The sequence below is a fragment of the Episyrphus balteatus genome, chromosome 2 (genome assembly GCF_945859705.1).
Source record: "Episyrphus balteatus chromosome 2, idEpiBalt1.1, whole genome shotgun sequence".
Lineage (NCBI taxonomy): Eukaryota > Metazoa > Arthropoda > Insecta > Diptera > Syrphidae > Episyrphus > Episyrphus balteatus.
In genome coordinates, this window is record NC_079135.1 from 630,062 (window position 1) to 702,150 (window position 72,089).

At 30.6% G+C, this 72,089-nt stretch overlaps 1 protein-coding gene across 1 annotated transcript; it reads right to left on the reverse strand.

The window, feature by feature from the left end:
• Positions 1 to 14,490: 14,490 nt before the first annotated feature.
• LOC129912570 (uncharacterized) lies at positions 14,491 to 19,743 on the reverse strand. The gene has a single exon (XM_055990873.1). It carries the CDS (start codon positions 19,741 to 19,743, stop codon positions 14,491 to 14,493), a length of 5,253 nt encoding a protein of 1,750 aa, XP_055846848.1.
• Positions 19,744 to 72,089: the final 52,346 nt, after the last annotated feature.

The following is a 72,089-nucleotide window of genomic DNA, read 5'->3' on the forward strand; positions in this document are numbered from 1 at the left end:
GGCATAAAATTCTTTTCAATTGTAGTGTTGAAATGTAGAAAAAGAAGCAAACTAAAAAAAAAAGAAAACAGACAAATGCTTTTAGAGTTAAAAACTTATGAAAATTCCTTATACATCTATATACGAAAATCATTTTTTTTTCTGTTTTTCAAAGAACAAATAACATATTCCTGTACTTTTTACTTCCAAAACTTTAGAATTAATAAAAGACTCCTTGGTCAATAGATTCTTTTATTTTTGTATTGATTATAAATAGTCTTTGTATCAAAACTATCTGTTTACTTTCTATTAACAATCCTCAATGACACACACAACATAAAATATCCTTGTTAACCATAATATTATCTTCTAAGGTGATCCTTTAGATGTCCCTTAATTGTTATACCAAGACAACACGCACGTTGGATACTAATTAAGGTTACCGAAAAACAATAACATACACCTTCAAGGAGTTTCAACAATGTTTACTTAACACGAAATCAAATAGCAATAACATCTTATTAGTTTTTGTCTTTGGATCTTTCTGTGAGATTAATACTGAATCCCGATGACAATGTTTACGTCTATTCAAAAAAGGTTTGTTTACTTGTTACTTATAGAATGTGTTGTTAACTTAATTTGTAATTGGTTATATAGCTTGGATCCATCAATTTTTCATTAACAAAAACGAAAGTGTAAATGTATTTTTATTTCACTATCCATAAATTCAATTTTCAAAAAAGATGAATTTTTATCAAATACATTTTAAAATCATAAAAAAAAAAAACAATTTATTAATTTATAATTTTTAATTAAAAAAAAAACTTATATCTATGATATTATGAAGGAATGTATTAATTAACATCAAAACACAAAATTTTGAAATATTGATAAAAAAAAATTAATTTTTTGTAAATAAACTTAAAATTAATTTAATGCTTATACCTACTAAAATTGAGGAATAAAGCTCATACATACTATCAATTAAAAACTCATTTAAAGAAATATCATTTTTCGGTAAGATGTTGGATATGTGTGGGTTGGCTGTAATAAATTGTTGTCAATTTTTTGAAAGAACAAACTTTTGCAAATGAGATGTTCTACTGCTGATTTTTTTTTGTGCTTGCTTCTAGCAATAACTTTCTTATTCAAATTAATGCAAATTTTCAGGGTGCTTAAAGCATCCTCTCAACTTTATTTATATTTATCCAGTATATCCGCAGATACTGGTTTATCCTTGACAAGTGCGCCACTGAGGATTACACCCTAAGGAATGTGAATTTATTTAAACTGTGTATGGGTTTAAAAATAAATTATTCACTGTGCATTATGTGAAGTTTATTGCTAATTTTTTTCTCAGGCAGTCGTTGATGAGAGAAGTAGAATAAGTAGTTATGGTGGGTTGTAATGAAAAGCATACCACTCAATGTTTTAAAATGAGTATAATGTTTCATTTTGTGTTTTTTTTTTAATTAAAAGATAAATAAGTTGAAATTTCTTTTTTTTATCCGTTTATTAAGTTGATGTTGTTACTTTAAAAATCTAGGGACACTTGTTGATTTAAATCCAAATAACAACGGAAGGCAATTAATGAAAATTGTAACGTTAATAAATGGATATATGCAACAGCCTAAGGCTTATTTATCTAAATCTTTAAGTTGATTTGTACATTGTATTATAAATACTGTACAAAATCGTGATTGGTAGCGAGTTCTTACTTTGACAGAAAACGAAGCAAATCGATAGTAATAATACTAGTTAGGTACACCAATCTGTTTAAGATATTTTTTACGGGAACACAAATTCCGAAGAATTCGCCTTTTTAAAGTCCTTATCATTTTATATTTCTATGCATTATACAAGGCATTTCGAAAGACTTTGTTTTTATTTCCCGTCAAATAACTTAAGGTAATCAAATTATCTCTCGTAATAAAAAAATGTGAATAAAAACAACAAAATTATATTTCTGTCAGTTTATTGATAAAATAAGTATAAAATCGTTTCTCATTTTATCCTTAAATTGTGTTTTTAACTAAACCATAAAAACTAAGTTTTAACCTCTATTAATTTACGCAGAAAAAAAATAAAAAACATTGTAAACACCATTTGCTCAATTGGTTCAAATACACAAAGGAATTGGGTCCAGTGAAATGAAAATATTTCATTTAGTTTGATTTATTCCGGTGTAAAAATGTCTAGACTATCTTCTATAGCCTGAAGGTTTAATTGTAAACCTCGATAATTTTTTTCTCACAGAATATTATTTCCCTTCAGTACTTACAACATTTTCAATTCACCTCCATGAAAGCAAAACGATATTTTACCTTTCCACCTTGAAGGCGAAGACAGTAAAAGGTAACAAAATGCCGGCACACAAATTAAGGAGCTATATAGAATGAGAAAAAGAGTTATATTGAAGGTGAAGTGAAGGAATGAATAAAAAATGTAACAAAAAGGACGAATTTTAGTGCAGGTACACAAAAATGTACGCGAAACTCTTCTCTATCTTTGCAAAGAAGTTTAATTTGTTGAAAATAGTATTCAATGCATTTTTCTCCTGTCCTGGAATTTCGATGGTGCTTTTCATTTTGAATAATCAGTGTTGTGAAGTACCCGTTTTAAAAAAACGTAAGGAAAATTTTGTTTGCCTTTTCTTAAATGGAATGTACACGTGAAGTGCGTTTAAGAACCACTAGCCTTCGAAAACTCATCTCCTTCAACCACACATTTAAAACATCTTTAAAAGCTTATATTGGTGTAACATTGTTCATGTCTTATAATTGAAAAACTACACGCTATCAATGTGCATTCAATTATAAATCATTGATTTATTTTTCTGCTTTCAATGTATGTTTCCGTGACAAAGTTAAATACACTAACTACTAAATTACCCATTTAGCTACGTGTACAATTAGATTCCGTCATTTTGTTACTTTAAAAATTCCTTTATATAGCTTCCTGTTTCATCCTTCCATTTTCCATATCCTTTTAGTGAGGTAATTTAGTTAAGGTTTAGTCAATTTCCTGTCTGATGGAATTTGTTTTTGCTCAGTTCACAAGAGCTCTCAACATTCCCTTCAATGTGAAGCATCTAGTGCACAGTAGTTGTCCACTGATGTCCTGTGGTGGTGGTTGGTGTAATTTACATTTAGCATTTTTAATTTGGTATGAAATGAACATTTAATGTCAATTAGTTACGATTTAGAATGTTACAGACCAAAACACAGAGTTCTGTTAAGTTTTTAAGGATACCTAAATTGCATTTAAAAATGTATGAACCGAAAAATATGATCTGAAGTTGAATAAAAATGTCAATTTTATACAAAAGCATAAAAAAAAATTAATCTTTAATAAGCCTTCTATTTCTTCTAATTAATTAAACCATAACTTAAAGGCTATGTGTTTTGTAAGAATTATAAAAATGATTTCTTGAAATCATACATTTTTTACGAAAAAAATTTACTTTTGTTTCTTTACTTTCTTTTGGTGTCAATATTTTTGCATGACAACCTAAAATAAATTTTAAATCATTGGAAAGGTTAGTATTTAACTTTTAAAAATATGCATCAACCATATCTGCACGTCACCTACAAAAAAAGTTACAGTTTTTTAAAGACAACCATGTCAAAATTAAAACTGGGATTACGGCACTTCCTTCACTTATGGTGGCTGGTATGGGCAAATGATCTACTACAGGTGTTGTTCACGCTCGTCTCGATAAAATCTATGCAATAGTTAAAAAAAAAAATATGTACCACTAAAACCAATTCCAAATAAACAAGTAAGTAAAATAGATCATCATTTGCCTAGGTCTGAGAATTTTCAAGAAAAACAAAGGACGTCAATTTTGATTAAGTACATTTGCATCTTGTTAACATATCTTTTTCTCGTTGTACGTTCCTTGAGGATTTCCAGGTAAACTTTTCCAAATCTTTTTTTTTAGAGAAAAATAAATGTGTTTGTTGAGTTTGGATGTAAAATGCAATAAACAAAACAGGATTGTATTAAGCAGAAAGTAGTTCAAAATTCTCAGAGAGGTAAATATGGAATAAACAACCTGTACTTTTCCAGAACCCATTCTGAGAAAAATCACTTCATGTCCAGAAAAACTGAAAATAGAAATTCATAAAATTGCATATGAAAAGTCGTCGTAAATTCAAACTTTGCATAGTTATACGGTGATCTTTATTCATGATACTAGGATGTGTGAAATTGTATCCCCTTTTCTGGTAATCCTATTTCATTGTGATATCTATTTTAGTTTCAGTAGGTGCAGTACCTACATAGTTATCTAGTCGAAAATTCTTGGAACTTGAGTGCTATATTCTTTCCAAAGTCTGTATGTTTTTATGTTGAAACAGAAGGCTTTGATTTTTGGTTGTGTTCTAACATGTGACCATAATACAATATTTTAGAGAAACAGCTTCTAGTTGGATTGTTCAATATTTCATTTGTTTCCTGGAAATGAAATAAAATTTCCTCTTGTTAAAATGTATCATCCACTTTCATACAATAAGGTATGTTTGTAAAATTTGAAGCAAAGTGCATTCACTCAGCATTCATGGTCAAATTTGTTATCGGTTCATAGCATTTGAAGAATTTTTAACCTCTGATGTGTGTTATTGCGTGTAAACTCTTAATAACATTGAATCAGCTTATCAAAATTGGTATGAATGTTTGGAATGCATTAGGAACAGAAACAAACAAACAAAATAATAAATTATAGTAGGTAGTTATTTTCTTGCAAAAAAAAAAGAAGATTCAAACTAAAAATTGACTTTTAAAAACATAATTATTGAATTTTCTTTTTTAATTCAAAAAGATGTAGTCTATTTAATAGACCCGAGCTCCAGAGCAAAAATAGAACAAATTCGTTCAAGACTTTTTATTGGCGATTATGATTCCTTGGCATACAAGAATACTCCACCCAAAAGTGCTACTAAATCCATTGGTGCATTTCTGAGAAAACGGCAACACTGGTCGGTTTTCAGTTTTTTTGATTTAACTCGAAAACCAAGCCTGACTTTGAAATGGTTCAAAGACACTTTTCATAGCAAATTAAATTTTCTGTCAAGTTAAGATGGTTAAAAAATTTTAAAAATTATTTTTGTCTAAAATTCTAACCTAAAATCAAAGAAAAAAAAGTTAAAAAATTGACAATTTTATTTTTTTTTACTAAATCAAGGGGCATTTTGTGTATGTAGCCGGGACGTCCAAACTTTGTACTAATGAAATAAAGTAGAGGTAAAATTCTTTGATAATATGCAATTTTTAATTTTTTTTGTCAAGAAACAACTTAAATGTACCTATTCAAAAATTAGCACTTTTTCTAAATTTTTGACTTTTTTAGTTAAAAGCAAGTTTTTAAAACTCGATAAAATCGTATTAATTGGTAACTTTTAGACTTTTAAAGTAAACATACTTCGAGGGATTGATTTAATATAAACTAAATATGACAAACAAAAAAATTTATTTGCATCCTTATGGCCTTTTGTGCAATTTTGTGTATGTGCATTTTTATAAATTCGGGTCGAATGGATGGACGGAGAGCCATTAGCTTTGGTCTATTGCATAGAAGAACATTTAATACCAACTCTTTTACTGTTTTCAATGGCCTGAAAAACAATTCTTGTAAAATCCGCGACCAACGAAAAGTTTCTCTTGAAAAACGAAAAAAATACTCTAATGAGTTTGAAACAAAATAGCTCAGGGAAATTAGTAAATCAAATTGCACTTTTCGCGGGACAAATTTTTTTCATGGAACGTATTTAGGTGAATGTCCTTATCGTAAAAGTGAATTTTTTGGGATGATAAGATATCGGGAACAGCCGCCATCTTGGAAAAGAGGTCGGTGCCGTTTTTATTTTATAACTCCATTTTTACTCATTTAAACCAAAAATGTCCGAGGGTAGACTTATTATCAATTAAATTATCTAAAAAATGATATACAAATGAATTCCGTGAGTTAGTTAAATTCAATTTTATAGTCGGTCAAAGTCCGGGTTCTTCTCGCAAGGTTAAGACAATATGACATTTTTTCAAATATCTGAAGAACTTTTGATTTGTTTGGGATTTTCTTAAAGAATGAATTATAGCACTTTATATTATCTATGAAATGAGCCCTTTATCGTTACTGTAACCAACATAATGTATAATCCATCTAACGTCGAAGTTCACATTCTACTATCCAAAAGTGAGAAAATAACAAGTTTTCTTCTATTAGACCGAGCAAATTTTTGAAGTGGAGGTATAACCAAAATATAAGTAAACAGTTTTTTAACTATATTCGTCTAAATATTGAATTCAAAGTTTGAAATCTTTAATGTTAACCTTTATATGGTTTTCGAGGTTTTAAATGAAGTGAATTTTCCAATTAATGTGAATAAGCTCAAGTGACACTATTTAAAATTCTAAATATAAGAACTGATGCCCTGTCATTTTTCCTAAACATGAACACCTCAATCTCAGCATTACGATAAGTATAACTCAAGATATGAGGTGTGTAAGCCGTTATGTTTTCGAGACTATTGTGTTTAATTTTTGATTGTTTATTTGAACTATTGAAATCCCAAATATGTTCAGTTAAAAAATCGTATATCATGACTTCGACGTTTGGTTGCCTCTACAATGTGATGGTTACAAAAACAATAAAGGGTTCATTTCATAGATAATTAAAAGTGCTATAATTCATTCTTTAAGAAAATCCCAAACAAATCAAAAGTTCTTCAGATATTTGAAAAAATGTCATATTGTCTTAACCTTGCGAGAAGAACCCGGACTTTGACCGACTATAAAATTGAATTTAACTAACTCACGGAATTCATTTGTATATCATTTTTTAGATAATTTAATTGATAATAAGTCTACCCTCGGACATTTTTGGTTTAAATGAGTAAAAATGGAGTTATAAAATAAAAACGGCACCGACCTCTTTTCCAAGATGGCGGCTGTTCCCGATATCTTATCATCCCAAAAAATTCACTTTTACGATAAGGACATTCACCTAAATACGTTCCATGAAAAAAATTTGTCCCGCGAAAAGTGCAATTTGATTTACTAATTTCCCTGAGCTATTTTGTTTCAAACTCATTAGAGTATTTTTTTCGTTTTTCAAGAGAAACTTTTCGTTGGTCGCGGATTTTACAAGAATTGTTTTTCAGGCCATTGAAAACAGTAAAAGAGTTGGTATTAAATGTTCTTCTATGCAATAGACCAAAGCTAATGGCTCTCCGTCCATCCATTCGACCCGAATTTATAAAAATGCACATACACAAAATTGCACAAAAGGCCATAAGGATGCAAATAAATTTTTTTGTTTGTCATATTTAGTTTATATTAAATCAATCCCTCGAAGTATGTTTACTTTAAAAGTCTAAAAGTTACCAATTAATACGATTTTATCGAGTTTTAAAAACTTGCTTTTAACTAAAAAAGTCAAAAATTTAGAAAAAGTGCTAATTTTTGAATAGGTACATTTAAGTTGTTTCTTGACAAAAAAAATTAAAAATTGCATATTATCAAAGAATTTTACCTCTACTTTATTTCATTAGTACAAAGTTTGGACGTCCCGGCTACATACACAAAATGCCCCTTGATTTAGTAAAAAAAAATAAAATTGTCAATTTTTTAACTTTTTTTTCTTTGATTTTAGGTTAGAATTTTAGACAAAAATAATTTTTAAAATTTTTTAACCATCTTAACTTGACAGAAAATTTAATTTGCTATGAAAAGTGTCTTTGAACCATTTCAAAGTCAGGCTTGGTTTTCGAGTTAAATCAAAAAAACTGAAAACCGACCAGTGTTGCCGTTTTCTCAGAAATGCACCAATGGATTTAGTAGCACTTTTGGGTGGAGTATTCTTGTATGCCAAGGAATCATAATCGCCAATAAAAACTCTTGAACGAATTTGTTCCATCCAAAAGGGTCTATTCAATAGACTAATGGTAACTTTACCAGTTCTTAAACGAAGTTGATTTCATTTAAATTTTTATTTATATGCCCTGGATTATTTCCAGCAACAGCGAACTTCCAACCGATCACGAATTGCAGCGTTTCAATTTCAAATCATTTTCTGATTACCTATTTTGCACGCCTATTTCCCAGAAAAAAATCGATAACAATATAGTTAAGTAAAAACTTTTAAAAGCTACCTTGGGATTTTCAATAAAACTGTTTTCATATAAACGGCCAACTTAAGTGCCCTTTATTCATGACTAACTCTTGTGAATAAAAAGTGTTAAGATATTTTCTTTTTTCGTCTTGAAAAAGTTAAAAAAAACAATAAAAACTAATTCCCGCTATCAATGACATATGTAAGTTTAAATGATTTAGTGTTATTCACATAATACAAAATAAACAATTTTAAATGTGCAAAAGGGCTTGAAAAATGTACATTATGTGTTTAATTAGATAAAGTATCCATTTGAGTATAAAATTTAAATTCAAACATCAAATTCAAATGACAATTTTTATTACATATTGTAAATTGTATGGTGTTTTAGGGCTATGGAAATATTATGCATAGGATCTTTTTGTTATGAATAAATTAGATTTAATAAAATTGAACTAAACACATTTACTTCCAAGATGAACACTTTTCTATAGATGCATTATTTTATCCTAAAATGAGAATAAAACTTTAATTTTAACATTTTCGAAAATGGCTGAAACTTACTTTAAAAAAAAGTTATTGATAAAAAAGATAAGTAAGCATGGCTTGGATGTTCAGTGTTTGAAATTAAATATTCAATAACGTAACAAATATAACCCAAAAACACAAAATTTATAGGATAAATCATTAATATTTGTTGACTTTCATTGAGTTTGAGATTTTTTTTTGTAAAAAAAGAATCAGCAGAATCATTTTTGTTTACAAAATATAGTTCATTTCAGCATTTCAAACTCCCACTTGCATCTAATTAAAATAATATAAAATAAAAAAGAACAATTTGCCTTGGGATTGACAATTGTTCCACAGCTCCTGGCACTTAACTTTTTTTTCTTTGTTCTATTTTGCCCTATAAAGAAGGGAAATAAAAATTTGCATCTTTTTCACTGTTTCTTCCAACTTTCTATTTTGTAATTTAAAACAGTAAAATGCTTTTTTTTTGCTTTACTTATTAGTTGGAATTTCCGGGCAGAACAAAAATATACATATTTAAAAAAAACTTTAAAAAAGTAAAGAAAATTAATTTAAAATTTATTAATTTGGACTTGCAGATACATATTTCAGCATATCAGTGTTCAATCCTAAATTTTACAAAAAATAAGTAAAAAGTTCTAGCAATTGAAGAATTTTCCAACCAAATCTATTTATTAGTGAAATTAGTGAAAGTTAAAGTATTTTCAATTTTCCAAATACCTACATCTATACTATTCAAGTACTCCCTTTATGGAAAATACTTAAAATCCATATTTTATACAACTTCCGCATTAACTGTTTTATAAAGTGTAAGTGCACAGGTGATTTATGGCTGGACACCATGTAAGTATTCTAAAGGATTATTTATAGCAATAAGAAACAATAAAAATAAAAGCTTTCGATATTTTACTGCTTATTGCGGTAGTAATGTACACGTATTTTAGTGCTTCTCTTTTCCATATTTTATTTTATTTTATTTTATTTTATTTTTATGTGAAAGTAACACACTTATATTATCAAAGATGAACCGATATGGAAATAAACAAAAAAAAATTTATTTCTTGACTTTTACATATGAAAATATATGTTCAATGCACAATCACATTGATATTTTATATGAAATAATATTTTAGAGAAATGCGACAAATATTAAAAAATAGACTTCTCAAAGTTTTGTTTGAAAATCTACTATACTTATAACAATTAACAACATACGGTATTCAAAAATTATATTATTTGTCCATGAAAGTAACTTAAAACTCTCAAAGGGATTCATTTTTCGTTTAGGTATATGAACAAAGCATACGAGATATATAAACAAAAATAACTTCCTGGAACCCGGATGAATGGAAAAGAATGTTCATAACATTGCAAAATCCATTTGTCTTTTCTCACATAAAAGTTTCCAATATCCTTGAGATTTTCTGTTGTTTTTTTTTTTTGTTTTACGTTTGTGTGAAATTAATGTTGAAAGTATCACGAGAAAGTTTATGGAAAATATAATACACATGAGTGTGTTAGGAAACGATTTTACTGAAAAGTTTGGATTCTATTTTCTAAAAGGAAAATGAAGAAAATGTTTGAGGACTTTGCTGACAAGTTAATATAAAAAAAAAACTTTTACTTATCCACTTGGTATTTTTTTCTTTTAGTATTTATAGTTAAGTTAAAAACAACAATAAAAACCATTTCAAAATCAGGCTCTTCCCAGAAATGTAAAGGACAAAAGCTTTTTTCCTTGTATCTCAAATCCATCCTCTGGCTTTATTTTTTGTTAGTTCTCATAAAACTTCGATTTTGATTTTAATTTCCGAACGGAAAATGTGTTGTTACATTTCGCTATGGTCAGTTCGAAAACATCGATAAGCAAATATACAGGAAAGTAAATATAGCCCTTGGGAGGTTTATCGATGCATGTTTTTTATTTCCTCTTACTAAAGAAAAGAAAGGAAGGAAAATTGGGAAAATGTTTTAAAAATCCGAACAAATTGTTGGTTCCTTCATCGTCTTTACACAAAGCATCGAATTTTCTCTAACAAATTTTAAGGGTTTGCTGTTTTCCTTGCATCTACCCTGGTGGCTATTTTCTAAGAAAAAACAATTTGTTTAAGTAACATGTATTGGATACTAAATTTGTAATACAATTTGTCTCATATTTTTCAATGTTAACAAGAGCTTGTGTTCATTCTTACTCCTTATTTTTGTTCGTCTCTTCATTGAAAAAAAATAACATAAGAAAAAAAACCCGATATCCTTGTCGGGCAAACGACCTACAAACTGATTTATTTATGTGTCTTAGCTGATTTATGGACAACGGACGGACGTGACGTAAATTTCGCCATCCAAAAAATACAAAAACTTTAACAATAATTTATGGTATGTATATGTCGGACACGTTTCAAGGTCATTCGATAATAAATTGAATAAATTGTTTAAAATGTCCTATTGTTGCTAAGCACTCTTTAGTATGGAACTCACTGGGTTGGTGTTGTTTTATCTAATTCCAAACAAAACTGGTTTGTTTATTTTTCTAATTCAGAACAATTCTGATCAATTCAGAAGATAACAGCTTCTGAACGTGTGTCTTTCGTATTCCAATGGTTAACCCTCTGTCGGCACACTGGTGCGAAGTGGTCATACCATATTCGAATTGCTCGGAAAATTCTACATCAATTTCATATATGATTCTCTATAAAATAGTGAGACCGAAAAAAGTTCTAGCGACATGAAAAAGTATAAACCAAATTCGCAAAAGTGTGCCTACGGAGGGTTAATGGTTGAGCAATTTTTAATCCAGTCAAATTTTATTTAAAATGAAAAGTACTTGGGGTTATATATGTAAATAGCTAAGAGCATCCTTCGAAGTTGTGTTTATTGGAGTTCTTAACACGAGTCTGAATTTTCCACGTCAAATATGAGAACTTATCGAAAAAAAAAAGTACAACAAAAATGCATTTTTTTTTGTTTACTTATTATTTTAATTTCTTTTAACAGAAAAATTATGTATTTGTTTTTTTTTTTGTTTTTGATCAAGGCCCATTTTTAAATTAATTGATTAAAACTCAGAGGTATTTTATTTAAATTAATTATATTTTGTTTTGTTTTCTGTTTATTTAAAATCAGTTTTATAGTAATAACATTTTTTTTTACTTTAAAAAACATGAAAGAAGATTAAATTTAATAATTTAAAAAAAAATCGTTCGTAATATTTTATAATACTAAAATAAAATAAAAGGTATCTAAAAATGTATATCAATTTTAAGTTATATTTTTAATACTTAGTCAAAATTTCATTATAAATTAATAAAGAAATATAAAAAAACTGGAACATCGTAATATTTCATTAGGATAAATAGAAATTTTGGTTCATCTTTAACAATGAGCACCTACTTCATCCAGAAAATTAGAACACCCTTTTCCAATTTGGCTTTTTTACCACTTCGAAGAATGCTTTTAGCCATCTCAAATCGTAGTGGATGCATTAAGTAGACAAACGATCTTCATTTAGTAATCTGTTTGAAATTCTTGAGGTCTGAAAAAAAAAATTAATAACAAAGACTCAATTAAATTATACTAGCCAAGTTAAAAAGAAAAATGTTTTGTTAAAATTAGGTTATTTTTTTTTTTGAGGAAAGTGCCATTACTAAAATTTGAATCAAATGAAAGAACTATAACTTAGGAAAAACTTTTATTATGGACGTTTCGCAGTATTGCGTTAAGAATGCAAGATAATGCAGTATTAGTATTGTTAATGCATTGTTGAATGTATGATGGACAAATTGATTTATATTTTTATTTGGAACATAATATGTCATGCTCTGTCATTTTCCCTGAGTCTGAAGACATTAATCTTGAAAATGCGACCAATAGAACGCAAAATATAAGATTTTTGAGACAACAACAACAACAAAAAACTGAACAACGAAACCCTCAAAATAGGCTTCAAATTGTTTTTTTAATTTATTTGTTTGGGTTCTTAAGGTTGGATATTCAATATAAAGGTCTTAAGACACAGGGAAAATGACAGAGTATCATATTTTGCACTTGAAATACACAATTAAGTTGTAACATTGAGACAATCTATATAAAGTGTTAAATTCAAAAATGCATTTTATCCGTTTTTGATGTACGTCACAAGGATAAAACTTCTGAACAATAGATGTAAACCTTAATCACATCAAAAAATAACAAATTCATTCCTGGCCGCGTAACGTAGGTATATGTTCCATACAAACTTGCCCATTCTCCTTTGTCATTTTTTCAATTTAAATTCTAGTATTCAAAAAATATAAAAACTTAAATACTGAATTATTAATTTATTCCAGAAATATTCTATTTCAAAATGAATAATCAAATCCATACAAAAAGTATGCTTTCATCAAAATCGTGACTGATACATTTTTTTTTTTTTTGAGTAAAAATCCTTAAGAGTGATGGAACTTACCAAAGGAATATTTTTCTTCCAAAGCTTCTTATGCAACTATGCATTGTATCCAAAATTTTTAGTGTTATCCATCATGAAGTAAAATTAGTTCATCAAAATGAAGTGTAAGGAATTGTTTAAACCTAACAAAAGTGTTATCTTTTAACAGGCGTGTTTTTTTAATAGTGCCCCACGAAACACACTTTGGGTTAAATAAACATTACTTCCAAAACATTTTGGAAACTATTGCCAAAACCAAAGAATGCACAATCCATAAATTCATATTACAGAAACCCAATAAATTGATTTTTTTTTTTTCAAAACACTTCGTGTCTATAAGTTTTTGTTAGGAATTGTTTCTTATTTCTATCACAAAACAACTCCGTTTTGACCATTTTGCACCGTCACAACTCACGTTCAAATGTGTACTAAAAGTGTCAATGCAATTCAGTTCAAATTTTAGCTCCAGCAAACAAGTGATTTTGTATACATAAAGCTAGGAACTTTTAAAGCATCTAAAAGATACTTAAGTTCTCCGTGATGTTGATACTTTCGTTTTGGTTTTTGTTTCCTTTAACTCTATTTTTTGTTTGTGTCTGTTAACTAGGATTTCCTTTTTTCATCATTCATAACAAGGGATTTCAATGGGTGTGAGAGTACAAAGTTAACGAATGTAGAATATTCCAGAGATTGAAATTTCGTCAGCATCTGCGCAGTCTTTTTTGATACTGACCTATCTATTGAGATATTTGCTTTTATACATACTTTTTTTGATGATGATTTGTTCGATATTTTTCTCTTCAATTTTCAAACTTTTCATAAGAGAGAGTAAGTTCGAAAAACTAGAAAATAAAATATTAATTTTCGAAATTAAATAAAATCTTACTTACCCTCTATTTTATCTTTGAAAAAAAAAAAAAAATCGAGAGAGAAATAGAAACAGAGATAATTGCTGGTCTACCATCAATAAAATCTGTCATGTTATTGTTCATCACTTATTGTTATCTGCTAAATCCTGATAAGAAAACTGGCAGATAAATAAACACGGTCTTCTTGGGGTATGTTCAATAATAAATCATGGATTGTATTTTAAATGTTTGATTTGTTTAGGTAGTTTGTATTTTATGTAGAAATAGACAGTAAAAAAATGTTTGTGTAAGTTTCAATATAATTATTTAATTGAATGATACTTATAATGTTAGGTGTGATCTCCGTGATGGTCCAAAATGAAAAGGGAAGATCTTAACAAAATTACAATAGAATTTACCAAAGCGAAAAAAGAGCACAAAGCAAAATTAAAGATCAAAACAAGTTACAGTTCGTTTTCGGAGTAAATTACTCTCTTGTTTCCAATTAAATTGAGTGTAATTAAAAATAAGGTTTAGGTTTAGAATTCATAGGGTATTATTTTATATGTTGGGCACTTTGTGCACATAGTCTCAAACATTCAGCCCCCCCTGGAAGACTCCGGTCTTTCAGTTTTTGGCAAAGGAGCTATTTTTACTATTGGGCGTGTATAATTTCCAAATTGTGTTCGCACGGTTACAACTCTGCATCTATCGTCTTCACCAGGATGTGTGTTGATTATGCGGCCAAGAATCCATTTAGACGGAGGCAAATTAGGTTCCTTGAGCAAAATTATGTCATCTATTTGTAAGTTGGGTTGGAACTTCTTCCACTTGGGTCGATTTTGTAGAGACGTCAGATATTCGTGGTGCCACCGCTTCCAAAACCCTTGCATCAATGTCTGTAAAAGATACCAGTTAGTTTGCTTTGAAATATTTAAATTAATAAGATCTGGTTGAGGGATTGCAGAGTACGATTCTCCTATCATAAAGTGGGAGGGAGATAAGGCTGTGGGTTCGTAGTCTGAAGTTTGCCACATAGGGCGCGAATTAAGGAGGCACTCGATTTTAGCAAGCAGAGTATACATTTCTTCATATGTTAGTCTATTTTCTCCGATTACACGTTTAAGGTGATTTTTAACAGACTTTACACCAGCCTCCCACAATCCTCCAAAATGAGGTGCGGAAGGTGGTATAAATTTCCAGGTTATATGGTCTTTAGAGAGATGGTCGATGATTATATTATGGTGTTGTTCACTGAGGAGAAGATTGTAAAGCTCTCCAAGGATTCTTTTTGCGCCATGGAAGTTTGTTGCGTTATCACTCCATATCTCTGAAGGCTTTCCGCGACGTGACACGAACCGATCTAAAGCCAAGAGAAACGCGTTTGAAGAAAGATCTCCGACAAGTTCAATATGTATACCTCTAGTAACGAAACATACAAAAATAGCTATGTATGCCTTTATAAACTTTGGATTTGGCCCATGAGCTAAACGCAAAGTTATAGGGCCTGCATAGTCACAACCAACTTTGCTAAAGGGACGCGAAAATCGTACCCGCTCAACTGGAAGATCACTCATGAATTGAGTAGATGATGTCTTGCGCTGCCTAAAGCATTTAACACAATCATGTATTGTTTTTCGCAACAAGTTTCTGCACCCAATGATGTGATAGTTTTGTTTAAGTATTGTAAACATTAGAGATACACCGGCATGGAGATAATGAGTGTGAGTGTATTCAACGATTAATTTTGTTACTCGATGCGATTTGCATAAGATTATAGGATGCTTTTCATTGAAAGATAAGTCCGAGTAAGAAAGGCGACCACCAACGCGAAGCACATTATTTTGATCGAGGAACGGAGACAGGGATATAAGCTTACTACGCGACGGCAGCTCTTTAAAATTGTTAAGAATTTCAATTTCAGACGAAAAAGTTGAGTTCTGAGCACATTTAATTAAACGAGTTTTTGATTCCGCGATTTCTTCTGTAGTTAGATAATTACAATCATTAGCTTTTGGTAAATGGAGATAGTTTCTTATAAAACGAAATATGTAGGCTAGTACGCGCACAGATTTTATCCAATTAGATGACTTTGCGATGATTTCCTGTAGTATTTTATCTCGAATTTTATATTTTATATTGGACACAAATACCTGAACATTATTTGATTTACGTTCCTCTAATTGATCTGCACATATATCTTGTATACCATACTGTGATAGTGGCCATTCACTAGATTCTTTGCTGAGCCAAGCTGGACCATTCCACCACATGCTAAAAGACGTTAAGGTTTGTGGTGAGATTCCACGGGATGCAACGTCAGCTGGATTACATTCAGACCTTACATGATTCCATGCTTTTCGAGGAATTGACGATAAAATTTCTGATGTTCGATTGCCTATGAAAACAGACCATTTTTTGGGGGTTGCAGATAACCAATGCAAAACGATTGCGGAATCTGTCCACGCAAATACTCTTAAATCATCAGCCTGTAAAGATAGTTTTATTTTATTAATTAGGTGTGTTAGTAGCAAAGCTCCACATAGCTCGAGCCTAGGAAGAGAAAGAATTTTAATGGGTGCGACCCTGGTCTTGGAGGCCACCAAAGACACAGAAATACCTCCACTTAGGCTTATACTACGGCAATACACTACAGCTCCATAGGCATCCAAAGAAGCATCGCAAAAGGCATGTAGTTCACAATTTATTTTGTTGGTCCATATGATTCTAGGGACAGAAATAGACTCGATGAGATGAAGCTGATCTCGAATGGTAGTCCAACGAAGTGCCATTTCCTCCGGAACCTGGTCGTCCCAGCCCAACTTTTCTCGCCAAAGGTCTTGAAAGAATATCTTGATTGCGATTATAACCGGTGCAACAAATCCAAGTGGGTCAAAAATTCTTGAAGCATCTGAAAGTATTCCGCGTTTTGTACAGTTTAATTTGTTAGGAAATTTGACCTTGTACGTGAAAGAATCCTTTGATGGACACCACTGCAACCCAAGCACCTTAACCATATTAGAATCTTCGAATTCAATTGGCGACATCTGTCGTTGATCTTCTGGTAGTGATAGTAGAAGAGGCCAGCAGTTTGTGGTCCATTTGCGAAGGTTGAAACCGGCGCTATGGAGCACATCTACCAGTTCTTTTTGAAGAGAAATCAATTCGTCAACACAGTCAGCACCGGTTATTATATCATCAACGTAAAAATCGTTTAAAATAATCGAACTAACGCGTGGGTTACTTTCAGCGACGTCTAATGCGAGTTGTTTGAGAGTTCGTACTGCCAAAAAAGGAGCAGCTGAAGTACCATACGTTACCGTCAAAAGCTTAAAATGTTTAATAGGGTCTTCAGGATTGTCACGCCAAATAATCCGCTGAAAATTTGTGTGCTTAGGGGAAATCCAGATTTGGCGGTACATCTTTTCGATGTCCCCTGTAATTGTATATGAATGACGACGAGATCTTAGGCAGATAGAAAATATGTCCCGCTGAATTGTGGGGCCAACGAGAAGTGATTCATTCAAGGACGAGGTGCCGCTGTGATTCAGTTTAGCAGAACCATCAAACACCACGCGCACCTTGGTTGTGGTGCTATCTTCTTTTATAACTGGGTGATGTGGCAAATAATAATGTGGCGTTGATTTTTGTAGTTCATTTGGTGGAATTTCTTCCATATGACCAAGCGATATATATTCTTCTATAAATTTTGAATACGATGTTTTCAGATTTGGATCAGATAAGAATCTGCGTTCGATAGAAAATAGTCGATTTAATGCCAACCGAAGTGAACCTTCTTCATTAAGAATAACATTATTTTTAAATGGTAACTCAACCATGTATTTTCCATCTTCATGACGTCTGTGTGTTGAAGCAAAATGCTCTTCAGCTTGTTGCTCTTCAACCGATAGAAATGGTTCATAATTAACCTCTTCTAGTCGAAAAAAGCGTTCCAAATCGACATGTTGCGAGTAGTCTAATCGAGTGCAAAATGACCTTACTGCCTTATCTCGTGAATCTTGCTGCTGATAGCTTCCAGCTATCACCCAGCCGAATATAGTCGGAATTGATTTAGGACCCCCTGTAACTATTGCTTCAGATGGTCCGTTAATAATACTAAACACTTTATCTGATCCAATCAAAATGTCTATTGGGCCAGGAATATTGAAGGCTGGATCTGCTAGGTTCATGGAAAATATTTTAGTGAAATCGATATTTGTTATTTCAGTTGATGGAAGCAACGATGTCAACTTTGTAATGACGTAACAATCGATGTCAATATTATTTGAATCATGTGTGGAATGTATAGTCAGGTTTACCAGACCGTTAGTAACACCTGCCGAAGTAGATGCGACTCCCAAAATAGGAATACGTATTCGTTTCCGAGAGAGCCCTAGTCGTTGAACACATTGTTCAGTCACGAAGGAAACTTGGGATCCTGTATCAAGTAGTACACGAATATTTTGATAAACTCCTTGCTTATCACGAGTTCTAACCACAGCAGTAGGAAGAATAGTACTTGTATGATGATTGGCTTCAAGAGAATGGTTAATTACAATGGGATCATTAGTATCCTGTCGTGGTGACGAAGAAGGAGGAGATTGCTTTTCATCCTGATTAGAACTTGTATTTGAATGTGACGTGTTTGCGTTTTGTATAGGATGTACTAGAGTGTGATGACGAGTAGAGCACATCTTACATCGAAAGTTAGAATGACATTTGTTAGAAGGATGACCTGATCGAAGACAGTTAAAGCATAAAGACTTTTCCTTAACGAATTTACGGCGTGCATCCACCGATAAGCCCATAAATGCCTTACAAGAAGGAAGAAGATGGTCTTCTTGACATTTGGGACACCCTATTTTGGTTTCCACCAAGTGTGTTCGAACACTACTTTGAGCCTTGTTGGTTGTTTTAGAAGAACGAGTTACAGGTAACGTATAGCATGATTCAAGGCAGCTACAGCGGTTTTCCAAAAATTCAAGAAATTTGCTAATAGTACATTCATCGTTTGAACCGATTTCTTCTGCCCATGCCTGTTTTGTTTCGTGGTCTACTTTTTGTAGCAAAATAAAAATAAGCCAAGGATCTCTCGACTCAGAACCAAGTGCCTTTAAACCTCGTATGGTCTCGTCAGCCCCATCTGTCAGTTTTCGAAGAGACTGCACGTTGTTAGAACTACACGATTGCAACGAAATAAACGATTGTATGAACGATTGAATAATTAAATGTTTCTTGTCGAACCGCGCCTCAAGTTTATCCCACGCTTCTAAATAATTATTCTCGGAACATGAAATATGTTTAATTAGGTTTGCTGCATCTCCACCCAAAAAAGATTTTAGATACTGAAACTTTTGAGTTGCAGTAATCGAAGTGTTACGATCAATTGTTCCAGTAAAAAGATCCCTGAAACCAGGCCAGTCTTTGTAATCACCATAAAATGTAGGAATTTTACACTCTGGCAATTTGACAGTTTTGGGGTTAACTTGATTTGCATCTAATTTTTTTAGAATTGAAGCTTGCTGAGACGCTAATGTATCACCTAACGATTGATCTGTTATTGAACTAGACTTTGAGAGATTGCGAATTGAATTTTGTATTAAAGCATAAGCCTGACAGTACTTATCTTCGTACTCGGCAAACTCTTCCTCTGGATCTACAAACGCTTCGTCATCGCAAAATTCATACAAGCTATCCTGGTGAGTTGTGAAATTAGACCAGGCGTCCGTAAGCCGAGTCATATGAATTTCCAACAAATCGATTGATGTGGAATCATCGATTGTCAATGCGAATGATAATGCCCTAGTTATTCCCGCCTTGGCATGGCCACATCTCACTTTAACTATGTTCATTTTTATAGTCTATGTAATGCAATTTTTTGTAAAAAAATTCAAAAAGAAATAAATTTGCTTTTTATAATTAATAACCGATCATCAAATCAAAATGTTCATAAAAAGTTTGTAAAGAGTTCATGCAAGAAAAAAAAAAACACATGCATTGGATTAATCATGCCATAGATTACCAATCGAATATCAGTGGTATTTTACCGTTTGATTTTGCAAAAATTTTGTATCAAAAAATGTTTGGGTGTATGTTCTCATGCACATGCAGTGATAATAAAACCACAAAAATTTATATGATATTCATGAAATTCATACTTATTCAGCTAACAGTAAATTGTAGGTACAATTGATTTAATTTTTAGCATTAAAATGTTCACAATCACTTCCTAAATTCAATTTTAATCCGATTATCTCGAAGGACCAGAAAATGTTCAATAATAAATCATGGATTGTATTTTAAATGTTTGATTTGTTTAGGTAGTTTGTATTTTATGTAGAAATAGACAGTAAAAAAATGTTTGTGTAAGTTTCAATATAATTATTTAATTGAATGATACTTATAATGTTAGGTGTGATCTCCGTGATGGTCCAAAATGAAAAGGGAAGATCTTAACAAAATTACAATAGAATTTACCAAAGCGAAAAAAGAGCACAAAGCAAAATTAAAGATCAAAACAAGTTACAGTTCGTTTTCGGAGTAAATTACTCTCTTGTTTCCAATTAAATTGAGTGTAATTAAAAATAAGGTTTAGGTTTAGAATTCATAGGGTATTATTTTATATGTTGGGCACTTTGTGCACATAGTCTCAAACAGGGTATATACCGTTAACGGTATTTTTTAAATTTTGTATTTTCTTCTATAAAGAGGTACTCGATTTTAATTTTGTTTTTATACAGAAATTTAATGTTATTTTAATATACAAATCAAACACTTGAATCAAAAACTACATTTTCGAAAAAAAAAATCTTTGCATTAAATTTTTTTGACAATTTTTTTGATAGCCAATTTTTCAAAAACCAATGGCGCATTAATTTTTTCAAATGTGATTATTTTATTTATTTAACTCAATATTATTAGTTCAGTGTTTTATAATGCAAGAAAATCTCATAAGTTATCTCAAATATTCCTCCTTGGTTGGTACCTACATTTATGTATATGAAGCTTCCACTAAGAGGTGTCAAATTTCTACTAATTATATTTGTCGGGTGTGAACATCTCAATAAACTTCCAAAATTAAATTATGAAATTTCAAATGTTACTTGAGAGGAAAGATTTCCATTGAGACTATACTGAGTGGTTCTTATGATGTCATTATATAATTTTTCTCTTATGACTTCTTGATGGTGTCTATGGGAACAAGAAATGCCATTTTGAGAATTTTTCATAATTTTTGTGTAATACCTACTTGCTTTTAAAGTGACGACATCATGATGCTTTGGGTGCTTCGCTTTTTTTGCATAAGGAGTTAAGAATTGTATGGTATTTTGTGTCAAAAACAAGCAAAAAGAAGAATTAAGTATGTAACTACTTAGTTTTCAAAGGTATATCAGTTCTATAGTAATAACGAAGAGTTCATTCATACATGCTAGCTATTTAAGTTAAGAGTCAGTTATGGTTCGTTAAATATTTAAATTTTAAAATTGAATTTAAGAAGACTTGAAAATATATATTGCCTGGTAAAGTCTTTTAATGATATCTTTATGAAAAGTTTTGCATAAAAACTTTACAACAATATGTCTAACCTTGAATATTCCTTGTGTCGTAGCGAACCTTAAAGAGGATAATAAGATCCTTCTCGCGTATTACATTTTATGAAGAATAATTGTTTTTAATTTTACCAAAATTTTCTGCTTAAGTTAAAATAATCCTGAAAAACATCCTTATTTTTTCAATATTAACATAATTTTTTTTTTTAATTTTAATAAAACAAAATATGTACCCTATATGTATATACAAAAATATCCACCAAAGCAAAATTTCTCTCATGATGTGTTCAATGAACAGATTATAGTTAATGAAAAAAAAAAAAACATTTTCCTGGAAGCAATCAATAATTTTATTCGAAAGAAGTTGTCGCCGTGATATCGTTTCCTTCGTAACAAAAAAAAATGGATGCCTGTGTGTATACGAATGGAAAATAAATCATTAGTGAATATTTTCTTAAGGATATAAAGGAAACAAATTAATGACGAAATACCGATCGAATAATTTTGTGTCCTTTCCTTGAATTATATTCGACCTTGTAAAAATATGTAAATTGTCTTCATGATTTGACATCTTTGCTCTGAATAAGTTAGAATTTATTAGGATACAAAAAAAAAGTGACGAATAGAAGGCATAAAATAAAAGGCTAGTTATTAATTAAATCCAAAATGACAATTTGTAAATTAATTGGAATTAATGGAAAAATGTTATTATTTGCATTTGTTATTTAAAATTATTTTTGTTACAAATAATATTTAAATTTTTTTTGCTCATATTTCAGAAAACTTGTGAGTTTATGCCAAACAACTTAAACGACGATTGACGTATCATATCATGTATCATAGCATATTTCCAATTAAACAATTTTACCCGACCCAGCTATATTTAATATTTAAATAATATTTGAAAACTTTTAAGTTCACTCTAGAACTTAATTAACTAAATAAATTATACCCAAAAATGAAGATTTGTATTCATATTTATCATTTTTCAGAAATTATAAACACCTATGAATTGACTTAAAAGGTAGAGAATTTTATTTGTCCACTTGTAGTTAAACTTTTCTTGAAATTACTTATAACAAGTTACCTTTTAGATATGGTAAATTATTTTTCTCACAAAATATAAGCACAATCAAAAGGTTATTATGTTAAAAGTCGTTATTATAAATAGTCAACTTTTCCATATATAATATTGAATAATGATTTTGTTTTTTTTCGTTTCCAAAAAAAACGAAAGACTGAAGGAATTTGACAACCAAAAGAAAAGAAATATAAAAATTCTCCTTAATATTAACCTAGCCTGTAATAACCACGTTCCATCTTTAATATTGAAATGGAAAGTAGAAAGTAGGTAAAGTAGGTATACCTACCTAATTTACTTGTACCTGTTGATAAAGGTTAAGCTTGTAATTCACTTATAGAAAAGTTTAAGTCTTTTATCTATAATTAAAGATGAAGGGCTTTTTACTTCTAATTATCTTAGCGGTTGAGGATGTCAAATTGAAGATAACGAAAAAGAGGGAAGCAAAAATTACTGAACCATATAATTTAGTTAGGATAAGCAGGCAAAGTTGTCAACTATATTTATATCTTCTTTGTAATTGTGTGCTTTATTCAATGTTTTTGTTTTTTTTTTTTTCTTAAGATGTTGTTGATGAAAAATTTGTACTTACCTTATATAATAAAGAAGTCCTTTTCTGGAACATTCTTTGTGATAAATTCATTCCTTAACTTTGTTTTCTTTTATTTTGCTTTTGTGGATAAAGTCAAGCAATTTTTTTTAGTATTAATTTCTCATGTTCTTACTGTAGATCTTTAATTTTTAGTTCAACTACTCTTAAAAAGAATAATTTTGTAATAATACTTTGGTATTGTTTTTTATTTATTTAATTTTATTTTAATAACAGTAACATTCTAAAAAAACCTCATTTTACTCACACTAGTTTATGTTAATTCAATCAATTTGTGACACTTATAGTTATTTATCATAAATAAATTTGTAAATTTATGGCATTTAAATATTTCGTATGAATTAAATATATATGTATGTACGTATTTTGTATTTTATTATATTTAATTTACAAAATGTCATTATGGTTTTTGTTTTATTAGCATGTAAATATGTGTTTTTCTAATTGTTTTACTAATAATCATTTGATTAAGCAAAAATGTATTTTATTCCAATTATGTTTACAAAATTACATCATCCATAAAATTATTATTGTTTGTTTGACAAGAAAATATTATTTAAATAAATATCATTAAAGTTCCCTAGAGCTGAAAATGAATGTCAATAACTAATGTAATTATAATCAAATCAAATCAATTATTTTGTTATTAAATTTTATTCATTATATTCATATTGCGTAATGTGTTTTTGTTAATAGGACATAATCTATCCATGTGTAATCAAATATAAGAATTCATTGAATTGAAAAAAAAAAAATAATACATTTTTTTATTTTTGTACTGTCAATACAATCAGATTTCATTAAATGATTAACTCTTTGGCTTTCACTTTGTTATAGCATTTAAATAAAATTAACTTCATTATTTTAATCTTTATTAGCTGTTTATGAAAACAAAGTAAATTACATCATAGGTTTTTTTTTCAACAGCCCAATTTTATATGTTTGTTTGTCCTTAAATAGAACTCATTATATCTATTCATTAATTTTTGTGGACACTCGATGACAATCCAGATTGTTAGATTAAACAAAACCATTTTTAAGAAAGTAGCTATTTGGGTAAATATTTCGATTTAAGTTGTTTTTACTTTCAAAAAAAATTATAAAAATAAAATTATTTAAAAAGCTAACAAAAACTTAGCAATACTTGGCAATCACTTATTGAATATCATTGAAGGCAAGCACTTTCGCAAACATTAGATTTCTTTTCATTTTTATTTCTTGTCCGTTTCCGTTTCTCCGGTTCTATAAAGCTTTACAGATGCAATTGTTGCTTCTGTAAAGCATTATAGAAGCAAAATTGTTAGTAGTAGAGCTCTTGAAACCCGGGTACCCGAAGACCCGCCCGGGTACCCGGGTACTCGAATATCCGGGTATTACCCGGGTAGCTTATTTAATTTAATTTGCATAGAAGAAAACATATCCTTACTGCCATATTATTATATTATTAAACAATATATAACAATTGTTTGCTAAAAATAAATAGACCATCTTATTCATTAATGGCGTTTCATAGGTAGACTGTAAGATCTTTTGTTTTATCCAAGTCCTATTGTGCCTGTTTACAATGAAACTAATACAAACCTTTTTTAACTTATATTACTTATATTCATCATCCGAAATATTCAGTTGGTATAGTAATGCAATTATATATAAACTAATCTTATATTAAAGAGGTTTGATGTCATAAATAATATAACTTGCCATTGTATTATTTCCATACTACAAGGAAAATGCCTTTGACCACGCTAACCTTACTATCAAATTTTCTTTTTTATTTAATATTTTTCCACCACCAAACTAACCGAAGAAAAAAAAAGTGCTTGAGATAAAAGCTTAGATATACCTACGAAAGTCTTAAAAAATAGAACACCAGTAGATTGCACCCTTATAAATCGGATAAGTCTCTATCACATTGCCACCGTTTTCTTTTCATTTTTTTTTCTATTTTTCTTAGAGATTGCATTAATTCACTTTTATTTCCTTGAAGGTTTTCCAGTAAATCTTTGCCTCAAGATCTTTTAAGCCTTACCATAAAAAAAGTTTTTTTTTTCAGCAATTAAAGTCTAAGTTACGAGAAGTAATATCGCAGGATTTCTTTGGAACGCCCAATCGAAATAAAATAGCCTTTGGGTTCAATGAATCTCTTGGTAACGAAATAATAATTATTTTTAGATGAATTTTATGCCAACATAATTATGAAATTCCCATGTTGACAGGTTAAGAACAATGAAAATAAAAATGCGACACATACGACCGAGTGTACGAGTTAGTTGAAAAAAGAAAACAAATCCTTGCTTTTGTTAATCTTTTAAGGTAATATTTCGACGGTTAAACTTTATAACCTCGTAAGTCGCAAAATCTATCTATCTATCTTTTGGTATATTCAATGTTGTTTTGAACATTTTTCAGGAATGACGAAATTCAAAAGCTCGTATTGATATATCCCATACAAAAACAAGAAACACAACATATTGTTTTTTGATTTCTGAAAAACCTGCAAAAACGACTTACGAGGTTATGAAGTTTAACCGTCGATTTATCGTTATGAGCTCCTATTTTTTGCACGAAATCAACAATATTTGTATCTATATGAAATTTTTACATAATATATGTATATTATATTCAAATATTGATTGAAAATCCTTGCAACAGGTTGTGCTTATGCAACCACATGGGTTATTTAGCAGTGACCACAAATTGGTTATACATACAGGGTCATATTGGATATGTAAAGATATGACTTTTTCATTGTTCCAAAATCTATAGATATGAATATATGTTTTAAAAAAGTGATGGCATAAAAATGTATTAAATGGTTCTTGAAAAAAAAACTACAAATAGTTACACACACACACACCACATTTTGGTTTAGCAAAGAAAACGAAACGAACGTTTACCCTTACGCTTCTGTAACATCCCTCTAAAATAACACAAATCCCAAAAATGGAGGTTTTAATGTTAAATATACAAACCATTTCCCATGCTTTTTTTTAATAAAAAAAAAAAATAAAAAAAATAACAAATTTTTTTGGATTTATTTACTAATGACGGAAAGATGAAAAAAAATAAATAAAAAACACTTTTAGACATTTCAGTGAAATGAGCGGATAAAGTTTGTTGTAATTTTTTTTTAAGTAAATTATTTTGTAGGTACACTTAGTGAAAAGCCACCATAAAACAACGTAAAATCAATGAAAACCACATTGATTTAACTATTATTCGGAATGATTTTGCGTTGAAGATGAACATTTTAAAATCAAGGTGGAAAAAAGGTTAATTTTTGATGGTTTTGTATTTTAAAGTCACATAAATCAAAGTAGTTAACTTTGAAACAAAGACGTTTCAACTTCAATTTATTTTTTCCCTCAGTGTACTTTATTTGAAGAAAACTCCGGAATTTGCTAGAAAAATGATTTTATTTGTTGGTAAATGTTATTTACGAAAAGATTTAGTCTTTACTTTACTTTACTAAAACTTTTTTCCTAAAACTTTTGTAAATAAATTGTACTCAGTAAGCAATCAATAAGAGATTGCAAAGTGTTTGTGCATCACAAATTTTATTTCTGCCAACTACAAAAAAAAACAATCCTTTCTACAAAAATAAAAATAGGTAATATAAAACTATTCTCTTCACCTGTATTTTAGTCAATGGCGATGAGTGATGGCAAACAAGCTTTGAGAAACGACAGACTTTTCATGTTATCATTGAAAATTTTGTTATTCCCTTTTTCGAGCTCACACAGGAAAGCAAACTTCAACAGGCTTTGATGGCTCGCAGAGTTCAATGGCAATAGTGTCCTTTTTGCCCTTTTAGTTTTCCACTCATCCTTGTTTTGTTTATATTACATATGTTTAAGAAAAAAAGGACCTTTACTTTGTCGAAGATTTTTTATAGACAATACAAAGGTATATGCATAAAAGGTGCAGAATAATGTAACAGTAAAATAATAAAGATAGAAACGAAAGTATAGGGTCACTTGAAAATTGTAGATACCTATCCTGTACAAGTGCATGCACAGAATGTTTATTCTGTATACATTGCATGTTTAAAGCCTATAGTTAAAAAAAAGGGTTCTGAATTCTGATCTAACACCTGGTTTACACACAAAATGTCAAGATACAAATGATGGCGTTTATTCACGAACGACTATTTAAAAATATTAGATTACTGTCTCTTTACAGATAAGGAGAGATTATCCTTAAGTCGGTTGAAACTTACAGAGTTTACTATAAACGTATCTTATTTTAAACTTCTCGAAAGGAATAAGCCATACGATAATAAAGTTTTTCGTGGATTACAAAATAAAAATATTTTGAAATAAAATATTTTAATATAAATGTGATATTGCACGTATAAAGAAAACAAGTAAACTCCTTAGAATCAATAGAAACTACAGTTCTATAAAAACCGATTCATAAAATTACATTAAACTTTTGTTGGGACATGGTTTTCTGTGGTAGACGACAATTGCTTGCACAATAGAGAAGTTATAGAGGAAAAAAAAAGAAAAACAAATATTTTACTATACTGTGCAATAATAAGTTTCCAAGTACTTCATAGAGCTTTCAAAAATATTCTCGAGCATTGAAAGGAGCCCCACTCGTGCAAACACATAATATAGTACCCGTGTCATGTGTGCGGAACATTTATCATTGAATCAAGTGTGTGGGTGGGGATACAAGTGCTAGGGGTTTGAATTTGTTTATACCACCTCAGGGTGATGCCATTATAAATTTCCCATGAGAGTTCTTATCTTCCTTTCATATTAAATGGCTTTTTGTATACAATATAACTTGGGATTTCATATTTCGTTTAGAGGATAGACGATAGAAGAGATTAAAATACAAGGCTTAGGTATAATAGTAAACTTTTTTTTAAAATACCTACAATTTGTTTTATTTTTCATTTGCTATTAGAACTAAGCTGAAATTTAATGGAAGAGATTTAATTTTTTTTTCTTTGTATATAAGTTATATAGATTCTTATCACAACTTAAAATTTATAAAAAAAAATCTCAAAAATATTGGAAACTCTAATTGGCGAATAACGAGAAAGATTGCTGAAAAGTTGTAATATTTTCCAACCACCTTGTTTTGCCATTTCTTCTCCAAGTTAGCTACTACTCTTCATTGAACTTGATTTATAAATCCAATTTAAACTGAAAAATATTTTATTGCAACTTAAAATAACTTGCATTGAAAAAAAAAAATATTTGTTGCAACTAAAAATATTTTACATTAAAAAAAAAAAATTGAATTGAAAATAAATTTTTTTTTGCAAATAAAAATATATTGCATTGAAAAAAAAATTTATTGCAAAGAAAAAATTTTCGGCAATGAAAAAAAAAATTCAATGCAAAAAAATTTTTATTTGTCAAATTTCTTACAATTTTGACTATTTGACCATGCTATTTCAACTACCTATAAAATTGAACCTAATGTATGGTCAAATATTCAAAATTATAGAAAATTCGACGAATATTAAATAAAAATACTTAATGCACACACTTTGCATTGAATTTTTTTTTTTTCAATGCAGAAAATTTTTGATTTGCAATAAAATTTGCTTTCCAACGCAAAATATTTTTAGTTGCAATAAATATTTTTTTTTAATGCAAATTTTTTTATTTGCAATAAATAGTATTTTCTTTTTATTTTCAAATAGGTACATTTTTTTTAAATGATATTTTTGCAATCCTGAAAATAAGGACGAAGCCAAAATATCTACTTTGATATTTTTGTAGGCCCAAATTAACAGAAAAATGTAAATTTATATTTTTGCTAATTCTAATTTTATACAAAAATTAGAATTAGAAAAAATAAAATTTACTTTTTTTTGTTAATTTTCGATTTTGCAATAGCAGCTACATATTTGTTTGCATTTATTATGCTTAGAGATAGATTTCAAAGTGAGATCCATTTATTTAATGCGATTAACCATGTTAATTTCAGTTGAGTTTGTATCATTACTGAAATTCTATTATGTGCGGAATCACATTGAAATTAGTTTGTTGGCTTGCCAAAACCTTATGCTCATCGACAACCCTTAAAATTAAACCAAATAAATTTAAAACAGGTTTAATCGAATATTTAAAAAAGTAGGATAAATTTAAATAAGTTTTTTGTTTGCGTATATTTAAGTATAGGTACTATTTTATGAATTTATGAAACTAGCTATTTTTTTAAAGCACTTATTTTTCTTTTTTTTTTTTCTTAAAAAAAGACAAAACATAAAATTAAAAGATTTTTAATCATTTAATGTGAAACAGAAAACATTTGAACTCTTGTAACTTCAATTATCTGAAAAATAAAATGAACATGAAGGATGTCCCTTTAATTTTATATAGCTGACACCATTAGCAAAAGGGTCAACTTGCTTCAATTTAACACCAAACACAAATTTTCAACAAGGGAAAACCAGCCCTATTAATATTCACAACTCAGCATAATTTGCATAGATATTAAAAGTTGGCCATAAAATGGACAGTTTTACCCGACTAGAATAGCAAGTGTGTTGCAATTGTTAATATTTATGAATATAATTTTTTGCCTCAAGCTTAAGAAGTCACTTTAAAATTGAATGGAAAAGAACCTTTAAAAATCCTGTGTGTGAACCTTAGATTGTTTGATTCATATTTTCCATAAATTTTATTGCTTTATTTTGAAATTAAATCAAATCCAGAATTTTACTGTTTTCTTGAATTCCAATATCAAAACAAAAAGACATAAATTATCTTCATCTGACTTGCTAAATTGGCTATAATGACCTTTACTTTGGACAGTAAGCATTAAAAAAATACACTTTTGTTCACTGTGGTGTATACGTACTTTTTTTCTCTAAATAATATTCAACTTTATTATAAATTCTATCTCCAATGAACAATATATTAAAAATTGTAAATTAATTTTCCGAAGTCATACATGAAAGCTTTTCTGAAATTTTGCAGTTAACTTAAGATTACGATGGAAATTTTGATAAATTCATATAAGATTACGAATATGACGTCACTTTAACTTTCAATTAAATTGATAAAAGTATTATAATTCTATTTTTATCTAGAAAAATAGTTTGCAATATGCTTCAGTGGTTATTCATTTAGTTAATAAAGTCCCTTTGGCAACATTAAAATGCTCGTTGATGAACAGTTAATATTCATTTAATTTAAAAGATAAATAGATCAAAGATTAATTGAAATTAATCTAATTTAAAAGATTATACAAAATCATACCTATATAAAAGCCATACGGAGAATTAGTATAATTTTCTCTCATCCATAAATGCCACAATCATGTAGCTTCAAGGTTTATTATATTATGTATCTTCAGTATACAACGTCAATGAATTTCATTTCTAATTAAATTAGTCCAATTTAGTCACTGACCCATTTCAATAAACACCAACAGTATGTCCATTGATGTATAGTTATATATGCATAAAGCAATAAACATAGACTTTTGTATGTATACAAAAGGTCCTCGGTTATTACAAACCCAAAAGTTAGTTCCATACAGAGTTTGAATTCAATTTTGGAAATTTCACATTGATTTATTTAATTAGCTTAGAACTGACAAACTCGAGCTAACAAACTACTCCTTTGAAAAGGAGGCATTTCTGGAACTACTTTATTTGCTTGATGTTAATTTATTATCTAGTATTTACAGTTAAACTCTCTTAATTTTGTTTAAAATCCCGGGTTTTGGTACGTAAAATCTAGAACTGAATTTTTCCCAAAGATTTTGTATTCATAATCGTCGACTGACAAAAAAATATTAATTTATTTGCAAAATTGATGTTTTGAGATTTTAAATGCAATTTTGTTTATTACTTTTTTTCTAAAATTAAATTTTAAGCACAAATTTTTTATTCTTAAAAAGATTTCAAGTTTAAGGAAAATTCATTTTCACAATCACTTTCAAGGGAATAAGTTCTCTTATACCTGACCATCATCATCTTAAAGAAGATATAAAAAAAGTTATAGAAAATTATATTATTTTAGCCGTTAGCAGAGTAAATTCCATAAATTAATTATCTGATTCATAGGAAATTTTAAGCAATATTATACACACCTTTTCAACATGGAAGGAAAGTTGGCAAGAGTAAAGTTTCATGAAAGTTTTACGAAGTGCTTGAAGGATAACGATAACTTGTTTCAATGCATCTTTAATGCTGACATCGTGTTTACGGAAGAGATTTTGTTATTGTTTCATCAAAAACTGCCTTCTACAAATTGCGTTGAAATTTATCGATGTGAAATATTAAAAGAAAAAAAAAAAGTAGTAAAATTAATATCAATAAGGAAATATAGAATCACCTGAATGGTTACTAATTTTACATCATTTTCAAAATTTTTAAAGAAATGATTTCCTTCCTTTGCATATCCTTGTCAACACCAAATTTCCAAACCAATTAAAATAACTTACAATAAAATAATTTCCATCTTCATTAATTTTCAATATTCCTGCTTGATATTTGATTCTTTATTCTATAAACTCAGACATTTTCGTTCTCCTTTAATATACAACCACACAGTAAATATGTGTGTGTGGGATATTGGTAATAAAATCAAATAAGAAACCATACATTGCAGGAACCATGGCAGCTAGTGATGGGAACTATCGAATAAAAACTATCAAACTATCGATAGTTGTAAAATATTCATTCATTCGATAGTTTAAAATCATTCATTCGAATAGTTTTTTCGTTCGATAGTTTTTTATTCGATAGTTTTTTCATTCGAATAGTTTTTTCGTTCGATAGTTTTTTATTCGATAGTTTTTTCATTCGAATAGTTTTTTCAAACGATAGTTTTTTCATTTGAATAGTTTTTTCGAACAATAGTTTTTTTCATTTGAATTTTTTTATATTCAGTTACTGTTTTCTTTCAGTCTATTAGATTGTTTTTGTTTTTATTCAGTCATAATTTTATTTCTCTACTATTTTCTTTTTTCTCTTGATTTCACAATTTAATTGTAAATGATTTTATCTGCATTTGAAGGAAGGACTGAAAAGGAAGATGAATGATGATATACATATTGTGTGATCTTCCAAATGATATCTTGAAAGTTTTTCAGGACTGAATTTATGTGTTTTATGTTGGAGTGCCCATATTTTCAAAACAAAGGCGGTAAAGAAGAAAAAGAAAGGCACGGTGCATGAAAAGAATAGAAGTTATCTGTCGGTATCATAAAAAAGTGACAAGAAAGAAAAAAATAACTCTTTGACCTGGAAAGCGGAACATGTTCATTGTTCAGCCAGTGTATAGTTTATGATCCTAATTAGTGGGAAAACCCATCCTTTCAATTACTTGACGAGACATGGCGCCGGAAGAAGCAAAACATTCGCGCACGCACAAACAGCAGATATCTGTGTCAACAAGTGGATTTTGTAAAGGGTTGTTAATGGGTTAGACAAAAATATGATGCAACTGTGTGGTTGGTTTGGATTATTGTATATACTTTTGATATTTGCAATTTTGCATGTGGACGAGCAAAAATAGAAAGTGTAAGAAAAGGAAACAAATCCTTTCCAGTGGTCATTTCTCGACTATTTTTTTTTTTTTTTTTTTACTGAATATTTGATAGTATTTATTCGATAGTTTATTCGATAGTTTTTATTCGATAGTTTATTCGATAGTTTTTATTCGATAGTTTTATTCGATAGTTTTTATTCGAATGAATGAATGAATGAATGAATGAACTATTCGATAGTTCAAATCATTCAGTTACTAACTATCGATAGTTCAAATCATTCGATAGTTCCCATCACTAATGGCAGCCACACAAGATTCCAAGAAATCTAGAATATGAAATAGATTTTATTTTGGACCAAGTAATATAACGTTTCTCTGTGAATTTGCTCCTTCAATATAGGTAATCGCATTTGTGTCTTAAATGTATGTATTGAGAAACCCACTTATGTGTGGGCAACTATATCCTTCGGCTTAGTTCCAATCGATTTGCAAAATAAAAGGAAAGTAGAATGCATTATGTAAATGTATAAATTTATTTCCAAATGGTATTTTGCTTTGAGTTGGCATTTCATACAGGATAGAGAGAGTGTGTTTGTGTGATCATTCTGATCCCCAATGACCAGCATTATAGTATTTGAATTCTGAGAAAAAATAAACAAAAGGAATGTTGGAAGAATTTTTATTAAATTTCTTTTGTATATTTTTTTTTAACAGAATTTGTGTTGTGTTCCAGTATTTTCCTTTTTTTTCTTTCGCTATCTCTTTTTTTTAAATTGCTAAAGTAGTTTGTGTTTTTTTTAATTTTTTTTTAAATGGAAAATGGGAGAACTTTTTGTATTCTTTTTCTTTGAAGAGCTCTTGATTTTTTATAAGGCTGTCACCTAGATAATATGAATAGAATGTATGCAGGAATGTCATCGTCAAGGTATCTTTGTAGGTATTTTGTTTATAATTATTCCAGTTGCAAGTTTTGTGAGAAATATAGATACAAATTTAATTTTGAAGGCTTTTCATCATCATCATCAATACTTTACATCAATATTTTACTACAATTTTTATTTCATTTTTCTAAAAGCAGAAAATCGTTTATTTATGGTGCATCCTTTTCATATTCTTCCTAATGTTTACAAACAAATAGTAATGAAGTAACCTTCAGTTTGTTAAAAGGATGATTTTTAGGATTATTTTCATCCAATACTGCGCAAGAAAATAAACGGAATTTGTATGAACACTTTTCGATGAATAAAGAAAACACTCAAAAATGTAATTATCCTTTATACATTACCTAATTAAAACAGCTTTTAAAATTCTTCGGGATAGCAAATAGATGAATTTGATTCGATTTTGAACAATTCTTACCAACAACAGTTAACTGCTTCAATGATCGCTCTTTTTCCTGAATCAAATTAAATGCACTTTGGAATTGTGTAACGCACAGGAAGGATGTGTTGAGGCATACGGAAGGATAAAGAATTTATAAAATTGAATACAAAATAGACTCTTGTTTTTTTTTTTTTTTTTTGAGTTGCATGCCATCGATGGAATTCAATTATTTTCATTGAAATGGACGTTTAACTGTTTTAAGGATGCAAGTGAACGGCTCGAATGTCCAATTATGTTTGTACTACCTTGTTATCTCAAATTGGACGATACGCATAAGAGATACATCAATAATTGTAGTCAAACGTTAAAAATAAAAATACGATTAATTGCAACTCAGTCAAATAAAATTGTTTTTAATTTTCTATAAAAAAATGAGTTTACAGTTAGCACAATAAGTTAATAAGAGGCTTGTTTTTTCAGTCTCTTACCCTTTTCTGAACCATGCGGGCCGTATGACTAGTTGATTAAAAACAGAAAAAGATTAATACTAAATGAAAATACAGCTTTTACTTAAAAGATGGATTTATCCTTAAACTTGATTTTGACAGTTCTTACAACACACTCTAAAGGAATTCTTTTTAACTGCTCTAAATATATTTTTTGAAACTCAATTTTCTCAAAAATTCAATTCAATTTCAATAAAAAATAAAATATAATCTTGAGCACTTTTTAACCCAAACGAAAAGCTTCATAATTGGTTTTGTATTGGTACCTATCTAAAATTTAGTGAATTTGAGGCGCATGCTACATTGTTAATTCTATAGACTTCATATGTAAATATACATAATCTTTTCTTAATTTATACCTTTCAGACATCATTATCAAAAGCTTTCAATTTTATCATTGATTTCATTTGATTTTTCTTGCGAAGCCTTATGCCAGACAAATTCATTTATCTTACTTTCTATAAACAATATTGCTTAGGTGGTTTATAATTCCCAGACTTTTTTGTGTGGTTTTTAAATTGAGAGACAAATACAAATTTGTATGAATACTGTGTATTATTATTTTTTTTTATTGATTCTTTACTTCAAAAAATCAAATTCTACATTTTACTTGCACTGACTTAACCCTCCAAGTCCTCAAAACACTTTTTTTTATTATTTGCAATAAAATAATATCCAAAATTAAAAAAAAATTTAGATAAATGAAGGAAGTAGTATAAAGAAAAAAAAACGAAATTAAAAATAACGTTTTCAAATATCTGAAAAGTATTGTAAAAGTCAAATATTCTATTTTACTTTAATCGCAATTCTGAGTTAAAATAATACATATAAAAATAAAATAAAAATCTCCCTTGACACTAACGAACAACGCCAAAGTAGTAGTTTATATCATAAATCGGCGAAACAGAAGTTAACGATGCTATAAAAAAATATATTACTCTATATAGAAAAATCCAAAGAATAAGCAAAAATAAATGTAATAAAGGACCCGTTGAAAGAAATGCAAGAATAAATTCAAATGTTCGCTTCAGGCAACGAACGAAAAAGAAAAGAACCAATGTTCCTTTCATTGAACAAAAGCAATTTCACTATGAAATCGAAATGAGATTCAATAAATTTCAATGATTTTGTGAATTTGTATCTCTTTGATTAAGTAAGAAAGCTGTATTGCTTGGAAAAATATAGTCTTTTTATATTTTTTTTTCTCGCGAGGTCATAGGATAGATGAAGATTTTTGTGTAAATTGATTTTATACAAAAAGTGAAATTGTTCCACTTACTACTAAATTGCTTTTTGGATTGTACAATATTCTATCATAAATTTGAAAGCAGATAGATATTATAAGATGGAGTGCGAAAAATAATAAAAGTATGTATAAAGTCAGTCAAAATCTTAAGAAAATCTACCTTATTTTTGTTTATAGGAGAAACATGTACCTACTTAAAACTAATTATTTGCAATTTTATGTACGTTTTTAGTGGCGGAAAATTATTAGATTTTAAAATTAAAAAACAAAATTGAAAAAAAATCAATTTTGCAGAAAAAAAATGAGACTTATTTTGAAAACTGAACATTTACGCTTGAATTGATAATTTCTTCAAAGCTTCTTGGCAATTTTTTTTACGTTCGCAATTTTTGTATTCAAAAAATTAAATACAAAAAAAAAATAGGATAAAAATACGATAATAAAAAATTTCGTTAATGTTTAAATAAATAATTTTGCAAAAGTTAAAAGTTGAGCACTTAATGAGAGGTTGTTGCAGTCCTTCAAAATGCACCAAGAAAAAATTTTGTCAAAAAATAACCTCATATCTATATTTTTTTCTGATTTTCTTTTTTTTTGCTTTCCGAAATAAAAGTTGCATTATGATCAACCTTTTTTATAAAATTTTTCAGACACATGTCAGACAAGAGTTTTTCAACATACATTTTTAGTTTGTCTGCAATTTTTCCTCGTTCCTTAAACAACAAATACCTACCTATTCTCTTCCATAAAAACTCTAAGCATTTCATGCTTGCATTTATTTGTTTTGCCACTTTTTGTTTACAATCATATATGGCTGATTGTTTGCTTTCGTATTCCAGGACATTCTATTTCACCGCATTTATTTTCATTTTTCCGGGATTTTTTTTTTGTTCCGGTTTGTGTGCTCAATGGAGCTTGCTCTACATAAATGTAGAGAATGCAGAAGAAAAAGTTATTGCATACGCTTTAAGGCAATTCAAAAGTAAACCAAGTGTAAAAGTGAAAAAAAAACTTTCCTCGTGACAGACATTTCGCACAAAATGTAGTAAAATACAATTTACATTGTGCAGTCCTTTTGTCCATTGTCAACTTTTATATCTTTTTTGCATTTAAGTGAACTTTTTCCTCGGTCTTAAAGCCATATGGAGTATATACCTACCATTTAAATTTAATATGAAAAAAAATATAAAACAATTATTTGTTAGGTATTTATGGTTTTTAAAAACATATTCATATAAAGAATATCTTAATTTAAGAACAAGGATTTTTAATCATCTTTATAAATTATGATTTTATGGATTTAAAATTTTATAATTTTCTGATTATCTCAATCAAAGTTTACATTCATTGAATCCAGCTTTTTTGATTCCCCTCTCCTTTAAAACAAATACATCTCTTTGAACTGTCTCGTCGTTCTGGACGCATGTTAATTATTAAATGAGTTCAGCAGAAAAATAAATCCTATAAAGATTTTTTTTTATTGAACAACGGTGTGCGTTTGGCGATGAATCATATTCCCGGTATCCTTTTTATCCATGCAATGTTAATTCTGTAGGCACAGAATACATATAGCTGAAATTGGTTGCTTCTTCGCACGCTGCGCCAAATGTAAATTGCTTTCAGTTGAATTACTATCAAAGAAAATCGAGCAACAATTTTATGCATCCCAACACACTAGCGGATGAGAGTGTTTCCAATCGAATGCACTGTTTTCAGGCCGACAAACAAGGACACTGACACAAAAACCGACTACATAATGAGTTGAAAACATTTTCCCTATAAAATAGACCTCATTTTACAAAATAGCTTGCAGTATATAAATTATGTACGTATACAGACGTGAAACATACACACATTGCTCAATTCTTGTTCACGCCATGATATAAAACCCATGAGAATTTAATTTGAATAGTCTGATGTGGAAGCTTTTTATGAAAACACATTTTACTTGATTGCTTGAATTGCTTTAATTTTGTTGAAAAAGTGCTTCAATATTTGTTCGTATTTTGTTAGCTTCAATTACAAAGATTGGCAAAGAGTAATTCCCTACTTACACATCAACTGTTTTTGAAAAGGAAATATTCAAAATAAAATTACATTTTTAAGAGCCACATTAGTTGGGCACTTAAACCTCATTATGATTTTAAGACTTGTCAAGGAAGTCGCACGTCCAAACTAAGCAGATTAAATTTCTTTTAAGGCAGGTAGTATTATTCAGCTGAGGGTGGAAGTTCATTCTTAAGGGGGGAAATATGTAAGTAATTTTTTTTAATACTATGCTAGGGGGGAAAATGCTTTTCAAATTTTTATTACCTTTCTTTTCAAAATGATTTAATTTATCCTTATTTACCAATAGACAAACAAAATTTCATAATCACTCAATTAATGAAAGTGGAGAGCAAAAAAAAAAAAAAATATATTCGACAGTGTTAACAGAAAGTTACCAAGTCGTTTGAGTTATGATTTAGAGAAATAATCTTTTGCAAGTACTTATTCAACTTACTTATTTACCAATATTACGTAATTTATGAAACTTCACCTCTAGAGAATCACTTTTAACTACACTGAGGGAAAAAAACAACTTAAAAACAACGAAAACCACATTGATTCAACTATTTTTCGGAATGGTTTTGCGTTGAAGACGAAAATTTTAAAATCAAAGTAGAACATCGTTAGTTTAAAGCGGATTGCCGTTATAAAACATTTTAAAATCAAAGTTGTTTCAACTTTGAAAAAAATCATCAATTTATTAAAAAAAAAAAGAAAAAATTGGCAGCCGCTGGGGATCGAAGCTACAACTCTTGGGTCACTCTCACTAGGCGAATGCTTTACCGAATGTGCTATCTCACTGTTGGAAATTAGGGTGATAAAATGCTACAAAAGCTGAAGTCCGACAAAAATAAAAAAATTTCTTAAATTGTTTCAATTTTAATTTAAAGATGTTTCATGTTAGTTTTTTTCAACGTAAAATCAACGTTGAACATATTACATTTTACGTTGCAGTTTTTCCCGCAGTGTAGTTACCATAATAATTTTTAAAACTATTTCCTTAAAGTTCCTAAAATCAAAAAAAAAAAAAAAAAATGTATTTCGGAAAACTTTAAATCGCATGCCTATATCAAAATAGCAAGAAAATTTTTAAAATTTTTTTGTTTCATCCTTATTTGCAACCAATCATGTGAATTGTGACAAAAATTACACGTTCAGTATGGCCTGTAATAGATAAGACAGAATATATGTATATTCAGATGTCTGGAATGATGATTTGCCTCCTTTGTGTGTTTGCAAAGGTTACAAAAAGATACACAACAAAAATTGCAGACAAAAACGATATACCTACTCCTACATACATCATAAACCCAAACAAAGGAAAGAACGCAAAATAAAAATACATAAAAAGAAATAAGACCCTTCAGGCATGATATGGATACCATTTTGTAATCTTTTTATTCTCAAATTATGCAAATTTCCTTGCCCCTACAAACGGAAGTTCGAAAATCTTTTTTTTACCTTTTTTTGTTTATTTTTTTCAAGATTCTCTCAAGCTAGTTCTCTCAGCCCTTGCTAAATGAGATACTAATAGATCCTAGGAGAAAGACCAGTTTTCCTATAAATTGTTATGGTTTTCTGACGTTATTTAATTTTTAGCAGTTCAGAACCGAACTTACTTTAAATTGAAACACATAAAAGAAATATCTATAATACATTTCCCAAAAATTTAATAGTAATTAAATACTTTTAAACACAAATCTAAACTTTTCACATGCATTGTCCTTGCTATACAAATTGCCTTTAAATCTACTATTGTAAAGCATTTAAATCTAATATACCTACAAAATTTTTCTTCATAGAAGCTACATGCAAACTGAAAAAAACTCTCTTACCATAAAAATCATAATATATACTTAGCGGTTTCCAGACACAAAGAAAAGTTGTAATGTACAATGGTACTCCATTGGACGTACCTACCTACTCAAAAGAAAATTAGCACTCTCACCTACCTGCCAACCAAAGTAAACAGCTTTACAGAGTTGGTTGTTGGCCCTTACCACTTGCCACAATACCAGATGCAATAATTTAATATAAGTGCAAACAAATTATGTGAATGAAGGTTTCCCAGCAAAATAATGTAAACAAAATGCACCAACCTCGTTCTAACAATACTTTGCATTTGTGTATTTTGGTCCTGTTGAAAGGTTGTTGATTCATGTTTGTTTTTGGTGTTTCCTTTTTTCATAAGGAAGATCAAGATAACAAAATCTTTCATTTTCCTGTCAACATTAAAAATAAATAATAAAGAAGCCTCGTTGTTAACATTGCGATATGCCTGCATAAAATGCGAATATTAACTTATAAGATTCACATCCGTTTTAAATAGACTCATTGTTTCAGGGGTTCTGAAAGTAATTTTTCACTTCAACTTAATTCTTTTCATTAAATTGTCTAATACTGAGAAATGTGTTAAATGATTCTGCATTATTTCAAAAGTTTTTCATTTCATATAAAAAAGGTGTTCTGACGCAAAAACAAACTTTTAAAACAATAGATTAGATAGATTTTTATTGGTTATTCTTGAATATTTACCAAGTTTATAAAAACAAAAATAAAAAAACCATGGATTTTTTGCCGTCTGCCTCCTTGACAAAACATAAATCAAATACCTACTTATTTTTTTAAATATTAATTTCCATCACAATAAGTTAACTATAAAATTACATAAAATTATATAGATCTAGTACAATAATAACGATATCTAGAAACTCTCATTAAACCACTAAGTTCCATAATTTACAGTATTCAAAAAGTCGACTGATCATAAGCTGTAACGATTCAGAAGATGACGAGAGAACCACAATGTCATCTGCAAACAAAAGTGCTTTAATTATTTGTCCAGCGTGCTCTATACCAGCGGGTAAACAGTCAACCAGGTCTTCGATAAATAGGGAAAAAAGGCTTGAATATAAAACATTTTATAAACTCCAAACAAATTTTTAGATGCGGTTCAAATTAAAAAAACAAGGAAATGATGGACCAACTTTTAAAATTCACTTTCGCTCTTCCGCCGTCATCGGTTAGAGACTCAAACTATCAACTCCCTATTTGTAGTTTCTGGAGGATGAAACAATACACAGGAGCGGATCGAAATTAAAGTTTGAGAAATGCAGACAACTTTATCACATTCTTGGGTAGATTCCCCAACATAGATCAGCACATACCATCAAAGGACAACTCATCATTTACAACTCATCTTTATGAAAAAAGTCACCGCAAGGTACTTTGTTCTGATTATTATATATTTTTTTTTTTAATATGGTGTACCTTCATGATGACTAGCCTTGTGCAGTAATAAGTTGACCAACACTTAAAAAATTTTCAAAATATTCCCAATAATATGTTTTTTTTATAAAGATGAAGTGGATGTGAACTGAGGCGAAGTGAAAAAGAAAATGAAATGAGGCGCAGAGAAAATTGAAACGAAACCTAGGTAATTTTATAACGATTGACGTTTAACAAAGATTATTATAATATCTGCTTTATTCTTCGGATAAAAACGAAATTTAATACATTTTTTTTATTTTTGAAAAAGTAATAATACCAAATCCATCCCTGTAGATATCGGAAAGTGTATTGCACTGAAAATTTCACCGACACAAAATATTCATATAGAAAAGGAGAAACAGAAATTTTATTACATAATAATTCTCAGTTTTAATGCCAATTCGGAAATGTTTCAGAAGGTTTAAATATTTCACACAGACATTATAATAGACTCTTTATTTCTTTATAATATAAAATCCTGACCGTTAGTTGTCCTGAAACTAGTAAAACTACAACCAATCAAGAAGAGACTGCACACTCCACTGCAGCACTAAGATAAATCATTTTGTTATGAAAACTTTTTGTTCTAATAAAACGCATGGGATCAAAACTCAAAGTAGCTAAACGATATAAATTACCAACAAAAGATTTTTTTAGTTGGTGCATTCAGAAACAAAATAGAAAATAATTCAATTTGTTACATTCATCAGAAGTGGGATATTTTCGATAATAATTTCTAATAAATTGTTGTATAGTTTTTGAACAACTGAAAATATTTTCAAGTTCTGGTCGAATAAATAAACATAAATAAAAATATGTTGTCATCTTGTTCTGTAGTTTTTTGTGCATTTGAAAGTTATGAATACCAATGCATTGGGGAAATGGTGAAGCAATTTTTTTCTTTCTTTTTTTATCATTTCCAAAAGAAAAGTTCATGAATATTTGAGTTAGAAGGACCTTTTTTTACCTTACAATTATGAAAGGAGTTTGGGAAGTTTTGCAATTTCAAACTTTTGCAAAATTATTATTATTATTATTATTATTATTATTATTATTATTATTATTATTATTATTATTATTATTATTATTATTATTATTATTATTATTATTATTATTATTATTATTATTATTATTATTATTATTATTATTATTATTATTATTATTATTATTATTATTATTATTATTATTATTATTATTATTATTATTATTATTATTATTATTATTATTATTATTATTATTATTATTATTATTATTATTATTATTATTATTATTATTATTATTATTATTATTATTATTATTATTATTATTATTATTATTATTATTATTATTATTATTATTATTATTATTATTATTATTATTATTATTATTATTATTATTATTATTATTATTATTATTATTATTATTATTATTATTATTATTATTATTATTATTATTATTATTATTATTATTATTATTATTATTATTATTATTATTATTATTATTATTATTATTATTATTATTATTATTATTATTATTATTATTATTATTATTATTATTATTTTTTTTTTTTTTATATATTTCAATATATATCTAACAAGAAAGAAATGCACACAAATGATGATGTCATTTGGACAGATAAAATGCGGGCTAGAAATAATTCATGTCTTTCCTTGTGTCGCTTTATCCACACAATCATTTGTTAAAGTGATGGAATAATGCCAAAACGAAAATGAGATTCTTAGGTAATTCCGATTGATACCTGAACATTAGTAAAATCAACAAAATTACAATAATTAGTGATTCTGTGATTTTGGCTCGTCTCCTTTTGTTCATTTATCAAGTGTCAGTTTAATATTCAGTCAGATTGTTTATTTATTTTTAGATTAAAATTACTTCTTTAAATGAGTGCACATAACTTTTAAAAATTGTATACATTTTTAAGTCTAATACAAAATTTACTGAAATTTAATTATTTTTGTAAGTATTAAATATCACTTATTAATGAATTTAAAGTTCAAGCTAATAATAATAATATTTCTTTCTTTTTCTTTTTTATTATTAAGTATTTTCTTTCTTATTTCTTTAAAATGAAAGAAAACATTTCTGAAAGTGACTACTCCTGGGAGCGGGTCATAATTTTGCTTGTCAAAATTCTGTACGACAAAATTCTGTGGGGTCAAAATACTGTAATACCATAATTCTGTACGTCATTATATTGTAAATACAAAATTCTGTACGTCAAAATACTGTATGAACAAAATACTGACATGCAAAATTCTGTTTTGTAAAATTCTGTACGGCAAAATACTGTATATCAAAATTCTTTTTTTTTTGTAAAAAAGTGCGCGCGCACTTTTTTACATTATCAAAACTATATTTTTTTACAGCATTTTTACAGAATTTTGATATACAGAATTTTGATGTACAGAATTTTGAAAAACAGTATTTTGACCAACCAGAATTTTGCTGTACAGAATTTTGACTTTCATAATTTTGTTCGTACAGCATTTTGCACATACAGAATTTTGACATACAGTATTTTGGCATACAGTATTTTGAATACAGAATTTCGCAACATACAGAATTTCGACCCCAACCCACTACTCCTCAATTCATCATAAATATAATAATGGTGATATTATTACCTCTTTAATTTTTTTCACAAATTACGTGTAGTGGTTTGCCAATGAAATTTTGTCAGTAATTCATACATTTTACTTCGAAAAAACACAAAGCGCCTTAAAATTAGTGCAAATTCAGATTTTTTATTTTTTAACAGAAAAAAAGTTACCAAATGCATTTTTCTGAACCATAATTGTTTTATAAAGGTACTTTTTCAGGTAGCGATAACTTTAAATCAAGGCACAAAAAAATTATTTTTTTTTTTAATGGCTTCTTGTACTAAAAAAAAGAAGAAGAGTATTCAATTTCAATTCTTAACCAGATAAAGGAATTAGTTTTTAATTCAAATTTTCTTATATTTCAATACATTTTTGATTACATTTTAATGTTTTGTATTTTAAACTAATATATTTTATTTTTTTATTTGAAATTAATAAAAAAAATATCATTAAAAACTCTGTAGTAAAATCGCAATACTAAAAACTAATAATTTTTGTTTTGAAAAATGCCTTATTCAAAGGTTGTATTAAAAACTACGACAGAATTTTTAACCGTGTTGGTACTTCTTCAAAATAATATGTAACCTATTAGACCACGTTAACATGAGAATTTAAGCCACACATTTCAATCTAAAAATAGATAATATATTAAATCATTATCAACACCAAATCCTCAAGTGTACATTTTTTATACAAGATATCTTTGTCGTCGTTGGAGAATTTTCACATTGTTGGCCATTGCTTGTGTTGATGACACATTTTTGTGTTGAAAATTCTTCACGAAGAAATTCAATTAAACATTTGCCAACCATTTTTCCAACGATGCCTATCAACAAAATATTACTGTGAGCAATTTCAATTTATTTTCCTATTTATAGATGATATGTGTTGTGACATAGAATCCTCCTTTTTTTGTGAATAATTTTACATGAATAGATGTTATTGTATGCGACCAGTGAAAATATCTTGAGTAAAGGAAACATACGGAAACATTTATATTAAATACAGGAAGATTTTAAATTTACTATAGTAGTAAACTAACTTTCTCCTGAAATTGCTCAACAGGCATTTATCCTGAACTGTTATATTACGGTAGTAAAAATGTGTATTTGAAACCTAAATTAACACAATAATACTGTCCGTTTTTTCATTTGACCTCCCATTTTCCTGACAGCTTTCTTCTTGTTTTGCTTTTCCTTGTCTATAAAAAACAACTTTTTGAAAATTAGCCTTTTTTCGATAAGCAGAAAAACATTTCGTATACGCATTGTTTCAATCTTAAACTAATCAAGATTTCCTTTAGAAAAGACTCATATTTGACTTCATTGTGATGTGAAACATTTTATCTTACATAAACAATGTGCATTGATACAATACTCTTTGAGTCGATGAAAAGATCTTCAAATAATTAGTATATGTAGGTATAACAATGAAGAAGTCTGAAGGATTTTCTTTGGAAGAAAGCGCAGAAAGTATCTTTGACATTTTGAAAGAGGATAATGAAAGTGCAATACTAAAGAGACAGTCAAACAATACGAACGAATAAGGTTGGATTTTAAGCTAAACGTTTTTTGATGTTTGACTGGCAATATTTCTTCAGTTCTGTAACAAAAGGAGTGCTTTTAAAGGAAAATATAAGAATGTTGTTCGTATATCAACAAAGCTTGTTTTTGAAAATGTCATGAGAAATGAACAAAGGTTTTGTTTTTTTTTTCGCAGATTTTAACCTAGGTAACAGGATAACACTGTTTCACTATGTTTTTATACACATACAAATGCAATTCAAAAGGGCATAATTCATTTTTATTGATTAGCAGCAAACTCACTTTTATGCCAAGACACTCCATAACACTCCTTAATCAGTAAATCTGGTCGCCCACCTATCCTAAAAATTTCAGTCACATCAACTCCAGTTATTATCTATTAAGCAAAAAACTACGATAGATCAAGAATGTTTGTTATGACCTGAAGGTGGATCTAAGTTCCTTACAGTTTTTAATCTGTTGTCTGTCGATGTCATTTTCAAGTGACTAAAGATACACCCATTTTTCAAGATTAAATAAAATTATATGAAGAAGGTCCTTTCTCTCATTTTGATTGCTTGTCACGTCCTGCTGAGTATGTGTCATGTCATTTCCTGGGCAAGAGAATTAAATAGAGTGGTTGACCATTGATCACAGTTTCTTAGTTAATCTTGGAATCCTTTATCAGATAGAAAAACGTAATTTTCTTGAAAATATTTTTTGAATAGTTATATTTTTTTAAAATTGTAATATATTTATTAAAAAACATTTTTACTACCTATAGCAAGTAAAAAAGCATTCGTCAAAAAAATTAACAATTTTACTACGAAGCTTCAAAAGCAACCATCTTCCACATAAAACAAAAAAATATTAAATCGTTTCCAGGTTGAAAATCATAAAGCACAAATTAAAGGAACCCGGAATCTCAAAGTCACAAATAGGAGCTCTCTTTTCCTTGAAAATCTTCTTCCTTGTTTTAGTCACTTGAAACGTAGGGGTATGATATCAATAGGTGTAGGTATATGTATAAATAGTCGGTGTATGAAACTGCTCTATATCTAGTGTTTATTATTGGCCTTTTGTTTCCCTTTGCTCCTAAAGTGAAAATCACTCCTGACGAAGCTTACCAAGTGGAACAATAGCTATATTTTACTTCCTTTTTATGGCTGCTTTGGATATCTTTTGTGATGTGTATGGGTTTTGAATTTGAACTCCTTTTACGTATAAGTTCATTGTATAATATGTAAACATGTATGTAGGAAGAATAGATGTATTTTAACCTACCTGCTTCTTTAAGATATAGTGAGGTAAGAGGTTATGGAAACTAACATCCATTTTAAGGACTTGAAAGTTGCAATTTATAGGTAAATTTAAATAAAATCAATTTATATAAAATTTTTATTTTTTTAATTAATTTTTATAACGCTTCAATGCAATATACCTAGATCAAGACACATTAACACATTTCATCCTCTTCATGACCTTGTAATTGATATCACTTAGGTATTTATTTCTTTCTTCTCAATCAAATTAATGAATGAACGAAATTTGAATTAATAAATAATGCAAATCCTTTGAAGTAAATTGTCACGTCGTAGATTGCACTATATACCTACGAACAAAAAAAAAAACTGAATCCCTAATTCTTAAAACCCTCAACAGGTTCACAGCCTTAAGAGGATGTTAAATTTAATTAAAATTCTAACATGATCCAAGCAAAGGAAAGAAGAAATCGAAAAATTGGAGAAAACTTGTAAAAAAAAAATTCCAATAATTTGCATTTTAGTAAAATGATATGGAATATCATCAAGTTCATTTTCATTTTTTTCTTATTCTGGCTTTTTGTGATTTGCATAAAAAGTTTTAATTGAATTGCTTGTATCCCAGACATATAAGTCCTGTTGGAAAGGAAATCAGACAAACTTTTACTTAGTTCCATGATATAAATAGCATTATACTGTAATTTTTTATATTTCCTCCGAATATAAAGTAATATTAAATATTGCAATTTCTATCTAATAAAATTTATGCAAAAAAAAAAAACTACTTTTCAAAACAAAACTTAACTGTAATGTATAATATTATATTATGTTTAATTAACATTTTTTTCTTTTTATTAAGAAAAACATAAATCATTTTTAATTTAAATATTTTTATTTATTAAAATATTTAATTTTTAACAATTTTATTTAGTTTTTCGTAATTTTGAACTATTTATTGTCATTATCTCCTGTCTCAATTATTTAAATCTTGTACTAAGCTAAATCTATCTTAAATATTATATACCTAATTAAAAACTATTTCAAAATATTTGCACAAAATTTTGAATTGAACATCATTGACTGTTAAAACTAATAGTGAGAAATTTCACAAACGGTTAAGCCCAAATAATTTCTCATTGTTGATAACCATTGTAAGGTAAAAAGTAATAGGTACAACGGGCATTGTAATTGACCGAAGCAGCATTTTCAGCTTTACAGGTAAATTTCGCTGAATTCTCTTTAAAATGTTCATTTTCGAAAATTTGCAACCCTAAAGTATTGCACGGAAGCGAATGAGGCATAGTTAAGACCAAAAGACCATAAACTTTACAGATTATTAGATACACTTTTTTCGCATGAAACTACTCCTACTCGTACTCTTCAGCTCCAGCAGCACAAACCAATAGAAATAGAATAAATATTGTTGGTGCTATACGGCAATGACTGTTACACTTTTTGAGACATGAGTGGACTTTTGATTCTAAAGCCGTGCAAACATCTATGAAAAAGCGAAAAAAAACACACTTTTATACCTCGTAGTCTTTGTTTTTGGTTCCATTCTCGTTTCGACATTGCAACTGTAAAAGAAGGACCTAAAGCGTGAGATAAGAGACTTTTCTATCGTGGGTAGGTGAATGTGTGTTGTTAAAGTGTTTCAGGTTTTTTTTTTGAAATAAGGAGTCTCCATAAAGAGTCTCATACAGTTTGTACATCTCTTGTAGTTTCAAGAAAAGGTATTATTTTACATTTCCAAAAAAAAAACAATCTTTGATCGCTGAGCCTAAGTAAGAGCTTTAAAAACGGTATATTTAATTTTACTTATGTAAATGGAAAGATATTAAAAATTTAATAACTTTTAAAAATATTATCCTGCCAACAACCGCTTTCTACAAGATATCTTCTATGGAGCTGTGTTGAATATTTAACTTGACTGATATTCTAATGAAACAGAACTTCCTATTTTAACCAAAAGCAACACAGAATGAAAACATAGAGTGACAGTAGATAACATGACAACAAAATGGATGTTTCTTATATCAGTTAATTGAAATATACAAACATAAATTGGCACTTTAATACAAAATTAAACTGTGAGTTAGGCTATGTAAATCGATTGTGTTACTGATGTTACTGTTATACAATACTGGTATCGTTATCTGTTATGCCCACAGGTAATACGCATGTAAAATATTTTAATTCTCCAAGGGAGTAGGTAGGCTTAGTATATTTACACATCGCGAAAAAAAATATTATTTTTTTTTATTTGTATAAAGCAGGTATCTACACGCACTCCAGGGGCTAAAATACGTGTGTTAATCTATATAAGCTATTAGGCATGAGGAATAAAACGAACGGCGAGAAATGGATACGTGGGCATTGTTGTAAAAAACCCCAAAGAAAACTAACCGGTCTCCAATTGCACAATGTTTTTGATGCCAGGGATTATGTGTTTTTTTGTGAATTTAACTGTACATAAAATATTTGTTCTGTCTTACAAAATTAGGAGTTTTTTTTTTATCAGAATGAGAATAACGGAATAGAAATGATAACTTTTGAGATGGGTAAATGTCTTGCAATAATTTTATTAAAATTTCGTAAAGAATAAATTTGTAGAAGATTATTTTGCTCTATATCTTCTGTATTACGAATAAAGGTTTTTGGCATTTTACTCAAAACTACCTTCAGGTCAGATAGCTGGTTTTGGAAATCACCTCCTCAAATATATTAAAATATATAAAAAAGGAGACCAAGATATTTTAATTGTAATTGTATTTCTGAAACTGTCAGCTATTCAACTGTCCTATAGCTTTAAAACTTTTTTTTTTTTTTAATTATTTCGGGGTTACAATGTCTTGATAAAGTACTTTCATACCTCTTCTTGCATTAAAACTAAATTTTAAAATATAGTTTAGGAATAATCAACTTCAGACAATGTCACATTGTTATTAATCAGTGGACATAGAAGGAGCTTCCTACGAATCTCATTAGAAGTAATAACGTAAATAGTTCTAATTTTAAATAAAACATAAAAAGCTAACGAAGTTTATGTATGAAAGTCAATTGTAACAGCATTAATGTGGAAAAATAAATAAAATTCAGTCTTTCACGTATTTAAGAGGAGCGAAGATATATTTATATGTTTTGTAGGTATATAAAAATTGATTTTCTTGACCTGTCATGTTGACAGTATAGCCTTTTTATTTTATTTTTTTCGGATACATTTCTTCGTCCTTGCATTTAGTTTTACGCATCGAAATTTTCTCTTAGGGATAGAATTTATTGCTGATGTTGGGAAGGAAATCAATGTTCATATCTTTGTCCTTACTTAAAATTTAAATTGACAACTAAGCTCAATGCAAATGTATGGGTTGTGTGCATAGCCGTAGCTAGGATTTCATTTCGGGGGGGGTTAGCTCAGACCAAACAAATTTTTTTTTTTAGAAATCACAATACTTTGTATCAACTATATGTAACTGCAGTCGATTCTAAAGCGAAAAATTTGCCAATATCCTTTTTAAGTATTTTTTAGGAGAGGAATTCGTATTTAAAAGTTTAAAAAAGCCCTGCTTACGGTAAACGAATTTAAAAATGGCCGAATATTCAGCGGCATCTCTAGTTTTGTAGGTACAAAGAGTGATAAGTTGGTTGATATAAATTGCGAGCGTTAGCGAGCAAGAAAAATTTTTTTAAGAAACAAATTTTAACCATTCTAAGGCTTTATAAAAAAAATTATTTCGTACAATTTAATATATAAAACATTGAAAAATGGACTTTTTCTTGCACTGAAATTTTGTAGCAGAAAATTGACAGGTACATTCTATCTATTGAGTTCTAAATGAAATTAGCAATACTTAAAAACCAAAATTTTAAATAATCCAAGTTGTTTGACATGAGCTAATTACACTCATCAACAAGGTTTTTGTTACAGAAACCAGGGTATATTTTTCTATAGGCTTTTTGTGTGCTGAGCTCGAATCCGAAGTCAGAAAAATTCTATCACATCACGTTTTGGAGATATTCCCGTTAGAAAATCGAAAATGCCGATTTTTACCAGTTTTCGAGGTCATTTCCTAGCGTTGGTAGGTACTACAGTCTCAGAATAAATCGATACATTTATTTTCGCTTACATATTGGATTTAAGGTTAACATAGAACAAAAGTGGGTAATAAGCAACTGAAGATATCTCGGACATAGAAAAGATGTCTGAAAGATTTAAATAGATTTGAGGGTAATATTTCAAAAACGAGATGTGATCGAATAAGTCCGTCTTTGGATTCGAGTTCGGCCACCGAAACCCTTTGAAAAAGCATAGTTTAGTCTCGGCACCAAAAACCCTGCATAAGTGCTTGTGGTATTTAAAGGGTTCTCAAAAAAGCATTTCAAGGTGTTAACATAGTGCTAAAGGAAATGGTCAAAGAGATAAAAACTCTTTGTAATGGACCAAACAATTTTTGTTTTCCTTTATACAAACTTCATCGACAGCTTCTGCAACGATGCAAAATTGGTAGTGATTTTAAGGGAGATTTTCATAGGTATAAGTTATCACAGTATAAGTTGTCGTCGCTAACAACACGCGCGACACAACTTAGCTGACACAACATGTTGTCGACCCCAGTCAACCAACACGAGCCAGTGACCAGACTGCAGCGAGGGTTCCCACAGGTGGGAATTCCAGGAATATGAAGTCAGCAGTACTACAGTCAGCAACACTAACAACATAATAATAAAATTAGGTTTCTTTCGGGCCAACAAAATATGTATAATTGAGTTTACTTCGATCAATAAAAGAGCTCACTTCACTGAGCAAAAAGTACAAAAACTGTTTTTTTTAGTTCATATAATAAACAAATCCATAACTGGCGCCCGAGCAGATTATCGCGGAATAAATAACCGTTTACTGAAAACCCGTGCAAACTTAAATAAAATAAGTGAAACCCGGTTAAAGTTAAAAAAAAATAAAAGTGAATTAAAACACTAAATGCAAAAAGTGAACTAAGACACTAAAAGCAAATAAAAAAAAAAAATAAAAGTGAACTAAAACACTAAATGCAAAAAGTGAACTAAGACACTAAAAGCAAATAAAAATAAAAAAAAGTGAATTAAAACACTAAATGCAAAAAGTGAACTAAGACACTAAAAGCAAATAAAAAAAAAAAAAGTGGATAAAAAGTGGATTAAAACACACAAAAAGTGAACTAAGACAGTGCGTAACTCCCCTGAGGAAAAGAGGCCCCCCAGTAGCAACCAGCAAAAAGGAGGTGAAATTATTTACCAGCCGCCCAGGACATAAGGAAGATGATAATTACAATCATAATAGCGTAAGGAAGTTTATTATTTTTTTAAAAAATTTTTTTTTCTCAAAAGAAAATTATTTTTAATTTAATTAATTCAAAATATATTAAAATAATACGACAAAATATATAAATAAATTTATATAAGAATTTACAAAAAAAAGTTACAAAAATTAAATAAGAAATAATTACGCAGTAATTCAAAATATATTAAAATAATACGACAAATATATAAATAAATTTATATAAGAATTTATTACAAAAAAAAAGTGACACAAATTAAATAAGAAATAATTACGCAACAAGCGAAAAAAGAAACAAATTTTTATATTACAAAAAATCCAAGAATAAATATTTTTTATATTTCAAAAATATTATCTTCACAAAAGTGTAGAAAATTTTAAATCAAGAATAAATAGTTTTAAGAAAAATATATAAACATAAAAAGTGCAACATGGCAAACCAAAACAATAATTTAGTTCCCCCACCTATTAACCCCCCTAATTTGAATATACCCCCTCCAAATCCACAACCACAAGGGAATCGACCACCACCACCTATTCAACCTGCCTTTATCGCTTCTCCGGAATTAATAAATATTATCGCTGAAGTAGTTAATTCAATAGTTAGGCCAGACTTTGATGCTGTCCCTACACGGGACCAAGCCATTCGCCCCGAATTATTGAACAATTTGGAAGAACTTGATAAGATACCCGATGTCGTAAGATCCTTGCGGGATTTTTCGGGTAAGTCAGGAGAATTCAGCTCCTGGCGTAAAAGTGTAGAACGTATCTTAAAAATTTATGAACCTCTCCAAGGTACACCAAAGTTCTACGGTATCTTGAGTATAATTCGTAATAAAATTATTGGTGATGCAGACGCCGTATTGGAGTCGTATAATACTCCACTAGACTGGAGAGCAATTTCCAAATGTCTAACCTTACACTATGCGGATAAAAGAGATTTGGGTACTTTAGAGTACCAAATGACATCTCTTGTTCAAGGATATTCCTCAGTGCAAGAGTTCTACCAATCGGTATATAAACACTTGTCACTCCTCCTAAATAAGATTTCCTGCATGGACGTTGGTCAAGAGGCCATCTCTCTGTTGACTAGCAACTACAGGGACAAGGCATTGGATACTTTCATTAGAGGCCTAAACGGAGATCTTCCAAGACTCCTAGGCATGAAAGAGCCGTCGGACCTCCCAGAAGCCTTAAACTTATGCCAAAAACTGGAAAATCAAAAATTTCGCTCCCAATATGCGAGCAACCATCAAAATCAGCAACATTTAGGAAACTATCAAAAATTCCAAAATAGACGACAACAACCAACATTGTCCACCGGATATGCACAGAATAGGAGAACACCACAACAAAATGCTTTCTATCCAGAAATTGCCTACTTGCCACAACCTAACAACAGTATCCCTAATCTTGCTTACCAAAATAAGCAAAGAAATTATCCCAACTACCCCAACTACACGCACCCTAATTATAACTACCCCAATCCTAACTACCCTGACTTTAAAAAAAGTTTCGAACTCACAACCGATGCATCAGAGTACGCAATCGGTGCAGTTCTCTCGCAAGATGACAGACCAATAATGTTCATTTCAAGGTCATTAGACAAGACAGAAGAACATTATGCTGTCAACGAAAAAGAAATGCTTGCCATCATTTGGGCATTGGACAGCTTCAGAAATTATTTATACGGAACAGCTCATGTTAAAATTTATACAGACCACCAGCCGCTTACATACGCTATGAGTAACAAGAATAACAATTCGAAAATGAAACGCTGGAAAGAAATCCTTGAAGAATACGACCACAAAATTATATACAAACCAGGGAAAAGCAACGTAGTCGCAGATGCACTATCGCGTGCTCCACAAAACTCCGAAGTATTCTCACTTACCGCATCTCAACATAGTGACCAAAGCTCGTCGCATAATTTAATCCCTAGTGTTGAAAGCCCAGTTAACGTTTTTAAAAATCAAATCTTTCTTCTCATTGGCAAAGAAACAAAATACGAATTTAAAATCCCTTTCCCAACCTACCATAGACATATATTCACACAACCAGATTATACCATAGACCAGTTAATTTCAATATTTAAAAGAGTCTTAAACCCAAGTGTTATCAATGGTCTTTATACCAACGAATCAATTATGGGAAGAGTTCAAGAAATGTATCCGCTTCACTATCAAACTTTTAGAATTCGTTTCACTCAAACACAGGTTACCGACCTCACAAATGTAATTGATCAGAATGAAGAAATCTTAAAAGAACACAATAGAGCCCATAGGAACGCTAAAGAAAACAAAATTCAACTCCTTTTCAAATATTATTTCCCAAAGATGAACGCTCGAATTTCCGAAATTATTAAACAGTGTAGAATATGCAAAGAACAAAAATATGAACGACATCCTAATAAACCAAAAATTCAAGAAACCCCAATTCCACAATTTCCAGGCGATATAGTTCATATTGACATTTACTCAACAGATTCAAAACAGATACTCACTGCAATAGACAAATTTTCAAAATATGCGCAAGTAAAAATTATTAAATCAAAAGCTATATTCGATATAATTGAACCTTTAAGGCAGCTCATATTTTCCTTCGGCGTACCGAAAAAAATAATTTTCGACAACGAAAAATCATTCAATTCAGCAACAATATCCTTCATGCTTCAAGATCAGTTAGGAATCCAAATTTATACCACCCCTCCTTACAGCAGTTCGGTAAACGGTCAAATAGAAAGATTCCATTCGACACTCTCTGAGATAATGCGTTGTTTAAAAGCTGAACGACCTCGAATGCCATTTGATCAACTTCTTGATTGCTCTGTATACGAATATAATTACTCTATTCATTCTGTTACAAATAAAAGACCAATCGAAGTATTCTTCGGTAGGACTGTTACAACAGATCCGAAGCAATTCGAATCAGCAAGACAGGAAAATATTGAAAACCTCCGATTGAAGCAGAGTAAAGATTTGCAAACCCATAATAAATCAAGACAAGAATTAAAAACATATTCACCTGGTGAAACCATTTATATCAAAATTAATAAAAGGCTAGGAACAAAATTAACCCCCAGATTTAGAAAAGAGATTGTTAAAGAAGACAAATCAACCACAGTTCTAACAAATTCAGGCAAAATAGTCCACAAAAATAACATTAGGAATTAACTTTTTCAGATTTTTCCTTTGCGGTGTGCTAAGCGAAATACAAATTTTGGATTATTCCAATTCAAAAATTGTAGCCACGAACATGGGCCCAGCAAAATTACAAATCGGCGCGTTAAGAATTATCCACGTCATCGACCTAGGCCAATACGAGGAGATCTTAACGAATATCCAAGCCGACATAGACCATCAAGTCAATAAATCCGATCCCAGTCTTCCCTACCTGTCCCACCAAATATCCGAAGTCCTCAAATCCCTAAATAATTTAAAACCCAATAGAAATCCGAGATCAATGAACTTCTTAGGAAGTGCATGGAAATGGTTGGCCGGTACTCCGGACCACGAGGATTTCCGAATTATAAAAGCACACACACAAAAATTATTACAAAATAATGAGAAACAAATCATTATTAATAATGTATTAACAAAAAAAATAAATAAAATAAGCAATATAACAAACAATTTAGTAGAAATTACTAAACTTAATGCAATCCAAAAAAACGAATTTCTGTTAGACATTAAGTTCAAAGTACAAATCATAAAAGAAGAAATAATCAATATAGAATACGCTCTACTTTGGGCAAAAAATAACATAATAAATTCATTTATTTTATCTAATTCCGAAATCGAAATTGTCAAAGAAAAATTTAATAAGCAAAATGTACCATTCATTAACTTAGAAGAGGCACTAGAATTTTCGAATGTAAAAATAGCCTCCAATAATACAAATTTACTTTATATAATAACTATTCCCACAACGGGAACAGAGATTTGTACAAAAATTCTAATCAAACCTATTAAACAAAATAAAAATGTAATTAAAATAAATTATGAGAACATATTAAATTGTAACAATAAAATATATGGTGTAAAAAGTAAATGCAATACTTGCAACAATCTAACTATCTGTAAAAGAAACGAAATTATAAATTTAGAAAACGACAATTGTACAAGAAACCTAATCCAAAGTAAACAACTAAACTGCGATGAAATCAACAACCAGCATATCCCGACTGTAGAGGAAATACACCCAGGAACAATACTACTCAACCAATTCAACGGCTCTATTCTGGTGGAAAATAAGAAAGTAAATCTAACTGGCTCCTTCATTGTGCAATACAGCAACATATCAATAGTTATAGATGGGCAGGAATACCTATCAAAGGAGACTCCAGCAGGAAAGCCATTACCTGCAATCTTGCATGAGAACTTTTCAACAAAAACCTACAAGGAGATTCTCACAATGGAAATGCTCAAAGAACTGCACATCAACAACACGGTGCATCTAAAGAAAATCCAAAGCGATGCAAACATCCATAAAATCGCCAACTATAGCCTTTCGACCATCCTAATACTTTCCATACTAGCAATAATCGTCAAAATAATCATTCCAACCAAGAAAGTCATACAAATCAAAGAAGAACCAAAGAAAGATCATATGGACCAAAACAAAATACCAGTGCTCTATTTGTCGACTGAGGACAGTCGAATTTAAGAAGGGAGGAGTTATCACAGTATAAGTTGTCGTCGCTAACAACACGCGCGACACAACTTAGCTGACACAACATGTTGTCGACCCCAGTCAACCAACACGAGCCAGTGACCAGACTGCAGCGAGGGTTCCCACAGGTGGGAATTCCAGGAATATGAAGTCAGCAGTACTACAGTCAGCAACACTAACAACATAATAATAAAATTAGGTTTCTTTCGGGCCAACAAAATATGTATAATTGAGTTTACTTCGATCAATAAAAGAGCTCACTTCACTGAGCAAAAAGTACAAAAACTGTTTTTTTTAGTTCATATAATAAACAAATCCATAACTTATATGTAGGTAATCAAATCACTAAAATACAAAAACAAATCATTTAGTGCTGCACATACATATGTAACGGTAATGCTGTTCCTAGTCCATAAAAAGCGATGTTAAGCTAACTTCCTAGGTTTCCTCTGAACCACAGGATCCTCAAAGTCCCTCAAGGAATATGGACTAGGTTGTCCAGCCAGCGGAGTGCGGGTAGGCACGCTAGCGGAATCGGCCAATAGGCTTGCTCGTCGGTGGGGTGGGATCTTGCACCCGCCACTGGACTGCCGTTTACTTTAAACGTGCCTAAAATATAAGTAACTGAAAATGCCTTGCTTATTATTACCAAATCAAACAACTCTCTTTATCTTTTGGGAGCTAATAGATGGTCCTAGCTCCTGAGTGTGACCCTCCCATTGGTTTTCACACTAGGCGAAAACCCCATGGTTATTGCGAAACTCATTATTCTATGCAACAACCCCTAATTTGAAGTCCGATTAAATTTAACCCTGACTACTCATTTCTCCACCGTCTATACTATCCTTAAGCATTCCAATTTCCTAAGCTTACTTACCAAAAATCTATTCAAATGACATTATGTATGTCAATAACACGCATGATATCATAGTATATCTAACATGGTTTATTCAAAATATAAATGTAAAATAAAATGTATAATAAAGGATCATTCATGATCTTATATTCTCGTTTAAAAATTAATTCAAAATTTTCTGATTAAGAATTAAATTAATCGTATTTCATACAAAATATAGTTATTAAAAAAAAAAAAGAATTAGAGTATAAAGTTAAATTCAAAAGCTCATTGCTATAAGGTTCATTGACCTGATATAATATTTTTCTCGCATGATAGTTTCAAGTTAAATTCAATATAAAAATATCATTAAAGTCAAATAAAAAAAAAATAGCTCTTCGATATCACTCTTTTCTTCGATTTGTGAGTTAGCTTAAGATTAAGTAGTTAAAAAAAAATGTAATGCACTCATTAAGCTTTAGGTTAATTGTATGGTCAACTGACCTTTCTCAATTTTCTCTTGTATGATCATTAGCATTCATATGTTATCAACCAAAAAGTCTTACATAAATAATTGTTTAGGACTCACCCGAATCTCTCCTCCAGCGAAGCGGTGCGCACAACTTGGAGTGGTAAGATGTAGTTTTGGAGTTTCTTTCTAAACTCTTATATTACGATTTTTGCTAAATTTAAAAAGAGAAATTATGTTTATAGCATATGCATGTATGTGTGATCAAAATTTATGTTGGCATTTATACTTAACTTTTGAGTGAGTAACGACGAGAGAGCTTTCTTTATAAAAAAAAAATGAGTTTAAGTACTAAAACTAGATCTCGAGTCGATTTAGATTAGTCGATCTCCAGTCTTCGATGACCTTGGTTGATGGATGTTGATGATGATGGTTAGGTGAGGTTAGGAGCCAATTGCTCGTTATCGAACGTTGGTTTTAGGTAGGTATATACCCAGCAGGTAAGTATATAATTAGGTATGTAGGTTTTCTTTGTACATATATGTAGCTTGTAGCGGGTATGTTAAAATGCGATCGTACAACTTAGCAATTAAAAATTGTATGTACAGCGGCTTCGACGACTTGCATTGAGGTACGATAACCCAAAAAATATATGGATGAGTTGAAGCTCCGATCCCCTTTCAAGCTCCTATACTTGAGTTTTTCAGTGTTGCTGGCTGGCCCAATGTGCGTCGATGACGTCACACTTGACTCGGTGACAAGTTCGCAGGCACCAGCCAGCAGGTGGTTTTTATGAACTTGAGTATCGAATACAAAACAACTACGTTCCTATAGCACAAAAATAAAAAAAAAAAACATGTTCATACCTATCGACAAAACTAAACTTAACCAGATAATTACCTTTCAAAAGTTTTATGGAACTTATGTGCGATTTCGAATGCACGTGCTCTTCTTTATATATATATTCTCTTATATATACGTATTAAATCTATAGCGATCTTGTTAGGATTCCTACAGATTCTTCCTGACTTTGTGACTGGATTTAGGTTGGTTTTTGATTGCCGGTTTTGGCGTTTTTGTGTAGCCCCAAGCAAAGGCGGTGTGTGGTGGCCACGGGCCAAGACACAGACGGACTTGTATAGGCTAACAAAAAGTATTCCTGGCTTAAAAAAAAAAAAAAACAAAACAAAAATGTCACGTTGTGAAAGCACAAACTTCGTTTGACCAATTACCTTTTAAAAACCCTTTATAATTTCTATGCGTAACTTCGTGGTTACGAAATTAAATTGTTCACTCCTGATTCTCCCAGAATCAGAGTTTTGAGGCGCTTTCCTAGCAAAGCTTTTGACACAGACGGACTTACGGACGCGTATTTTATTCTTAATTATTTCCAATAATTTAAATGATTGGACCAATGATAACAAAAAAAAAATAGAGTAACTTTAAATACTACTTTTTATCTCAATAATGTTCGTTTTGCACAATTTTCACTTCCTATGTAGTCAATTGATCTATTTTTAGCGTTAGAGATCAATTTTCTCAGGTCTTCACTCGTTGGCTGTCTAGGTGGAAAAGGATGTGAGTAAGCCATGCCAAATGCAGCATGGTTGCATGGTACATAATGGAATCGAAACGATAACCATAATTTGATATCGAATCAAAACTTAACGAAAAATTGATTGACAAAGTTCAGTGCACATGAATATTAAGGGCGAGTAGTAAGTCCTAAAAAAAAAAAATTTGTGAGGTAGTGGCCCATACACAACTTTTACATTTATGGTATTCTTATACCGGAAATGGGAAAGAAAATGCCACTTATGTGTTTTTGAAATAGAAATTAAAATTGTATTGGTTTGTTGACGTTAGCTAGGCTACAAACGAATATCCTTGGCATGTACTACACCCAAGATATTGCCATTAAGGTCGGTTAGCTCATATAAGCTGTTACCTACGATGCTTTTGACTATTGCCGGCACAAACTTTGGGCATAGTTTCGCGTTCCTATTTTTCGTCTTATCACTGAGGATAAAGTTTCGTTTGAAAACTTTTTGCCCTACTTTGTAAAGCTTTCCCTTACTCCTGAGGTTGTAAGTTTTTTCATAGATTGTATGTGCATGCGCTAATGAGTCTTTGATTCTTTTATGAATGATATTCATTTTAGCAGATTTTGGTGTTATGGTAAATTCGGGATTGTTTAAATTTTTTAGCTTTCTAAGTAATTCATAGTCTGATCCATGCTCAATTTTGCTCTGGCCAAAGAGAGCTTCATGAGGCGACATACTTATTGCCGAATGAATAGTTGAACGTAACGAGCTAACGATGGACACTAAGTGTTGATCCCAATTAGTTTGGTCTTTGCCGATATAAGATCGGATCGCAGCGAGAATCGACCGATTAACACGCTCGCTTGCATTTGATTGTGGTGCATATGCAGCTGTTCTTATATGCTTTGTTCCGTAGTTTGATAAAAATTTGGTAAATTCTTTACCGATAAATTGCTTACCGTTGTCGGAAAGTAAAGATTCCGGCACTCCAAAGATTGAAAAAACTTCATCTTCTAAAAATCTTATCGCTGTTTCACCTGTTGCTTTTCTTAAGGCTTTGACCAGCACGAATTTAGAAAGCTGGTCCAAACAAACAATGATATGGGTGTTGCCTTTCTTTGATCTAGGGTATGGACCTAAAAAGTCAACGTAAACATGTTGGAATGGCCTATCAACTACAAAAGCTTGTCCCATTGGTGGTCTAAGGATGGTATTTGGGGCTTTGGTAGTCTTACAAACACTACACTCTCCTACGAATGCTTTTACTTGAGCCGCCATATTAGGCCAGTAAAAACGATCACGTAAACGATATAGCGTTTTATTAATCCCCCCATGAGATGCTTTTGGTGGCTCATGTGCTAATTTGATCAAATTATTTGTTAGAATGGATGGTATCCATATCTTCCAAACACAATCATCCTCGATAGGATCACCTGTACAAGGTTTTGTTCTTTTATAGACATAACCATCTGAAACTCGTATATCAGGTAGCTGGTTTTGATTGTTTTCAACGGTTTGAATTAAACTTTTATATTCATCAGACTTAAAGCCTGGATCTGTCAAATCGATGTGTAAAACATCAGATGAAAGAGTATTATTTTTCAACAGCGCAATCTCATCGACGCTATAGATACGCGAAAGCGCATCTGGAACCACATTTTGTGTACCTTTTCTGTGCTCGATTGTAAATGTGAATCTTTGAAGTCGGAGACTCCAACGAGCTAATCGTCCATTTAGATCTTTTTGGCTCATCAGCCAACGTAAACTATCATGATCGGTTACGATTTTGAATTCTTGACCTTCCACGTAGGATCTAAATTTTTCGACACCTAGAACCGCTGCTAGACATTCTAACTCTGTGATGCTGTAGTTACGTTGTGCTGATGTTAGCTTGTGAGAAAAATAATATATGGGTCTTTCGACTCCATCTTCATCTTCCTGACATAAAACACTACCTACACCAGTCGTAGACGCATCGCACAATATCGTAAAAGGTTTTTGGAAATCTGGGTTTATTAATATGGGTGCCGAAGTTAAGGCTTGTTTGAGTTCCTCAAACGCTTTTACAGCTTCTGGCGTGAAATTAAAAGTTTTTCCCTTTTTAAGAGTATCTGAAAGCGGAGAAGCTAGAGACGAATAGTTGTTGACGAATCGTCTGTACCACCCAGATAAACCTAAAAATCGTCGTACCTGTTTCGAAGTTTTTGGAATGGGAAAGTCTCTAATGGCAGATACCTTATCTGGATCTGTACGTATACATCCACCCCCTATGATAAATCCTAAGAACTTTAGTTCTTTAAAACAAAATTTGGATTTTGTCAAATTTATAGTCAATCCTGCATCTTTTAATAGCTTTGCAAGCTTAGCTAAAATTGCGATATGCTCTTCAAATGTCGACGAAACTACCAACAGATCATCCAGATAAACGTAGATACTCTGTCTCAATTCATGCGGAACCACTTTGTCCATGAGTCTACAAAGCCGTTGTGCAGCGTTGCAGAGACCAAAGGGCATAACCGTGAATTGATACAATGCTCTGCCTGGCACGGTAAACGCGGTCTTCTCCCTTGACGTTTTATCCAGCGGTATTTGCCAGAACGCATCCTTTAAATCCACTGTTGATATAAAATGTGTGTCTGTCTGGCGGCTAAGCAAGCCGTCAACATGATGGAGTGGATAGGCATCTTTTTTAGTTACTTGGTTTACTTTTCTTGAGTCGAGGCATAGCCGATTTTTCCCTGGCTTTTGAACCAATACCATAGGAGAGCTCCAAGCACTCTGACTCTCTTCGATGACTCCTAGAGCGAGCATCCTATCCAACTCTTCATACATCTTGGCCTGTACCGCTGGTGAAACCGGGTAGAAACGTTGTTTCACGGGCTCAGCATCGCCTGTGTTTATTGTGTGTTCCTCGAGCATTGTTTTACCAAGGCCAAATTTTGCTGCGCTTGGAAACAAGCTAATAACATTTTGAAGTTGTTGTGAATGTTCTGCAGATAGTTCGTGAGCATTTGAATCGCGACAACTATCTACTCTTGTAATTTCTGAAATAATCTGTGGCGCGATTTCGAATGAACGCCAAAAATTCACTCCTAAATATAAGGGTTGTTCTAACGAGGGTACTAAATAAAGTAAGATTTGTTTTGAAATTCCCTTGTATGTTACTGTAGTGGAAAGTTCACCGATTATGGGTTGTTTCTGACCACTAGCCGTTTTTACTTTGGAATTGAAAGATCGAAAAGATAAACCTTCTGCTTTAACTAGGTCCATGCATCCTGCTCCTAAGCAGCTAATACTAGCTCCACTGTCTAATAGACCTAGCATTTTTTTGCCAAAAATAGTAACACTAGCGTATGGTCTTGGATCATCGGAGTTACAAAGTTTGGTCGCAGATATAGCTTTATGTATTTTGCGTTTCTCTTTGAATCTATCTCTAAGTTTAACCACACTTTTTGAAGGCGTATTAAATATGCGATCACGAACTTCATAATAATGGTTTAAACGCTCATGCAAAGTAGGACGTTTTTGATCTATCTTCGGAGATGATTCTTCTTTCTTAACATCTGTAATAACATCGAATCCTTCAGTTGGTCTTTTAAGAATATCAATTTTAGAATTTGGATCTTTGTTTTCGTTGGTTAAATCTGGTGAGTTTGTTAAATCTGATGGGTTTGAAAAATCTGATTGGTTTGTAATGGAAAGTGTATTTGAACTATCTACAAAGGTTTTTGTTCCGGGTTCGATTGTGGAGGGCAGAACTTCCCGGTTGGTTTGCCCTGGTTCTGGTTTCCCGAACACCTTGGACATTTAACGGAAGTAGTGTTCTCCAACCCACAATCATAACAAAATAAATGCCGTTGTTCAATTGGGCACCGTTTATATGAATGACCTTTAGTTTTGCAGTTATAGCAAAAGTATGAAATTGGTTTTCTTGGCTGTGTAAAAGCTTCAACAGATTCTTCAGCTTCGTTAGCTTCATCAGCTTGATAATCTGCGCTCTGCGAATCTATCTCGCTCACTTTTGGTTTTGTGTGAGTGTTCGAGACCGGAAACGTTTTACTTCGCAAGCTATCGTACTGACTTATGCGTTTCTCGATAGTACGACAAACGTGAACCATTTCCGACAAATTTTTTGCCTGAAATGTAATTAACAGTTCTCCCATTTTTCTCTTGACATTTTGCTTAATGAGATCAATCATCTCTTGAGAACCTTTTGGCTTTTGCATTGTGGAATTCAATCGCAATATGTCAAGGTAAAATTCGTCAAAAGTTTCTATCGGACCTTGTCGACGATCAAACATCTTTCTTGATATTTCTGTATCAGTTTCAAGTTTTTTAAAGTGTTCAACGAGCGCTAGCTCTAAATGACGCCAGGTTGCACCAGGATTAGATTTAGAATAAATCCAAAACCAGGTTTCTACTTCACCTGCGATGAAAATATAAAAATGTAGGAATATGTCATCCCACGAAACGTTGTAAGATACTTTAAGACGGTTAAGTCGAAAAAGAAAATCTTCGACAGAAACCTTCTTATTGTCGAATTTCAGATGCCATTTCTTGAAATCTAAAGGTTGAGTTGACCTTGGATTTGACAATCGATCACTTGAACCTGCGGCGTTTAGATTCAAATTATCAAGTTGATTCAAGAATTGATGAAAATTTTCAACGTCTTGTCGGGTACTTTCAGGTGCTTCACCCAAAGGGATATTTAGATTTCTATTTTGGTCTTGCTCTAGATTCGGAATTTGATTTGGAACTTGATTTGGAACTTGGTTCGGATTTAGGTTTGGATTTAGGTCTTGATTAATGCGTTCAACACTTTGACCTCTATTTAGATTTGAAATCTGACTATCGTTTGAAGTGCTATGATCTAAAGGTAATTGTTCATCCTCAACTCCACGACGAGGTATACTCAAAGCTCTTAGCTCTTCTCTAATAGTTCTACCTATTTCTTGGTTAATTTTTAATCTTTCGGCTTCATATTCTTCACGACGTGTCTTAAGATCTTCAGCCCTAGTTAATCCTATTGCTGCGGTTACTATATTTTCGATGTATCGCTTAAGCTTTTCGTCTTGCGAAAGATTTGCTTGACGAGAACCGGAAGGTAAGGTTTCACCTGTATCTTGTGAACCATTTGTGTTACCCGTTGGGTTATTTCTAGATGTATTATGATCATCTCCTTCACCATTAGCTTTTCGCGTGGTGCGAGTTTGTATTTGTGGTTGTTTTGGTGGCATATTGGAAAAAATGTATTTTATATGAATTTGTATTAATTTGTGCTTTTATACAAAAAGTTCAATTAAAAAAAAGTATAGGGTAATCGTACGGAGTTCAACTCACTTCAAAAAAAATAATAATAAAAAAAAGTCTTCAAAACAAAAAAAAAAGTTTTTTTTTTTTTTTTTTTTCAAAATATAAAAAAAATCAAAAATATGGGTTTTATATATCATTAATGGTAAGCTTAGAAAAGTGGAAGCTTTTGGAAAGCTTGACGGTGAAAAATTATAAAAAAATTAAAAAAGGTTGTTAGTTTGGTATCTATTCTTCGTTCTCTCTAAATGAATCTATTTTCCCTGAGCGCTGCAAAGAGATAAGCGAAATTCATACTCATCCTCTAAGGTCGCCTAGCAAAAAAAAAACTCAAAAAGAATTACAACTACTCTATGATTTAAATCACAAAATAACTTTGTGAAAATACAAGCATTTAATAAGTATATTGTTCTTTGGGACAGTTTTGTATTTGTTTCGCAATAGCTTTATGACAGTTCTAAAAATTAGCTTGAACATAACTCGGGCGCAACAGACGGAGAAGTGGTCAACTGTGACCGATATCTCCCGGTCGTCCGACGGAATGCTACAAACTAATGCTCAACCGTATATAAAAATTCTATTCATTATCCAATGCGATACTGAAAAAGTTGTAGCAATCTACATGAAATTTCAGGACACTGAATCAATAAAAAAAAATTATCTTTCTATAAATCTTCATAAAATATGCTTCAAGGAGATTTGTTTAGGGAACAATAAACCTGGACAAATTCTACTTGTTTATTTTCAAATCTCTAAAATTGTAAAAACAAAATTAGAGTTGAAAAAGGTTAAAGCTAAAAAATTTTAAAAACTGAATGAGCTAAGGCAAGTTTAAAAAAATATTTAGAAAATGTTTGGAAACTACAAAATTCGAGAGCCCTTCGGGCCCCACGTTGGGCGCCACCTGTGTAACGGTAATGCTGTTCCTAGTCCATAAAAAGCGATGTTAAGCTAACTTCCTAGGTTTCCTCTGAACCACAGGATCCTCAAAGTCCCTCAAGGAATATGGACTAGGTTGTCCAGCCAGCGGAGTGCGGGTAGGCACGCTAGCGGAATCGGCCAATAGGCTTGCTCGTCGGTGGGGTGGGATCTTGCACCCGCCACTGGACTGCCGTTTACTTTAAACGTGCCTAAAATATAAGTAACTGAAAATGCCTTGCTTATTATTACCAAATCAAACAACTCTCTTTATCTTTTGGGAGCTAATAGATGGTCCTAGCTCCTGAGTGTGACCCTCCCATTGGTTTTCACACTAGGCGAAAACCCCATGGTTATTGCGAAACTCATTATTCTATGCAACAACCCCTAATTTGAAGTCCGATTAAATATAACCCTGACTACTCATTTCTCCACCGTCTATACTATCCTTAAGCATTCCAATTTCCTAAGCTTACTTACCAAAAATCTATTCAAATGACATTATGTATGTCAATAACACGCATGATATCATAGTATATCTAACATGGTTTATTCAAAATATAAATGTAAAATAAAATGTATAATAAAGGATCATTCATGATCTTATATTCTCGTTTAAAAATTAATTCAAAATTTTCTGATTAAGAATTAAATTAATCGTATTTCATACAAAATATAGTTATTAAAAAAAAAAAAAGAATTAGAGTATAAAGTTAAATTCAAAAGCTCATTGCTATAAGGTTCATTGACCTGATATAATATTTTTCTCGCATGATAGTTTCAAGTTAAATTCAATATAAAAATATCATTAAAGTCAAATAAAAAAAAAATAGCTCTTCGATATCACTCTTTTCTTCGATTTGTGAGTTAGCTTAAGATTAAGTAGTTAAAAAAAAATGTAATGCACTCATTAAGCTTTAGGTTAATTGTATGGTCAACTGACCTTTCTCAATTTTCTCTTGTATGATCATTAGCATTCATATGTTATCAACCAAAAAGTCTTACATAAATAATTGTTTAGGACTCACCCGAATCTCTCCTCCAGCGAAGCGGTGCGCACAACTTGGAGTGGTAAGATGTAGTTTTGGAGTTTCTTTCTAAACTCTTATATTACGATTTTTGCTAAATTTAAAAAGAGAAATTATGTTTATAGCATATGCATGTATGTGTGATCAAAATTTATGTTGGCATTTATACTTAACTTTTGAGTGAGTAACGACGAGAGAGCTTTCTTTATAAAAAAAAAATGAGTTTAAGTACTAAAACTAGATCTCGAGTCGATTTAGATTAGTCGATCTCCAGTCTTCGATGACCTTGGTTGATGGATGTTGATGATGATGGTTAGGTGAGGTTAGGAGCCAATTGCTCGTTATCGAACGTTGGTTTTAGGTAGGTATATACCCAGCAGGTAAGTATATAATTAGGTATGTAGGTTTTCTTTGTACATATATGTAGCTTGTAGCGGGTATGTTAAAATGCGATCGTACAACTTAGCAATTAAAAATTGTATGTACAGCGGCTTCGACGACTTGCATTGAGGTACGATAACCCAAAAAATATATGGATGAGTTGAAGCTCCGATCCCCTTTCAAGCTCCTATACTTGAGTTTTTCAGTGTTGCTGGCTGGCCCAATGTGCGTCGATGACGTCACACTTGACTCGGTGACAAGTTCGCAGGCACCAGCCAGCAGGTGGTTTTTATGAACTTGAGTATCGAATACAAAACAACTACGTTCCTATAGCACAAAAATAAAAAAAAAAAACATGTTCATACCTATCGACAAAACTAAACTTAACCAGATAATTACCTTTCAAAAGTTTTATGGAACTTATGTGCGATTTCGAATGCACGTGCTCTTCTTTATATATATATTCTCTTATATATACGTATTAAATCTATAGCGATCTTGTTAGGATTCCTACAGATTCTTCCTGACTTTGTGACTGGATTTAGGTTGGTTTTTGATTGCCGGTTTTGGCGTTTTTGTGTAGCCCCAAGCAAAGGCGGTGTGTGGTGGCCACGGGCCAAGACACAGACGGACTTGTATAGGCTAACAAAAAGTATTCCTGGCTTAAAAAAAAAAAAAAACAAAACAAAAATGTCACGTTGTGAAAGCACAAACTTCGTTTGACCAATTACCTTTTAAAAACCCTTTATAATTTCTATGCGTAACTTCGTGGTTACGAAATTAAATTGTTCACTCCTGATTCTCCCAGAATCAGAGTTTTGAGGCGCTTTCCTAGCAAAGCTTTTGACACAGACGGACTTACGGACGCGTATTTTATTCTTAATTATTTCCAATAATTTAAATGATTGGACCAATGATAACAAAAAAAAAATAGAGTAACTTTAAATACTACTTTTTATCTCAATAATGTTCGTTTTGCACAATTTTCACTTCCTATGTAGTCAATTGATCTATTTTTAGCGTTAGAGATCAATTTTCTCAGGTCTTCACTCGTTGGCTGTCTAGGTGGAAAAGGATGTGAGTAAGCCATGCCAAATGCAGCATGGTTGCATGCAGGGCCGTCTTTAACTATCCTGGGGCCCTTGGGCACACAAGAATTTTGGGGCCCTTTTGGAAAGTAAAATAAGTATACAATGGTTAGCTTAAAGGCAATGGTTACGGTTAAAAAGGGGTGCCAATATATCGTTTCATATAAAGTAAAGGGGGTGCCAATAATACGTGCATCGAGACATCAATAGTTGCCACTGCCAATAATTGTACCCTGTATCCGTTATAAGTTTCAGTTTGAAGAATTGGAAAAAAGATCTCAAACGGATTGATGGATTTGCTAAAAACGCGGTACACACGATTTCTACGTAATTTTCAAGAGCCGTTTTTTTTATTTTTTGCCTTTTTATTTTAATGTCTCTTTATCAACGGATATCTCCAATATAAAGTTTTCGAGATATTGCAATTTTCTCAAAAACGGATAACGATTTTGCTTTGAAAAAAAAAAAAAAATATGTTTTGCTGCAAATATGGCCGCACTTTTGAAAGAAGAAAAATATTTTTTGGACCGTTATTAACGGTACCTACTTGCCATAGAACCGATTTCTTAATGAAAACTACACAACCGATTTTAATGAAAATTTTTACATAAAAAGATTTATACTGATATTAAAACTAAGAAAACTTAAAAAAAAATTATTTTGGATTAAAGAAAAAAATTAATTTTTTTTTTTGAAAAACAATTTTTTTTAAGTTATTTAATGAATTTTATGTGTCAATCTTTAAATACGAGAGCAATTCGCAATTCAAATTAAAACTATTGTACCATGGCGTTTTCCATTGAACCAAAACATTGATGTACCGTCGACGAGCCGGCAATAGTTTTTTCTCAAACGTTTTCCAACGGAAAAAGTATTGATGTTTTTTGCCGACGAATTGATTCTTTTTCGTCTTTTAATACGAATCTACTCATATTTTTACACTGATTTTAACACGCACTACAAATTTGACAATTTTGCAAAATTCAAACGAAATTATTATTTAAGGAAAAAGATAATGGAAGAGAATTCGTTGTTTTTATTAATAAATAATAAATAATCTTGCCTACAGTGGAAAAAAAAGGTATTTTTCTTGTTTTTTGAAAATATTATTGTCTTATTTTTTTTTTTTGAAAATTGAATTGGGTTTGGTGGTTTGGATTTAAATTTTTTTCCGCATACAACGCCACATATTTTGTTTTCTTTTTGAAAACATATATTTTCCGTATAGGTGTAGAAAAAAATGTATTTGATTGTTTGGTTGCCATATAAAAACTAAAATTTTTTGGTAGATGGTCTGACCGACAAAAATGTTTTGAGAATATAATATTCGTTCATTCGGGGCCCCCTGAGAATGGGGGCCCTGGGCACGGGCCCCGTGTGCCCTTATGGTAAAGACGGCATTGGTTGCATGGTACATAATGGAATCGAAACGATAACCATAATTTGATATCGAATCAAAACTTAACGAAAAATTGATTGACAAAGTTCAGTGCACATGAATATTAAGGGCGAGTAGTAAGTCCTAAAAAAAAAAAATTTGTGAGGTAGTGGCCCATACACATATTAGACTTGTATATGTTTATAATATAGGTATCTTTTGATTTTCTGAAAAAAAATTTCGGGGGGGGGGGGGGGGGTTAAACACCCAAAACCCCCCCCCCCCCCCCCTAAATATGGCTATGGTTGTGTGACTTTTTCCTATTCCATGGTTTTGCCATTGACACAAAAGTTATGCATTCTCAAGGCAAGAAACCTTCATTCATGTGACCATCTTTTTCTCATTGTGAAGGTATTTATCAGAAAATGCTTGCAAAAGTTCTTTTTGAGAAATGCTTACATTTTTAAGTCAGGGCCGCATTTGGGTAGGTACACTGGCAACCATAATTATATAAATGCTCAGTTGGTCAGAAAAGAGGGTATAAATGTGTTGAAAAACTGTTTATCTCATTCAAAATTATATTTGTTAAACCTAACAATTTTGCGGGTTCTTGCATTGATTTTAAAGTTTAGGTATGAATAAACTTTCACCATTGACAGAATGTCAGTATGAAGTACTGTTTTTGCATGTCTCCTCTCCCTCTCTCTTTTTCCTTCTCTAATACAGCCATGTCTCTTGTTACCTATCTCTTCTGATAGTTTCATCCCAAAACATAGCAGTAGGTAAAAGTATATGGTCGTGTGAAATTGTATGCCTTTCGTAATCTGTACGGCTCCTCTCATTCACTGATATCTCTTTTAGTCCTTGTTTTCATGTTGTTGTTGGTTGCTAGCTAACTTTTACTCCTTCGATGCTGTTGCTCCATCCTTTCAGTTGCCAGTTGCAAGTTGCCATTGCATTGCATGAGACGATGATGAATTGTTGAGCTCCACCATGTGACCATATAACATGTGAAGCAAGGTTACAGGGTCGAGAGAGTTTACAGTCGGATTGTTCAATATCTCATTGCTTTTATTTTCCAGAGTTGGAAATGAAATAAAATTTCCACTTGGTAAAATTTATCATGCACTTTCATACACAGCAAATGTTTGCAGAAATTTAAAGGCAAGTGCACTCACTCAACCATATTTTATAACTGTGTGGCATTCTGCGCCACAAAGTGGTCAAATTTATGATCGGTTCATAGCCTTTGAAGGATGCATGTACATAAAATAAATGTTTTTGAAATAGTCGTTCTGAGTCAGCGGCAGTTTTGGTTTTGGTGATATGGTATGTTTTTTAAATAAGATAAGACGGGAAACAAACATTAGATCGGTGTAAGGAACCACATTCTTAGGGAAGTATTATCTTGGAGTTTTTGTCATCGTAGTTTCTGTTAGAGACAATGGTTGAATTATATTACTTTGAAATGTGGATTTATTTCCATTGTCATCTTTCAAATATATGCAGTGATTATTTGCACCAATTTTATTTAAGTCTAAATGGTCTTTTCGTCTTAAAAATATTTTTTTTTTTTTACTTTCAACTCCACCAAGCTGAAATTCTTTCAATAAATTAAACTCTCTACTAAATTTGCTTTCGTTGGCCACAAACACAATATTTCAGACGGTATACTATAATACCCCCATAATAAATAAACCTCGGCATTATATCCTTTCACAAATTTTCAGAGATATCCTTTATTATTTCTATCAGCAGTTTAAGTGTATACAAATTTTAATATGAGAAACGACAAATCTTATAGGGAAACATATTAATCTCATCGCGGTTTTTCATAGTATGACACTGTCTTGGTTGTTTAAATTGTGTGAGAATTTATTTAAGAACTTATTTGCTATTAAAAATAATAATATTTCATTTGGTAATAAATATTAACACGTAGATAATTCCCAGTTAGTCCCAACTATCAACTTGATAAAATGAGAATACAAATTCGGCTTTAATGTTTGAAGTTGGTTTGTTTTCAGTTTAATAACAAGCTTTACAATAAATGCTGGTTTCTTATAAAATATATTTCTCAACGAGATAATAATTTCGAGAGCTTCGTTGAGACTAAGAAGAATCGAAATGGCTAAGAATAATGTTAACTTTGTAAACAATAAAATACATTTGTCCTTCTTCGAACAAAAAATAAAATAAAATCCGATATTCTTCTTGAGGAGATTTTTTTATATTACATAGGTAGGGGAAGTGGGGGCAAGACCGCGTATGGGGGCAATACGGTTTTCGTACTATGTTGTATGAAAAAAAGTAAAATTGGCAGCACTTGCAATATAAAATAGGTGCCCTTTGGTACAATCGATCACGTCTGTAAGTTTTAGCAATTTCGGTTGAGACGCGAAGAGTTATGGTAAATTTTGTGATTTTTCATCGTTCATGTGAAAAGTCAGTTGTATTTTTGATAGTGAAAAAATTAATATTTTTAACTTTTCCTTTTTTATAGTAGAAAGTGAATATTAAAAAGTATTTTCTATGAAAGAAGGAGTCATAAAGATAAATTATAAAAAAATAATACAGAACATTAAATATGATATGACTTGGGCAAGACCGCCCATGGGCGAAATTGGAAGCTCTGGTAGCTTAACAAAATGAAAAAAGAAGTTCACTGTTAAATCTTCCAAAAAGCTAAGCAACAGGCGCCAAACAATACGGTAATTGATGATTCTGATGAAGAGGACTTTACAGATTGTATTTTTTGTACCTTCTATATGC

Bases quoted from the DNA above. Each gene is read 5' to 3' on its own strand.
- LOC129912570 (XM_055990873.1), bottom strand. From the start codon at position 19,743: ATGAACATAGTTAAAGTGAGATGTGGCCATGCCAAGGCGGGAATAACT.